Source organism: Vicia villosa, linkage group LG6 (assembly GCF_029867415.1).
Source record: "Vicia villosa cultivar HV-30 ecotype Madison, WI linkage group LG6, Vvil1.0, whole genome shotgun sequence".
Classification (NCBI taxonomy): domain Eukaryota; kingdom Viridiplantae; phylum Streptophyta; class Magnoliopsida; order Fabales; family Fabaceae; genus Vicia; species Vicia villosa.
Window position 1 is genome coordinate 133,484,516 of NC_081185.1, and position 72,089 is coordinate 133,556,604.

General features: G+C 35.1%; 7 protein-coding genes across 8 annotated transcripts in view; 1 reads left to right on the forward strand and 6 right to left on the reverse strand.

Moving 5' to 3' along the window:
- LOC131610074 (UNC93-like protein 3) overlaps positions 1 to 139 on the reverse strand; it is a 3,100-nt gene extending 2,961 nt beyond the window's left edge. The window contains exon 1 of the mRNA XM_058881943.1: positions 1 to 139. This exon is cut by the window's left edge and continues 269 nt beyond it. The gene's annotated coding sequence lies outside the window, so the exon portion shown is untranslated.
- Positions 140 to 3,505: 3,366 nt separating this feature from the next.
- Positions 3,506 to 6,389, reverse strand: LOC131610073 (UNC93-like protein 3). The gene is made up of 9 exons (XM_058881942.1): positions 6,034 to 6,389; positions 5,771 to 5,934; positions 5,463 to 5,640; positions 5,317 to 5,361; positions 4,687 to 4,946; positions 4,487 to 4,577; positions 4,233 to 4,345; positions 4,013 to 4,136; positions 3,506 to 3,834 (listed from the first exon to the last, which is right to left on the reverse strand). The coding sequence occupies exons 1-9, from the start codon at positions 6,211 to 6,213 to the stop codon at positions 3,646 to 3,648; spliced, it is 1,344 nt and encodes a 447-aa protein (XP_058737925.1). The 5' UTR covers positions 6,214 to 6,389; the 3' UTR covers positions 3,506 to 3,645.
- Positions 6,390 to 11,588: 5,199 nt separating this feature from the next.
- LOC131610071 (eukaryotic translation initiation factor 3 subunit A-like) lies at positions 11,589 to 18,435 on the reverse strand. The gene is made up of 13 exons (XM_058881940.1): positions 18,327 to 18,435; positions 17,943 to 18,016; positions 17,363 to 17,844; positions 16,724 to 16,939; positions 16,272 to 16,640; positions 16,149 to 16,178; positions 14,382 to 14,609; positions 14,136 to 14,297; positions 13,433 to 13,861; positions 13,150 to 13,356; positions 12,923 to 13,003; positions 12,558 to 12,759; positions 11,589 to 12,267 (listed from the first exon to the last, which is right to left on the reverse strand). The coding sequence occupies exons 2-13, from the start codon at positions 17,986 to 17,988 to the stop codon at positions 11,849 to 11,851; spliced, it is 2,871 nt and encodes a 956-aa protein (XP_058737923.1). The 5' UTR covers positions 17,989 to 18,016; positions 18,327 to 18,435; the 3' UTR covers positions 11,589 to 11,848.
- Positions 18,436 to 36,706: 18,271 nt separating this feature from the next.
- LOC131612432 (organelle RRM domain-containing protein 2, mitochondrial-like) lies at positions 36,707 to 38,342 on the forward strand. The gene is made up of 3 exons (XM_058884225.1): positions 36,707 to 37,011; positions 37,711 to 37,779; positions 37,895 to 38,342. Exons 1-3 carry the CDS (start codon positions 36,906 to 36,908, stop codon positions 38,128 to 38,130), a joined length of 411 nt encoding a protein of 136 aa, XP_058740208.1. The 5' UTR covers positions 36,707 to 36,905; the 3' UTR covers positions 38,131 to 38,342.
- A 4,175-nt stretch (positions 38,343 to 42,517) lies between these two features.
- Positions 42,518 to 44,185, reverse strand: LOC131610077 (uncharacterized). 2 transcript variants are annotated; one of them, XM_058881946.1, is made up of 3 exons: positions 44,011 to 44,185; positions 43,385 to 43,725; positions 42,518 to 43,207 (listed from the first exon to the last, which is right to left on the reverse strand). In XM_058881946.1, exons 2-3 carry the CDS (start codon positions 43,694 to 43,696, stop codon positions 42,791 to 42,793), a joined length of 729 nt encoding a protein of 242 aa, XP_058737929.1. In that variant the 5' UTR covers positions 43,697 to 43,725; positions 44,011 to 44,185; the 3' UTR covers positions 42,518 to 42,790. The 2 variants fall into 2 exon arrangements, with proteins under 2 accessions (XP_058737929.1, XP_058737928.1); XM_058881945.1 differs by having other exon boundaries at positions 43,385 to 43,730.
- An 11,998-nt stretch (positions 44,186 to 56,183) lies between these two features.
- LOC131612433 (probable histone H2B.3) lies at positions 56,184 to 56,844 on the reverse strand. Its single transcript, XM_058884226.1, has one exon. The coding sequence runs from the start codon at positions 56,767 to 56,769 to the stop codon at positions 56,350 to 56,352; it is 420 nt and encodes a 139-aa protein (XP_058740209.1). The 5' UTR covers positions 56,770 to 56,844; the 3' UTR covers positions 56,184 to 56,349.
- A 5,884-nt stretch (positions 56,845 to 62,728) lies between these two features.
- Positions 62,729 to 65,121, reverse strand: LOC131612434 (uncharacterized). The gene is made up of 2 exons (XM_058884227.1): positions 64,400 to 65,121; positions 62,729 to 63,008 (listed from the first exon to the last, which is right to left on the reverse strand). Exons 1-2 carry the CDS (start codon positions 64,993 to 64,995, stop codon positions 63,002 to 63,004), a joined length of 603 nt encoding a protein of 200 aa, XP_058740210.1. The 5' UTR covers positions 64,996 to 65,121; the 3' UTR covers positions 62,729 to 63,001.
- Between the last annotated feature and the right edge of the window lie 6,968 nt (positions 65,122 to 72,089).

Consider the following 72,089-nt stretch of genomic DNA (forward strand, 5'->3'; position numbering starts at 1 on the left):
CAGCAACAGAAAAATTGTCGGCACGTTAAAATTTACGATCATAGAATATTGGAAATTTGTGAATGAGAACATGCAGCCAGTAAAGATTCAGAATATTATAATTGAGAACATGTAGCAGTTTCTTTGAGTCTGATTCTTCTTCCTATAAGAGTACTTTTACATGAATGGTGAATGGTAGTTGGGAAAGAAAATGAGAAAAAAATTATATAAAATACCAAAACCAGTCTGTGATGTTTTGGAGGGAAATGTCTAAAACATTACTTTATTGAGCTGTTGAATTTTTATATGCGAATGTGCTATTGAAATTGAAATGATATAAAATGCAATGAATCATCACTTGATGTTTTCAATCTTAACAATAATGCATTTATGTTATTTACTAAAATAATTAATTGAAAACGTGGGGCAAATTTTTTTTAAGGTGACTAATGATTTTTATTTAATTAATTAATTATGTTTTTTAGGTTAGTAATAATGTAGAGAAAGCTTAAAAAACGTGTCGAAATATTTGATTTTGAGTAAGTGGACAAAGAAAATATTAATTTAATAATAAAAACTTCATAATTAATATAGTGGGTGGTGGGAGAACCCATGATTTGTTTTATTTTATTTAAAATAAATATTTAAATATTTTAACAAGATGACACGTATTTGTTAAGTGTGAGGTTCTGTTTTGTGAAAATATAGTATTTGGTTAATAAGATATCTGATAGTTATAATTTATGATTGATGGTCGATAGCTGATATCTTAATATTTTTAGTTGATGATTGAAGATTTATAGCTGATAAGTTAATTGAAATATTTGATAAAATTAACAGTTCAATTAGTTAATAAATTAAAATAACATTAAAGACATTTATATATAATTATTTTATTTTAAATTAAATTAGACTTTTAGTAATAGGTTTTAGTTAAAATAATAAGGGCAAAAATTAAAGAAAAAATTATAAGCTATGAAGTATAGGATAAAATGTTATTTAAAATAGCATATGAAAAATGAGTTATAAGCTAATTAAATAAGTTAGAACCGGTGCTTAATTTTATTTCTCCCAGAATCGAAGAAAGTGATAACCATCAGTTAATTCAGCCGTTGACAAGAGAGGAAATCCATGCTGCCCTGTTTGCTATGCACCCAGATAAATCCCCCGGGCCGGATGGATTTAATTCGGCGTTCTTTCAGAATTTCTGGGCTGTTTGTGGGGATGACATTTTTTACGCGGCGACATCGTGGTTGGAACGTGGGTTTTTTCCTCCTACCATAAATGATACTAATATCTGCCTTATCCCTAAAGGGGTAAATCCTATTTCCATGAAGGATTTTAGACCCATCTCGTTGTGCAATGTGGTTTATAAAATTATTTCGGAAGCTCTTGCTAATAGACTGAAGGTGCTTCTAGATAAGTGTGTGTCCGAGGAACAATCTGCGTTCGTGGAGGATAGATTCATTCTTAATAATGCTATGATTGCTACAGAAATTACACATACTCTCGAAAGAAGGACGAAAGGCAATAAAGTGCACTTGGCTCTTAAAATTGATATCAGTAAGGCTTATGATCGGGTGGATTGGGGATTTTTAAGAGGAATGCTGACCAGGATGGGTTTTGCAGAGAAATGGATACATTGGATGATGATGTGCGTTACTTCGATTCACTATTTTGTTCTTGTTAATTCGGATGCCATAGGACCTATTGAACCAGGAAGAGGATTGAGACAAGGGGACCCTCTGTCTGCTTATCTTTTCATTCTTATCTCTAAAGGGTTGTCTACCCTGATGAAAGAGTCGGTGACCAGCGGAAATATCCACGGGGTTCAAATTTGTAGAGGGACACCTATTGTGTCCCATCTACTTTTTGCTGACGACTGTTTTCTGTTTTGCAGTGCAAATCTTACGGAAGTTATATACCTGATGAGTTTACTTGACACCTATGCAGCTGCAGCTGGTCAGGAGATTAATTTGATAAAATCAGAAGTATTCTTTAGTCATAACTTAAGCCTGCCGGCGCAAGAGGATCTTGCAAATATTATGGGAGTTCGGCATGTGCTGGGAACAGGAAAATATTTGGGATTGTCGTCTATGATAGGAAGGAGCAAGAAGGCTATTTTTTCTTTTATTAAGAATCGCATTTGGAATCGCATCAATTCTTGGAAAGGGCGATCTTTATCCGGAGCAGATAAAAAAATTATGATCAAGTCAGTTTTGCAAGCTATTCCAACTTACATCATGAGCATCTTCATTCTTCCGGATGTGGTTGCTAATGAGATTGAAAAAATGTTAAATTCATTTTGGTGGGGTGGAGGTTCTAACAACAAAGGAATAAGATGGAAGGCTTGGGATAAATTGACTTGTCCGAAAGCTGATGGAGGCTTGGGTTTTCGGGATTTTAAGGCGTTTAACTTTGCTATGGTGGCTAAGCAAGGCTGGTTCCTCATGACAAATCCGAATGCTTTAGTGTCCAGAATCTTCAAAGCGAGGTATTTTCTGAGATCTAGTTTTCTTGATTCTAAGTTGGGTTATAATCCTAGCTTTGTTTGGCGGAGTATTTGGAAGGCTAGAGAAGTCCTTACTCTTGAATGTAGATGGCGGATTGGTGATGGTAGAAACATAAGGGTTATGAATGAACCATGGGTAAGGGGGAGTAGAGAAGGCTGTTTAATGGGTCCTCAAAATCAAGTGGTTCGAGATATTTTACGAGTTCCATTGACAGAAGAAGCAGTTGAAGACCGTATGGTCTAGAAGGATGATGCTAACGGTAATTATAGTGTTCGGTCGGGATATAGAATTTGAGGGAAGCATCAGAAAAGTGGTGGCTCGATTAAGGAAGAAGTTTATTGGAGTAACCTTTGGAATATAATAGCTCCGGCTCGTGTGAAACATCTTCTTTGGAGGATTTGTAGCGATTGTCTCCCAACCAAGGATCTCAGGTCCCTTATCTTTGATATTTGTATGAAGGAGGATAGGAATATCGCAGGAAGAGTGGCGGTTATGTTGGAAGGGTTGTGGAAGAATAAGAACGATTTTGTTTGGCATAATGAAAAGAAAGACGCATCTAAACTTGGATGGCTAGCATTCTACAAGTGGCAAGATTGGTTTATGGCCCAAAATATTCGGGAGCCGCGGTTAGTCAACGGAGAAGTGGTTTCATGGAACCCGCCGCCTCTTGGTAGTTTTACATGTAATGTGGACGCCGCCTTTAACAAGCGTGTAGGGACTACGAATCAAGGGTGGTGTATCCGTAACGATCATGGTAACTTTGTTGCTGCAGGTGCTGCTTGGGATGGTAGTATTTTCTCGATGCTCGAAGCGGAAGCCTTAGCTCTTAACGGAACAATAAAGCGAAGTCAGTGATTAATATTAAATGCGTGTGTACATTAAACCATTCCATTGGTGGAAAAAGTATCAGCACTTAATTTTTCTCACTTTGTTAGTTATTTATTTTAGAGAAGCTTAATCTACAAATATATACATGTGAGAGAAAACTTACATTCTGTGAACATCTTACAAACTCATCTCAAATATTCTTCAGTAAATAACTAATAGCCACATGAACTAATAAATTATAACTGTTACAATTTATACAATTAAATCAACCGAAGCCAATGCCACCATAAAACAAAGATGACAGAGCTTAAAAGAAACATTATATTCACTCACTGGTGGAGAGTGATGATGCATTCCCCACCTTGAGAGCCAACCATAGAAAACTGCAGAATGACAAGCATAATAGAACCAACATGACTATGGTAACTGCTTGGAATGAAATGTACGGGGCCGCAAAGAACATGATAGCAATTGTAGCGCTTTGCCATATCTTTAGCTGTGCAAAAGCCCCTTCCTGAACCACAAAGTAATATCAATTTGACATTCGAGATTTTGGGAAAAGAAAAAAATGATGAAGAGATGAATCAATCGAAAAAAGCATATGCACAATATGAGAACAATAAATAATGAGGATGTCGATGACAATAAAATGTGTTTCTGCTTAATCAAAAGGGCAGATTGCATTTGTGTACCATGTCATGCTTAAATAGCATTCCTAGCAAAGCATTGAGCTGCGTCATTAGAACTCCATCACCGATGCCCAATAAAGCAGCCAAAAATAGTATATATAAAGTACCGAGAAATCCGCTAGATATGCTACATCAAGAATGCCAAAGAAAATATAAGTGAATTAAATTACGTGGAGAAAATAATATCCATAAACATCAGCCAAACATAAGGAATATTGCAAACCTGAAATTTAGCAGAAGTAAAATTAGTACAACCGCCTGAGCAAAAGCTCCAAAAGAAACTATTGATGTAATGGATGTGAGGCCAGAGGTGAGACGACCAGCGGCCAGAGAACACTGACATAGTTAAAGAATTAAGACAAAAAAACAGAAAATTGAAGAAAATAAGAAAGAAATGTCCGGAAGCATTAGATAATCAAGTCACTTTCAAACCACGACTCAAGGAACTACAGTTTTGTATTTCATGTCAATACTTACTATTCCATCAAAAGCTCCATATGCTGCCATTGAAATACCAACACCGGAAACACCAATTGCTGGAGTTACAACGTACTTGGTAAATTCCGCCCTGTGAAAAAGTATTTCGATAACAAATTAAAAAATAGGAAAGGAAATAAGAACTCAGAACCATTATTGAAGATCATGAAGAAGATAACTTATGGTTCATATGAAATTACCATACAAATGCTTGTTGTAGACCTGAATATGCTATAAGGGGTATGATCAACAACATCTTCACATCAGACAATGCACTTGTGAGTGATCGACATAGAGACTTAAGTGACTTTGATTCACCAGCATCAGCAGCTTCTAAATGCTCGTATCCTTTCTTACTATTACCACTCCGTTTATGCAGGAAGCACATTAGTATTGCACCAAAGGTCATAACGAAAACGAATACAACAAACAATAAAGTTGTGCCTTTGGTACTTCCCCCCTACAGTGATGAGAAACGAAATCAAATCCGAAGAATATGTAAAATATTTCTAAATCAAAACTTGTTAGCATCTGAAATGAGAAGTCAATTTTTAAGGGAACAACAAAAAACCAAGTCATATTGATACTAGGACTTCGTTGAAAAAGGTTGCATACTGTAGCAAATGTTTATCAAAAGTTATGTGTTTTTCTAGCAGAAATACCTAAACTCAAATAAATTTGGACCAAGGTTTCAGTCAATCATAAGAAGCAAATTTTCATTTGTAATTTCCACAAGAATGAGCAAACATGAAAAATATAAAAACTTGATTATTAAAGCAAAAAGATGACACGAGAGTATTTTCAAAATATGAAGACCAACCAACACATACCTGGCCATCACTGAGTAGAGCAAATGTAATAAGATTTCCAATAAACTGCAAAACAGATTTAAAAATAATCAATTTCCAACTGAGTAGTTTTTATTTAAAGAAACATAAACAATGAAATCACCAGTTTTGAGTAAAAAAGTTATGACCTGATGAAGCGCGAAGGCACCCCAGAATTCCCCATTGAAGTCACCAATTACTGCACCTTCGAGTAAATTGTTATCTATAGCATGTCTGCGTGCAGTGGAAGTTAGATATGTTCCCTGACCAACCCATATTATAGAAGCACAAAACCCAAGATACACAGAAGCTGGAACCAGTGTATACCTGCATAACAGTCACTCAATAGTTAATCATATGCAAAAATAAGTTACAATCATGATAAACTCATCAAAACCAAAAACAGTTAGAATAATACATGAATATAAAAAATAAGATAACTCGCACTTGCAGTTACCAATTGGGCTTCAAATTGGCAGCGACATAGAGCCAATAACCAGAAGTTCCAATAATCAAAGCATTCTTAGATCCAAGAATCCGCACCACCAAAGAAGCAAACACAGAAAAAAACGTAAACGACAAATATAATATCCCAAGCGAAGTCGTACCCAAATCCTCCTCCTAACAATTCAAAAACCAACACAATTACAATTACTCACCAGCTTCCAAATTCATCATCAAATTCACTAATACAGTAACATAATAGAAATGAAAACTAACAGTATTGAGAGTGCTCTGTAAATTTTGAGCAGCACCATAAGCAAGAAATATCAATAAAAACGCTAAGCTCAAAATATGAACATCTCTGCTATGGCTTTTATGCGGTTGAAGTTGAAGCGGTGATTCATCGGTAACAACCAAAGGAGTTTCTTCGTCGCGATGAGTAATTGCAGAAGCCATTGGTTCGAGTTCTGGATTCAGTTTATGGATATTTATTGATACATAGAATAAAGAATCAAAAACCTAATAGTAATTTGGTTGCGTCACGACGTTGACGCCGCAACAGAAAAATTGCCGGCACGTTACACTTGATTATGCATAGAAGAATTGGAAATTAGTGAATGAGAAATTGTGGTGAGTAAAGATTCGGAATCTTATTATTTATATTTATCCTAAGTTTCACCGTCTCAAAAGATTTATCATTTTCCTTAAATTTATATATGTTTTGATAATATTCGCGGCAAATTTTATTTTTGTGAAATTTTATCTTTCATGCAAATTTTAAGTAATAAGTGAAATAAAAAAAAAATGTGAAAATTAAAACTAAACAAAAATGATTAGTGAAAAGAGAAGAGTTTTGAAAACGCCGCATTATTGGACATATTATGATTGTTTTTAATTTAATAATTGATGGTCAAAGGAATTTATTAGAGATGGAAATATGTGACACCATTTGATAGGAGTTTAATAAAAACGTCATAATCTGACTTTTAAAAAACTTATTTATTTAAACATGTTATAATTAGATTCTCTAACATATTATATTAAAAAAAAAAAAACATTATTGAATATCGCCTCCTCACATTGTTCTTTTAATTAACAAATGTTAATATAACAAAAATCTCCTACATTTATTATTTGTCGCTATCATTCGATCTCTCTTATAAGAGGATAAATGTGTTCAAAATCAAACCGACCCAATAGAAAACCTTAAATCAAACCAATTTGAAACCGCAATAAATCGCAAGAAATCACATTTGGTTCGAATTTGTTTGGGTCATTTTCTAACAAAATCAGTTTGTGGTTTATATTTTGTAAACTGAACCAAACCGCGTTATGTTACGACCTAACTTTTATTTAACTCACATTCAACCCAAATTTAAACCTATTATATCTTAGTCTTATGATTACGAACAATTTTCTCATCCTTACACATATGATTTCAGTCTCGATCTTCTCAAATCTCTAATAGCATTATTGCGCTTCTTTGTCACATATATCTTCTCTCTTTTGTTTTTTTTTTTCATCTTCACTAATCTCTCGTCTCTTCTATTTCTTTTTTTATTATAATAAATTTTTATATTGTTTTATGCTATTATTTTATGCTATCATTTGTAAAAAAAAAATCTTTTGCGGTTCAGATGATTTTTTTCATCAAAATTGTATAAACTGCACCGCAAACATCTCTACTCTCTAGAACATATTTTATTTTATTATACTTTTAAAAACATTAAAAGGAGCTCACATAAGGAAAAAGAATACAAGCAGGAGCACATATAAGGATTGCAAGTTGAACATCCAAAACGTTTCAAATGTCTCATTTATTTTAACTTTTCCCTCTCCTCAATGAATCCTCTTCTTCTGTCATTTTCTCTCTTTATTCAAGAAAAACAAGTGTAATATAAGCAAAGAAATAAATAAATAATAAGCGAGAAAAAATATTAAAGAGAACTAAGATAAATTTGTAATAGAAAAGGCCGGTCCAGGTCTAAGATAAATATTAAAACAAAATGTGTTTGTTATATATATATATATATATATATATATATATATATATATATATATATATGGGGACGTATCAACCTTGTTTAACAATTTATGTTGTCAAGATGCTAACCTCTAACCAATTTTCTCCTCTAGGAACTCAAAGTCCTAGCGTTGAATACGACCATGCAACATAGGGAAACCCGAATATTTCTTTATGGTAAAAGTTCTCTTGATACCGATGTTGGAGATAACTAAATTCATTTTACTCCTCTTAGTGATAGCGGAGAAGAACACATTTCATTAAGCAAGATTCACTTTAAGACCAAAAAATCAGGCAAAACGATTTAAGATATAAAAAATGATCCCTGGTTGAGAGTTAGAAACTTTCAGAAGAAGAAGACCATCACAAAAAAATGGGATAGAGGGGATCCATTACGAGATGACCTGACAGGTTTTCAATGGCCTTTATTGACTGCTCTGATGATTGTCTGCGACAAAAATTCCTTGCAAATAACAAAAAGATAGGGTGAAAGGGTCATGTTGTCATGATCCTCTATTCGGAACAAAATTTAATATTCGTCTCTCATTCCAAAGAATAGACATAGAGGAGTTAGTTACACACTGCATGATCAATTTTATAGTAATGAAAGGAACATTATTCCTCGTAAAAAATTCTAAAAATAATCTCAACTAACATAATTTCAGGCATTTTTTATATCTATTTTGAATTGTGATCATGACCCATAGCTTTTATGCATTTCTATACTCTATATACAAATGTAACTAATCCTTTAAAAGGGGAATTGCTTAAGGAACTTTTATTGGGTTTGGTTGAAAATATATGTTGAAGAAGTCCCACATTACTTAGTTTATTGAAGGAAGAGGGAGTCAAAGGCTATATAAAGGATTCAAGTTCTTCGTTACAAGACGCACCAGTCAAAATCACTTTAAGCTTGTATTTGAATTTCTTTATTCTGTTATGCTCTTGTATTAGAGTGTTGTGAGATGTAGTTAAATATTTGTTTTGGACGGTGTGGGTGTACTGGGGGTCTGAGGTATTTGAGGGTATATTATGTGTTGTAATAATTTTCACGTAGTGTTATTCTCTGGTTGTCTATTGACAACGGTCGTGGTTTTTTTTCCGGTTTTGGAGTTTCCACGTTAATCTCTCGTGTTGTTATTTTTTTCCTCTTTTTTCTCTATGTTTGTTATTTTACCAACAACTGGTATCAGAGCTTTTGGTTCGATCTGGGGATATGAGTTCTTAGTATGTACTGTGGTTGAAGCTTTGTTTGATCTTCCATATCAGAAAAGAAGGGTTGTGTTGTGAAAGAGTTGTTGAGCTGCAGTCATAAGTTCCACTGGGCAGTTTGGGTTAGAGAAATTGATGGAAGAATTATTTTTTGACTTGTGAAAAGTTCAAGTCAAAGATGTGTTGATAAAATCAAGATTACACAACGTGCAAGATTATGTCGGTGGTTGAAGAGCTTCCTGCCAACAAGAAAGTTACACCATAAATTTTCAACCTGGTTTTTGGCAAGTGAAAATTCTTGGAGTGGTTTAACTTCAAGTGAAATTTATTCTTCATGATAAAGTATATTATTATCGGGGATGACAATGTGAAATTCTTGAACTGGTTAATCTTCAAGTATATTCTTCATGAAAGAGTATGATAGTTTTAAAACTATGATTGTCGGGGAAGACAATGTGAAAATTTTTGGAGTGGTGTAGCTTCAAGTGATTATACTCTTTATGGTGTAGTATGATTGTCGGTGAAGACAATGAAAGTTGATGTATTATTTTCAATCAAGATGAAGATTGATGAGATTGCTTGAAAATATACATGTTGATACTCTTTATGGTGGAGTATGATTGTGGGTGAAGACAATGAAAGTTTACGTATTATTTTCAATCAAGGTGGAGATTGTTGGGTTTGGTTGAAAATATATATGTTGAAGAAGTCCCACATTGCTTAGTTTTGTGAAGGAAGAGGGAGTCCAAGGCTATATAAAGGATTCAAGTTCTTCGTTACAAGATGCACCAGTCAAAAGCACTTTAAGCTTGTATTTGACTTTTTTGTTCTCTTATGCTCTTGTATTAGAGTGTTGTGAAATGTAGTTAAATATTTGATTTGGAGGGTGTCGGTGTACTGGGGCTCTGGGGTATTTGAGGCTATATTATGTGTTGTAACAATTTTCACATAGTGCTATTCTCTGGTTGTCTATGACAATGGTCGTGGTTTTTTCTTTGGTTTTTTCTTCGATTTTATAGTTTTCACGTTAATCTCTTGTGTTGTTATTTTGTTCCTCTTTTTTCTCTATGTTTGTTATTTTCCCAACAACTTTATGAATCGCTACCACACCTTCGTGAAAAATCAAAAATACTCCTAAATTTTAGAGATACGTCTTTGAACGCATCCCAAAAAACATACATTTGTTAATCAGACCATAAATCTATGTTAAAAAAATTACGGAAATACATCTTTGTGTACACTACGAAGATGCATCTCAGGACGTTGTTTAATCAAAAATGCGTCAGACCCTTTCTCCTTTCTCATTTATGAAAATACTCTCTCAAACTCTAAACCTCTCAAGTCTGAAACTGTCTCAACTTACTAGCTCTCAAAATCATTCAACCCACTTCAAATTTTTCCATCAACATCAAATCATTGAAGAGGTCACTTAACTTCAAACTAACTTTACATTTGAAAAGTTTGTGATTTTTATAAATAAATAAAAAAATTGATTTCGATATACATTTGTAAAAATTGAGCATTAGGTTATGTAATAGATAATTTATATATATTATTGTGATTAAAAAATGTGCTAGGTAGATAGTAGTTTTAATTATCAATGCATTGTTGTGGATGTTGGCATGAACTGCATTTCTACCATTAACGAGTAATAAACTTGATCTTGAAATCTACTATATTTTCTTTATGGAAAGATAGATACATACAAATAATGATGGAACCACTTGATCTTGAAAAATCTACTATCTTTGCATCTATCTATCTTCATGTAAAAATTTCCATTTTAACCTAATTCTAACAAACCCCGACGTTAATCTAACCAAAAAAACCAAAAAACTTACAGCATTGATTGTTATGACAGCAAATTTGGAAACAGTTACGTGGTTTTGGCAACTCCAAAGTGATACTCAACATTATGAGTGGGAATAGGCCAGGCCGACTAACAAGAGCCTACGGCCCAGCCTACATAGGCCTAGGCCAGGCTTTTTATATAAATAGAAAAGACTCAGGCTTTTTTATAAGTCTATTTAGCTAAAAAGGCTAGGCCACTGGCCATATAAAAAGCCTTTTAAACCTATAAGACCAACCTATTTAAATAAATTTGAATAATTTTATTATTATTATATTGTATTTTATATTTTGAATTAAAATATAAAAATAAATATTAGTTATCTTAAAGAAATTGTGAAAATAAAATGAAAAAAAATCTTATGAACAATGTCATAAGTTACTTCCATACGTTTTTTCAAATAAATAGTATCACAAAATTTATACTATTAGTAAACTCAAATAAGCTAATGCAAACAAACATTTAATCTCAGGCTTTAATTAGGCTAACACGCCAATCAGGCTTTTAATTTTTTAGCAACTCAGGCTCAGGCTTGGCAAAGCCTAGCTCAGCCTAGTCTATTCCCACCCCTACTTAACATGCAATAATTAGTATGCTTTTCAAAAAAAATGTAAATAGTATGGATAACAGTGTTCTTAGCACAAAAGCATATGAATGGCATGCGCACATGCATAATAACAAGCTTCGCAAATCTTTTTATTTTTGATTGAACAAAACAGAGAATAGGTTCGTAAATAGAAAACAAAAGGTCAGGAATACATGCCTGGCTTGAAATTTTGATTACCATGTCCAATTCAACTGAATCATAGATAAAACATTTTGTTGACATGCTCTTCAACAGAACCAAGGAGTCCATAAGTATTGGAAGATAAACAAATGAAAACTCGGTATCAAAAAGAATTCTAGAACTCAAACTGAGTAGAGTACAAAGAACTCGAGCAAAAATCAGGATAACCGGCACAATATAAGGCAAGACCCCTAAAGGCCACAATGGAATGGGTAATAAATCACGGACGATCACGCGAATTCCTGGAAGATGACCATGATGAAGATGACCGGGAACCCCCACCAAATGAAGTGCCACGGTCCCACCTGTCACCATCTGGCCTGCTGCCACTGTTGCCCCATCGATCTGCTTCTGGAGGAGGAGCAGCTGTGGCTTCAGCTCCTGCTCGCCGGAACTTGGGAACATATTTCCCGGGAGCTGGGGCTGTGGAAGCTACAGCAACGGCAGGGCGAGACTCCAATGGACGGGCAGGAGGCTCATGAGCCCTCATAGCTGGTTCAGCTGGTCTGCCCAGTAATGCTTCCCTCTTTTCCCTCTCAATTTTTTCTTCGATTTCTTGTTCCCTTCTCCTCTTCTTTTCAGCTATTTCATCCAATTTTGCTTGGTGTTCAGCCTGTTCCTTCTTTTTTCTCTCAGCCTCTGGAATTCAAAAAACACCATACATGTTATCTAAATTCAAAATGGAGGATAGTCTACTGTATAGTGTAATAGATGGTATACACGGATTCCACAGAAAACAGACATTTACTAATGAAGAAAGAATGAAATACAAGGGATGGGATCAAAAATAAAATCATGACTGCTTTGGTGGAATTTAATTAAATAGACGCTTTAACAAGTCTCGTGTAATCCTTTCAGTACAGACATGAAAAATAAAACACAAGCTCGGGCTTCTATATATTCCAGGAAAACAAAATAATAATGATTACCTTCGTGCTTACGAGCTTCTTCCTCCTCGCGCAATTTTTGCCGTCTCTCTTCTTCAACTTTTAGATAATACTTCAACTTCCTCATTTTATCCCTCTCCTGCCTCCTGGACTGTAAAATCCTAGATATACGCTCCTCCCTTTCTCTTCTCAATCTGTTAAATTCTGCTTGGCGATGACTGACAACTCTCTCTTGATATATCTCCTGTAAAGTCAATCACGTACCAACATCAGTAGTATTTTTACCAGGTAAATTTAATAATTAGTATTCTGACTTATATGATGACAAATAACATCAATTGTTAAAAGTTAACATTATTGACGAAGGTCAAGACATAGAAAGTAGCATATGAGTTAATGATACTAACTTTATGGCCCATCATTCGACTAAGCCTCTCTTTCTCATTGAGATCTCCAGCATGGCGCTGTCTGCTCAGTTCTACCTCTTGCTGCATCAAACCAAGGTCTAACAGTTAGAACTTAATACAAGAAATAAACTTATTTAAATAAAAAGTTACAAATGAAGATTCTGCTCCAATGCGAGATGAAAAATATGCAAAAAATCAATTATTTTCATGAGTAGAAATAGACATACTTGTTGCTCATGCTCATGAAGAACCCTCTCTTCCACTAGGCGTTGTTGATATGCAGCTTCAATAAGCGGAGCAGCCTCTTCTCTCTTTGCTCTTTCCAAATAATCCATGGTTTTAGCTAATTTCTGCAATTTCTTCTCCATTTCCTGCTTCTCCCGGTGTTGTTCAATCAAAGCCAACTCCATCAAGGTTTTCTTAGAAATTACACCCTACAGATAGAGGTCATAGCTAGCATTAGCATAACAAACAAACCAATAACTTAATTGATTGCAGGATTCAACTTACCCCGTCTATGATGGGCTTTTTACCCTTTCTCTTAAAGCGCTTTTCAGCTTCCTGAAGTATAGCCTGAGCTTCCTCTTTATCTTTTTCCTCCATTTCCATTTTAAGTCTTTGTTTCTTCCTCAGCTCAACCTCAGTTTCAAGCCGCTTTCGCTCTGCTTCTTCAGTAATTTTAAGCAGTCTTAACCTCTTAGACTCCTCCTCACGTTCCTGTTCAAGAAGTTGTCGTTCTTGTTCTTCTTTCCTCTTCTCAATAATTGATTTCCGAGCCAGAAGCCTCTTGTGTTCTTTGGCTACAACCTCTGGCAAGGTTGGAAGCAAGCTTCCGTGTTTAGATCGTTTTGCATCAGGAGGACAGATCATTTGCCTCGCCTTGTTCAACTGCTCGGCAAAATTGGCCAAGTGATCCCTCAATCCATCAGCTTCAAGACTCTGGTAAAACCAAGCAATTGCCATAACATTGGTAAGAGACAGTACTATTATACCATTAAAACGTCAGGTTCTTAGCTTATATGTAAACAAATATAAAATTTCACCGCCTAAACCATAACAAAAATTAAGGTAAACATCTTAGCCTGCGCATTTGATATTGGTGCAAACAAAATAATCTCATAACATGCACACACCACTTCAAACAAACAAAAAACATACCTACTGGAGAGCAAGTTTAACAAAGAAAATCAAACCAAGATAAAGGTAAACATACCGTCTTGCAGAAAATGACAACATTTTTCATGTGGTCAACTTTCATCGACAGAAACTTCTGCTTAACAGCATCTACGGAAATTTTTTCCACAACGGAAAACTCAAAGAAAGGAATCATTCCAGCTAAGTTTTCAATCTTCATTGATTGGTACACATTAGACACCTAGAAGAGGGAGGGTGAACAGGTTTAAGTACACACATAAAACAGAAGTATTAAATAAGTAGTCCAGAAAAAAAGAGAATGCACCTGTTGTAGCAACCTCAAGGTAGCTAACTTTTCAAGTGCTGGGACATACTGCGAAAAATGCACCTCTGGAACCGATGAAGCAAAGGTAAACTTACCCCCTAATTTTGAAATTTTATTTAGCAAGGGTAGTACTTTTAGTGCGAGATCCGAGGGTAGAAATTCATGTTCCAAAAGATAGTAAATGTCTTTCACTTCTTGTGAAACACAAGACATTACACCCTTTGATGCCTGTAATGAATCCAAACATAAATAGTTCAGAGTGAGTCAAAAGTACCTATTTATTGCAATTATATTACTCCAGAGGTCATCTAACCAAACCAAAGTGAACCTGTTGACAATAGGTTCTATACACAACACCCAAATGGCCCAAGATATATCTGAATAACTAAATCAATTACAGGGAAAAGATGTAATAACATAATATCACAACTAACGCAATAACAGACATAAACTTCAGCATCAGTCTACTATAGAAAATGTTAAAATGATTATGTGATCAATTAACTGAAATCAAAATAAATAGTTAAGGATTTGAAAATCAAAATAACTAAAATTAAATGTGAATACTAAATCATTTACAGAGTAAAGTTTAAATAATTAAAGCATGGTAACTAAACTACTAAAGCAATTAGAGAGATATGAACATCAGCATCATTTTAGAAAATGCTAAAACTGATGAGATCGTCAATGCAAGACACACATGACATCCATAATATACTGAGATAAAATAATTTTAGGATTTGAAAACTGTTTGAAAGATAAGATTCTCAGTGTTTGTATTGTAATATGTCTTGGGATGCACTTGTATTTCAAGTAATTGTACTGCTGGTACTTGACCGATAAATCAACCAACAAAAATATGAGAATTAGATTAGCGTTTACTACGGCAACAAATTATCTTATCACAGTCCTTTTTCCATCTAATCCACAAAATATCGACAATCAGCATAGGGAAGGTATACGGAGGTTTAAATGAAGGCATATCCACAATCAGACTAATGAAAGTATATGTCTTAGGGTGCACTTGTATTTCAAGTAATTGTACTGCTGGTACTTGACCAATAAATCAACCAACAAAAATATGAGAATTAGATTAGCATTTACTACGGCAACAAATTATCTCATCACAGTCCTTTTTCCATCTAATCCACAAAATATCGACAATCAGCCTAGGGAGGTATACGGAGGTTTAAATGAAGGCATATCCACAATAAGACTAATGAAAGTATATATCTTAGGGTGCACTTGTATTTCAAGTAATTGTACTGCTGGTACTTGACCGATAAATCAACCAACAAAAATTTGAGAATTAGATTTGAGTTTACTACGGAAACAAATTATCTCATCACAGTTCTTTATCCATCTAATCTACGAAATATCGACAATCAGCATACGGAAGGTATATGGAGGTTTAAATGAAGGCATATCCACAATCAGACTAGGGAAAGTATATGGAGGTTTAAATGATTACCACACAACAAATATTAACAACCAACGAATGGAATGCAAAAATCAAAACATGGTACAATGGAGCTCGGCAAAGTTTAAAATGAGATTATGAGGAAAGAAATTCAATCGAATATTGATCAAGATCAACCAGACCAAACACTAATAGAAAATAAAATGTGTACAGATATTACTTGAAACCCTGCCTTCAACAATACACATCGAAATAACAAATGACTGTAGGAAAAGGAATTTATAGAGCTGTGTTTCAAATAATGAGAATATCTCTAATCAAAACAAAAAATATTGAGAATATCTTACCAGTTCAGCAAGAAGTGATGACCTTGAGAGCTGGAAAAGACAACAGAAACAAAAGCAAATAGTAAGATTTGCAAACAGATATCAATATGCTATAGGGAGTTCAAATGAGGGAAAGTAAAATACCACTTCTCTACTATCGGGCTTAGATTCGAGATTAAAGCCTATGAGATTAGCCATCCTCAAATTCCGCTCCTTTTCATGCTCTAATTCTAAATGAGATGCACCGTGAGTGCGGTCATGAGGAGGCACTGAGAGTGCAGCTAGAACAACAGATGAAGCTATCAATTGCAAATCCTTCTGACTCAGATTTTTGTTGAAGCTTTTTTGTAGCAAAAAGAGTTTGAACCACGCGTATGCATGATATAAATGACTTGAAGATATCCAAAATATTTCAGTCAACTTAACATAGTAAACTGTCATCAATGATGGTTTTGGAGTTTTCTTGACCATGCACATTAACCCATGTATATCTTCAACAGACCTAAAAGCTTCCTGCATGCAACAAATTGTCTCGGGTCGGCCAACAACACTAAAAGAAATACCTTGAAGATGTACGAAATTGAGAAGTTTCAAACCTGCCAGAGTTCAAGCTCAGTGGCAATTTTCAGCTGCTCAAATCTTGTATCCAGATATAATTGCAAGCTTTCAGGAGCAGAAAGATCAGGTCGGTCTCGTTGGTCCCGATATTTGTTAAGATTAGCCAAATGATTTCTAATGATTTCACAAAGTCTCCGGAATTCAGTTGTTCTTTTGTATTGCTTACAAAACTGGAAAGCTCGGTGAGCTGTCATCTGCGCATAGCAATAGAGTCTCTATAAGTTTGACATAAAGCAAGTGTGCATCCTAAATTATTGTTTTCACAATAAAACGTATAAGTATAGGAAATGAAAAAGAAGAATCGGTTGATGAGTAACAGCAACAACATATCCCTAATTTTCTATTTATTGGAAAACCTGTCTGCCACAGTTAAATGGCTAAAACACTGGATTTAAAATCAACAAAAGAGATAACTTGGAATATACACATTTCATACTGCAATGACGGCATATATATAAACATGTCTCACAAGACCAGCCTCACAAAGGTAAAAGAGCTCCATGTTAAAATCAAAACTATAAACTATAAAAAGCAAATAGCAAGGCAAAGTCAGATAACATTCTATACTTAAACATAAATATCAACAATATTGATTGGTTAAGACAAGAAAAAATTACAGCATATAAGGCTTCCAACTTGGAGTTGTTCCGCAATATCTCCAGCACTGTCCTGTAAGTTTCCCAAAGAAATTTAAACCAAGGGGTAACAAGCTCCCGGTCGGATCGATCCTTTCCCTTCTCTCCACTGACATAGCTCAGCATCAAGTCCTCAGGCCTTTTATCAGCCTCCAAGTCATCAACATCAAGAGCCTCTTCTAAGGCCTGAGCCTGGCTACGAGCTTGCTCAGCTTTCTCTGTTGACAGGTGCATGAAATGCTTAATCACCTCCTCCAGCGAACTAACATTCACTTGCTGACATATGATACGGTACTGAATAAGCCCATCCTTAGCAAACCGTCCTTTCCTCATGTCAACACATAGCTCTACATACTTAAACATAATCCGTTCGAGAGTTTTCTGCCATGCTCGGTATCTTTTCGAAGTAATAAGGTCGTGCAGAGTCTGAAGAGCATCCTGCTTCTGCCCGACATTGATCAACTCTGTAGATCAAATCAAATTATAAACAATTCAAATGCATTACATTTTATAATAGAAAAACGCCAAGATTAAAAACAAAAGAAAAACTAAAATCACAAACCTTCTGCCCTTTTGAGGGCATTTTCAGGCTTCAAGAATGACGTCATATTGCGAATTCACGAAATCAAATCCCCTCTGCAATTAAAAAGAATGATAATCAAAATAAAATAAAATTAACGCCAAGAACAACAGTAAAATACAAATTCATAGCAAAATTGACTAGAAAAACAGCGAGTCCAGCAGGATTAGAATCAAACTAAGCAGATGATCTAGATAGCTAATTGCGGCCAATAGTGGCGCGATCGCGGGTGCGGTACAAATCACTGTCACGGCAGTCTCAGATGCATTTCACGAGAATAACGATGAATAAAAAAATGGATAAAGAACCGGAAAAACTACAGTATAAGATGACGGATGGTGAAGAAGAGATGAAGAATCACAATACCTAGGAGGATAAATCAGTAGCGTCGTTGAATTACAGTAGCGGCTGCTTCTTCTGCTAGGGTTACGAAAATGAAGAAATGAACTTTTGCTATGTGTTTCCGATAAGAAGAAGTGAGACTCTGGGCCCGTAAAGCCCAATCTGTTCGTGAAAAATTTTAGGCCTGAATACTTGGGCTTTGAAAAAAAAAACAGAGAATTTCTTTTTATACATGATAGGGTGAAAAAAACTCCTAAAAACCCCAAAATACCCTTCAAAGATAAATCTCTCAAAAGAAGTGTTTTTAGATATGCATCTCCAAAAGCACTTTTAATACTTGAGAAATATGTTTTGGAGATGCATCTTCGAAAGCACCTCTGACAGTGGTTTGTTTTTAAATCATTAAAGTTTTAAAATGATAATAAAAACGCTAATAAAAAAAACGATAATAAGTACAAAATGTTGTTTTGAAAATAGTAAAAAATCATATATATAAATTATTCTGGAATAAAAAAATATAGTCTATTGCGTATGCATAACCCTCGTCTCCTGGCCCCTCCTCTGCCTCATGTATCCCACTGCAGAATGTCAATTAGGTCTTGTTTCTCTGATCGAGCCAACTTCTGTTGATCAAGCTCTAGAAGATGCAGACTGGATAATTGCCATGCAAGAAGAACTAAATCAGTTTACAAGGAATGATGTATGGGATCTTGTTCCTAGACCAAAAGGATTTAACATCATTGGTACGAAGTGGGTCTTCAGAAACAAGTTAAGCGAAAAAGGAGAAGTTGTAAGAAACAAAGCTAGACTGGTGGCTCAGGGCTATAGTTAGCAAGAAGGTATTGACTATACAGAAACCTTTGCACCAGTGGCCAGGTTAGAATCTATTCGCTTATTGATTTTTGTGCCACTCAACATAACATCACTCTATATCAGATGGATGTTAAGAGTGCCTTCTTAAATGGTTATATAGATGAGGAAGTCTATGTCCACCAACCTCCTGGTTTTAAAGACTCTAAGTCTCCAAATCATGTTTTCAAACTAAAGAAATCATTATACGGTTTGAAGCAAGCTCCTAGAGCTTGGTATGAAAGATTAAGTTCTTTCCTTCTGGATAATGGTTTCACTAGAGGAAAAGTGGATACTACTCTCTTCTGTAAAACCTTTAAAAAGGATCTTTTGATTTGCCAAATTTACGTTGATTATATTATATTTGAAACATCTAATGCTACACTTGGAAAGGAGTTTGCTAAGTCTATGCAGGCTGAGTTTGAGATGAGCATGATGGGAGAACTCAAGTATTTCCTTGGGATCCAGATCAATCAAACATCAGAAGGAACGTATGTTCATCAAACCAAGTATGTGAAAGAACTTCTGAAGAAGTTTAATCTTTCTAAAAGCAAAGAAGCAAAGACTCATATGCATCCAACGTGTGTCTTAGGTAAGGATGAGGTAAGTAAGAAGGTATATCAGAAGTTGTACAGAGGTATGATTGAATCTCTTCTATATCTCACTGCTTCTAGACCTGATATTTTATTTAGTGTTTGTCTGTGTGCAATATTTCAATCAGATCCTAGAGAATCTCACTTAACAGCTGTTAAGAGAATTCTGAGGTATCTGAAAGGTACTACTAATGTTGGTTTAGTCTACAGAAGATCTAAAGAATACAACTTAGTAGGATTGTGTGATGCTGATTACGCTGGAGATAGAATTGAAAGAAAAAGTACTTCTGGAAATTGTCAATTTCTTGGAAGTCATTTGATCTCCTGGTACAGTAAGAAACAAGCTACCATTGCCCTCTCTACTACAGAAGCAGAATATGTTGCTGTTGCTGGGTGTAGTACACAGATGCTCTGGATGAAGAGTCAGCTAGAAGATTATCAGATATATGAGAGTAACATTCATATTTTCTGTGATAATACTTCTGCTATTTGTTTATCTAAGAATCCAATCTTACATTCCAAAGCTAAACATATTGAGATCAAACATCATTTCATTAGGGACTATGTTCGGAAGGGTGTTTTATCTTTGAACTTTGTTGATACAGACCATCAATGGGCTGATATCTTTAAAAAACCCCTTGCTGAAGATAGGTTTAAGTTTATTTTGAAGAATATCAGTATGGATTTATGCCCAGAATGAGAAGATGAGAAGTTCTGACGTATGGATTAGTTCTGAAATGGGTTTGTTTTTATCTTCTTATAAGAAGTTCTAATGTTGATCAATTCGAAGTTCTAATTCTGTTATTACTAACGTTTCATTATCTAAGTTGATTCAGAATTTCTTTTAAAGCAAAACAGCTGTCACCAGCTTTTCAGATGTTGAACACATGTTCACTCTATTTGGACAAGCACGCGTACAGTTGAGGAGACGCCGCCCTAGGTAACTGTGCAAATCATTTCAAATATTACGTTATCTCTCCTAACGTCATTTCTCATTAAATGCATTTGATTATATGTTTTTCTGTAATCATGTTCATTCAAACGCATATTGCATTTCATTTCAAATTCGTCTCTATATAAACTCATCTTCATAACAATTCATCTCTTTGCATTCTCTTTTTTCATTCATTGTCTCTTTCGTTCATCTCTCCTTCTCATTGTTGCATAAACCCTAGTTTCTAAACCGAATCTCAGAGTGAATTCATGCTTTCATCCTCAAGTACTCAACAAAAAATGTCTTCAGCACATCTTGTTCAACACAAATATGGTTATCATCCCCTGAAGACTTGTTCTATTCCTAATGAGGAACTGGAAGTTCTTTGCGAAACTATGGTGGATTTTGACAATCTATTAGAACATGATTTCAAAACCAAGGCTGCAATGCTGGTACAAGGCTGGTCAACTTACTTTGAAAGATTGATTGGACCAGTTTATCCCCTCTTGGTGATGGATTTCTGGACTCATGCAACAGTTACTCCAACTGCTATCATCTCCTTCATATTAGGGCATGAAGTTGTTGTGACTGAGAAGATGATAAGGAAGCTTTATAGTCTTGATGACTCTGAAGGAATCACAGGTGCTCTTCCTGGTAGAGTTGTTTGGGGAAAAGTTGATAAATAATTGTCTACTTCTTTTGGATCTGCATCTCATCAAACTACGTCGTTGAAGCCTTCCTACAGAGTTTGGGCTGAGATTATTCTGGGATCTCTGTATCATAGAAAGCGATCTCTTGCCTCAACGTATGTAAATCAGGATCAGAAGTATGTACTTTTCTACATTGGAAAAGGTACTAAGGTTAATCTTTCAAACATTCTATTTCAACATTTGAAGACAAATATTGAAGAATCAAGAGATGAAGAATGCAAGAAGTATCCAGATTTCAAGAAGAACACCATTCCTCTTGCCAGAATGATTTCAGACATTCTGATAGAAAGTGACTTGTTGGATCTTCTGAGAGCTGTTGGTACGCCCAAGTTCTTAACTGTCATTCAAGGACACATTCTGAATGCTTTTGATCTACAAAGAATGCTTCTGATTGAGAAGGTAACTTCTACTCCAAGAATATTTCCAGATATTCTGACAAGACGAATCCCTATGGAGAGTTATTCTCACTTGTTCAAAGAAGAGCTCGACAAGTCTGTTAAGCGCTATTTGAAGTCTTGTGTCAAAGCTCAATCTTTTGTTGATCCTGCATGGATTCGAGGAAGAGTTCTTCCATCTCTGGCTGAGTTGAAGAAGAAAAAAAAGAAGAAGAAAGAAAAGAGATTAAAAAGAAAGGCCTCAGAAGCAGGACCTATGCCAGCTAAGAAGCCAAAGCTACCCTATGATCCTCTCAAAGTACAATCTGATGAATACCGTGATAAGCGCATCAAGAAAGCTTTTCGTGAAGATGCTGCTGCTTGTTCTTCTCAAAAAAAGCCTCCTCCTTCTGAACCCCAAAATTCCTCAACGAAAGCACCAGATATGGTATATCCAGCTGTTGAACATCCATCAGAAGTTGCTGCTCCTCCACCTCCAAGGAATCTGGCTGCAATTCTTCAGGTTCTTGAGAATGGAGATTCTGATCTTCTTGTTCCAAATTATGCTGAAGATGCTTCTATGTCAGAAGCTGATGCTGGGAAGCAAAGTGCTGAGAATCATCCCACTGAGAAACTTCCTGTTCAGGAAAATCAAGATGATGTTCTCATGCTAGATGCTGCTGTTGAGCATGCTATTCCTTTGAATGATGGTTGTGAATCTTCTTCTGCTGAATCCTCTCTTCTGGTGAACACCATGAAGGCTCTTCAAAAGAATCAAGATGCTCTAGCTTCTCGCTTGGATAAGCATGAAGATACTCACAATGAGTTTTGCTCATTCATGAAGACGCAGTCTGCAAGCACTTCTGAGATTCAAAACCTTCTGGCCAAGATAGTCTTTAGGCTAGGCTAGTTGTAGTCTTTTGGTCTTAGTTGTTTCTTGTTTCTTGCATCTGCTTCCTCTCCTTCTGTATTCTCTGATATGTTTTGTTGAATCAATGGATTATTATTTTCTCTCATATTGTTTGTTTTTCATCTGAGTCTTTTAAATGCTTTTTGATGTTATGACAAAAAGGGGGAGAAAACGTGACAATTGATTTGATTTATTATATCAGTTGCTGGGAGTAAGTCTCAATATTCCTAACAATATTTGCAAGTTCTATGTCTTTGAGATTTTTGCAGGATTGAAGATATTCTGAAAAAGCTCAACATGAGAAGCAAATACATGGGGAAATGTAATTCTATAAAGAAGCATGTTCTTGGAATTGAAGCAAGCTTAGTGCTGTGAAGCTTCAAGATCAGAAGCAATAAGGAAGAATGTTCTGATATTCTCGTGGCAGAATATGTTCTAACACATTCTTATCCCTTATATGTTCTGATGCATATTTCTTTTAATAACTTATCAAAGTTTGCTCTGACAGTTGTTTTAGCATTACTCTGATATATGTTCTTTCTTAAAAGAATGTTCTGATTCATTCATGCTTTGACTTTTGTCGTCTAGTTTGTTCTGAAACATTTCAGGATGTAAAGATGCTCTGATGATGCTCTGGTACATTCAAGAATGTTCTGATACAATCAAGCATGCAATGATTCAAGAAGAAATTCAAAGCTCTGAAGCTGTCCTATGGAAGCAAGAAGCAGAAGCTCTAAATGTTCTGAAGTTTTAGGCAAATGTGAACGTCTCAACTGAAATGGAAAATACTCAGGGAAGTCTTTTATTTATAAATTCTTCCAGTATTTATTTCAGGGGGAGATTGTTAATCTCAGGGGGAGACATATTCACACACTTTGTTTATATGCTTATGCTATAACTGTGTAATTGTCTTTGGCCATCTGATATTCTGATTGCAAATTCATATCAATTATATATGTTTTTGTCATCATCAAAATAGGGGATGATAACAATGTATATGACTTTTGTATAAGACAATGTGGTACTCTAATCCTATGCATTTTCCATTTCAGGAAATATATAAAGAGTATGCACAATTCAGCGCTAAGAAGCACTGACTCAGAAGGTTCAGTATGCAACATCAGAACATGCTCTCGCAAGACATCAGAAGATGGTCAAGCAGAATCAGAACATGGTCTATTGAAGCATCAGAAGAACTTGAGATCAGAAGCACTGAAGTTCTTATGGTATCACGCTAGTGAAGGATAGAAAAACACTTAGAAAGGGGGGGGGGGGGGTTTGAATAAGTGTAGCTTTAAAAAACTTGACAGATAAAAATAAATTGCACGGTTATTTTTATCCTGGTTCGTTGTTAACTAAACTACTCCAGTCCACCCCCGCAGAGATGATTTACCTCAACTGAGGATTTAATCCACTAATCGCACGGATTACAATGGTTTTCCACTTAGTCAGCAACTAAGTCTTCCAGAGTCTTCTGATCACATACTGATCACTCCAGGAACAACTGCTTAGATACCCTCTAAGACTTTTCTAGAGTATACTGATCCACACGATCACTCTAGTTACAACCTGCTTAGATAACCTCTAAGACTTCCTAGAGTATTCTGATCCACACGATCACTCTAGTTCCTTACAACTTAATGTAATCAATTCTAAGAGTATTACAAATGCTTCTTGAAAGCGATAATCACAAACTGTGATATTTCTCTTAACGTTTAAGCTTAATCTCACTAATATATTACAACAGCAATGTAGTGAGCTTTGATGAAGATGAAGATTCTGAGCTTTGAGTTTGAACAGAGTTTCAGCAAGTTAATAGGCGTTGTTTTGTTCAGGATCGTTAACCTTGCTTCTCATCAGAACTTCATATTTATAGGCGTTGGAGAAGATGACCGTTGAGTGCATTTAATGCTTTGCGTGTTCCGTACAGCATCGCATTTAATGTTATACGCTTTTGTCAACTACCTCGAGCCTTGTTCACGCTGTGTCTACTGACGTAGCCTTTAGTAGCTTTTAACGTTCCTTTTGTCAGTCAGCGTAGCTTGCCACTTGTACTTTCTTCTGATCTGATGTTTGTGAATACAACGTTTGAATATCATCAGAGTCAAACAGCTTGGTGCAAAGCATCTTCTGATCTTCTGACCTTGAAGTGCTTCTGAGCGTGATACCATCAGAACTTCAGTGCTTCTGTTCTCTTGTTCTTCTGATGCTTCCATAGACCCATGTTCTGATTCTGCTTCGACCATCTTCTGATGTCTTGCCAGACCATGTTCTGATGTTGCATGCTGAACCCTTTGAGACAAAGCTTCTGAGCGCTGAATTATGCGTACTCTTTATATATTTCCTGAAAAGGAAATTGCATTGGATTAGAGTACCATATAATCTTAAGCAAAATTCATATTATTGTTATCATCAAAACTAAGATAATTGATCAGAACAAATCTTGTTCTAACAATCTCCCCCTTTTTGATGATGACAAAAACATATATAAATGATATGAATTTGCGATCAGAAAGAACAGACGGCAAAAGACAAATTACACAGCTATAGCATAAGCATATGAATATGTCTCCCCCTGAGATTAACAATCTCCCCCTGAGATAAATAATCTCCCCCCTGAAATAAATACTCGAAGAACTTTAATAAAAGACTTCCCTGATTATTTCGGTAGAGACGATCATATAAGCTTCTGTCTTCAGAAAATTCATAGCTTCTGACTTCTGCTTCCATAGGACAGCTTCAGAACTAGAATTTCTTTAGATCCCTAGAACACTCACAGCTTCTGATTCCTGCTTCCATCTAGGACAGCTTCAGAACTTGAATTTCTTTGATCTTCTGAACATTCACAGCTTCTGATTTCTGCTTCCATCTAGGACAGCTTCAGAACTTGAGTTTTCTGGATCTTTAGGACATTCGCAGCTTCTGATTTCTGCTTCCCTCGGATAGCTTCAGAGCTTTGAATTTCTACCAACATCACTTCATGCTAGATTTGTATCAGAACATTGTTGAATGTACCAGAGCATCATCAGAGCATCTCTACATCCTGAAATGTTACAGAACAAAAACTAAACGACAAAAGTCAGCATGAACGAGTTAGAACATAAAATGTATATTTGAACACATAATATGTATCAGAGCCATATAGGCTAAAATAATGTATCAGAGCAAATAGAATTTTGTCAGAACAAATAGACAAATATGGATCAAATTCTATTATCAGTGCTTCTGATTCATTCTACTTTCTTGCTTCTGATCTCTGAAGCTTGACAGCACTCGGCTTGCTTCAGTTTCCATGGTTTTGCTTCTTGTGTTTGCTTTGAAGATTCTCTTCACTTCTCTATACCTGCAAAACACTTAAACCATATAGAACTTGCAGTTCTTGTTAGAGAATGTGTGGGAGCTTTACCCAGCAACTGATAGATTAATCAAATCATTTATCATTTATCTTCTCCCCCTTTTTGTCATAACATCAAAAAGAATATACTAAACGATTCAGATGAATAAAACGACAAATAAAATTACTGGAATGTAAAAGCAAAGAAACTTTTCATTAAAAATCAAAAGATTACAAGAAAGGAATGCAGGAAAACAGATGCAACAAGGAGAGGAAACTACAAAGACCAAAAGACTAAGATCCTAGCCTACGCAAAATCCGCGCCAGAACATCATGAATCCCGTCAGTGCTTGTAGCTTGCCTTGTCATGAAGGAGCGAAACTCAGCATTGGCTACTTCTTGCGCGTCCAAACGAGAAGCCAGCATAGCTTGATTCTGATGAAGAGTTTCCAAGGTCTCCATCAGAGCTGAGGTTTCACCAGAAGAGGAGGCACCAGAATTTCTGCCAAAAGTGACAGCAATCTCAGCAGGGTGATCTTCTGGAAGATCTTCAGCTTGTGCATCTTCCATTTCCTCATCTGAGTCTGACTCAGAAGTCGCCTTAGCATATTCTGGTTCAGGCAGCTCAGAAGTTCCAGCTTCCAACGCTTCAAGAATAGCTGCTAGGTTTGTTGGAGGAGTAGGACCAGCAACTTCAGCAGGATAAACCACTACTGGAAAGACCATGTGAGGTGCTTTTTCAGAAGGGTTCATTCTGAACCAGTTGAACAGCCACTGAAAATCTCCAGTCAGCACAGGAAACCATGGTCTCCACACCACGATATCTCTGCAGAGATTTTCTTCTTCCAACTCATCTGCTGGTATCTTCCCTTCAAGAACACTTCTGTTCCTGATGAGATGGTGATGGCTGCTTTCACCAACTTCCAACCGAAGACCACGAACACCAGGAGCTTCAGACATAATCCTTCTCTGAGTGTCTGTAGCCTTAGCCAGAAAATCCTGACGAAAGGTATTCCAAAGGTTGTTTGTAGCATACTCATCCAGATGGTTAAGGTGAGCAGCACCTAGAATCTCCAACCAGCCATTTACATCAGAATGTAAAAGCTCCAGATATGATTGAGTGGCAGGGGTTGGAGGGTTGACAGTGAACCTGGAGTCGGGAAGAACAACGCTATAGGGATTAGGTGTTCTGGTGGGAAAAGGGTGTGAGAGAGATGAAGAAATATCTGATGGAAGGGTTGAAGGAGAGGAGATATCAGATGGTGAAGAAGGTGGTTCCGAGAGGATGAATGAGGAGGATGAGGTGGTGGAGGTCTTTGAAGAGGGAGGTGATTGAGGGGAACCGTCAAGGGGATGATACACTTTGAGAGGGTCATAGGAGATCCTTACTCTTTTTGGTTTGGTTTCTGGTTCAGCAGATGCCTTTCTCTTTTGTTTCCGATCATTATCTTGATTCCCAGAGCTTGACGATGGATTCATGATGAATTTGCAGATATTGGAAACTGCTAGGGTTTATGATATGAATGCAAAGAGAGAGAACGAAAAAGAAACTGAATGCAAAGTGAGAGAAATATGAGAGGGAAAAGAAACATTTGAAGAATATAAAAAGAAAACTGAAAGAGAGTAAATGATGAAAAGCATTTAATGTTACGTGACATGAGGAGAGATAATAATGACAAAAGACGTGATTTGCACAGTTACCTAAGTAGACGTCCCCTCAACTGCACGCACGCTTGTCCAGGAATAGTGAACACGTGTTTACCATCTGGATAGCCAGTTTCAGCTGTTTTGCTTTTATAGAGATTCTGAATCAACTTAGACAATGAAACGTTAGTAATAACTGAATTACAATTTCTAATTGATTTCTATCAGAACTTCTAAAAAAAATTCATTTCAGAAGATACTCATACATAAGAACTTCTCATCTTCTCATTTTGAGCTTGTTTCTGAAGACCCATTTTGTACCAATTATATTGAATCCATCTGGTCTAGGAACAAGATCCCAAACATCATTCCTTGTAAACTGATTCAGTTCTTCTTGCATAGCAATTATCCAGTCTGGATCTTCTAGAGCATGATCAACAGAAGTTGGCTCGATCAAAGATACAAGACCTAATTGACAGTCTGCATTGTTCTTAAGGAATGCTCTTGTTCTGATTGGATCATCCTTCTTTCCAAGAATGACATCTTCTGAATGACCAGAGATGAGTCTGGATGATCTTCTGACAGATGGTTCTTCAGAAATACTTAGATCCTCCAGAGAAGCTGATACTTGATCTTCAGATTCTTTGCTTCTGAGAAGCTCTGCTTCTGATGCGTTGCTTCTTGGCTCAACAACTTCTGATATATCAATATCACAATCTGCAAAATTATCAAACTGCTTTGGTTTTTCAGAACCAAGCTTATCATCAAACCTGATATTGATTGATTCTTCTACAATCAATGTTTCAGTATTGTATACTCTGTAGCCTTTTGAGCGTTCAGAATATCCAAGAAGGAAACATTTTTGTGCTTTGGAATCAAACTTACCAAGATGATCTTTAGTGTTCAGAATAAAGCATACACATCCAAAAGGATGGAAATATGAAATGTTGGGCTTTCTATTCTTCCACAGTTCATAAGGAGTCTTATTTAGAATAGGTCTGATAGAGATTCTATTCTGAATATAGCATGCAGTGTTTATTGCTTCTGCCCAGAAATGCTTAGCCATATTGGTTTCATTGATCATGGTTCTGGCCATTTCTTGCAGAGTCCTATTATTTCGTTCTACAACTCCATTTTGCTGTGGAGTTCTAGGACAAGAGAAATCATGGGCAATACCATTTTCTTTGAAGAATTCTTCAAAGGATCTGTTCTCAAATTCACCACCATGATCACTTCTAACCTTTATGATTTTACACTCTTTTTCAGATTGAATCTGAATGCAGAAATCAAAGAACACTGAATGAGTCTCATCCTTGTGTTTCAAGAATTTTACCCATGTCCAGCGGCTATAATCATCTACGATGACTAATCCATATTTCTTCCCTCTGACAGATGCTGTTTTGACTGGGCCAAACAGATCAATGTGCAAGAGTTCTAATGGCCTTGAGGTAGAGACAACATTCTTGGACTTGAATGCAGGTTTGGAGAACTTGCCCTTCTGACATGCTTCACAAAGAGCATCCGATTTGAATTTCTGATTAGGGAGTCCTCTGACCAGATTCAGTTTGTTAATCTGAGAAATCTTTCTCAAACTAGCATGACCTAATCTTCTGTGCTAGACCCACTGCTCTTCAGAAACAGACATAAGACAAGTCACCTTCTGACTCATAAGATCTTGCAGATCTGTCTTATAAATGTTGTTCTTCCTCTTGCCTGTAAATAGGATTGAGCCATCCTTCTGATTTACAGCCTTGCAAGACTCTTGATTAAAGATTATATCATAACCATTGTCACTCAATTGACTGATAGATAAGAGGTTATGTGTTAATCCTTCTACAAGAAGTACATTAGAAATGGAAGGAGAGTTACCAGACTTTATAGTTCCAGAGCCAATTATCTTGCCCTTCTGATCTCCTCCAAACTTGACTTCTCCTCCAGACTTAAGCACCAGGTCTTGGAACATATACCTTCTCCCTGTCATGTGTCGTGAGCATCCAGAGTCCAGGTACCATGACATGTTGTGCTTTGTCCTTTTTGCAGTCAAGGATATCTGCAATAGGAATAATCTTATCCTTAGGTACCCACATCTTTTTGGGTCCTTTCTTGTTAGATTTTCTCAAGTTCTGATTGAACTTGGGTTTAACATTGTAAGCAATAGGAGGAACAGCATGATAATTTTTAATGTGAGTTTCATGATATTTCCTAGGTTGTGTCACATGCCTTTTGGTGTGTGTTATGTGAAAACTTTGAGCATGTGAAGTGTGCCTAATATCATGGGAGTGGCCATACTTGAACTGATCATACAATGGCTTGTATGTGAGTTTCATTTCATCAACAGGTTCAAGTTTGTATGGGGTTTCACCCTCAAAACCAATGCCAACTCTTTTGTTTCCAGACACAGCATATATCATAGAAGCTAGCTGACTTCTGCCAATACTTCTAGATAAGAACTTCCTGAAACTTAAATCATATTCTTTCAGAATATGGTTTAGACTAGGAGTGGATTTTTCTGAATCAGAAGGAGATCCAACATTATTGGATAATTTTAAAAGTTTTTCTTTTAATTCAGAATTCTCCAACTCAAGCTTCTTTGTTTCAAATTCAAATAGCTTTTTCAGCTTTTTGTATTTGAGACTAATCTGAGACTTGAGTTCCAGAAGTTCAGTTAGACCGGAAACTAACTCATCTCTAGTAAGTTCAGAAAATACCTCTTCAGAATCTGATTCTGATGTAGATTCTGATCCGTCATCTTCTGTCGCCATCAGCGCACAATTAGCCTGCTCATCTTCAGAGTCTGAATCATCTTCTGACTCATCCCAGGTTGCCATAAGACCTTTCTTCTTATGAAACTTCTTCTTGGGATTTTCCTTCTGAAGATTTGGACATTCATTCTTGAAGTGTCCAGGCTCATTGCATTCATAGCACATGATCTTCTTCTTGTCAAATCTTCTGTCATCAGAAGATTCTCCACGTTCAAATTTCTTTGAACTTCTGAAGCCTCTGAACTTTCTTTGCTTGGTCTTCCAGAGTTGATTTAGCCTTCTGGAGATCAAAGACAGTTCATCTTCTTCTTCAGATTCTGATTCTTCAGGATCTTCTTCTCTAGCCTGAAAAGCGTTAGTGCATTTCTTGATATTGGATTTTAATGCAATAGACTTACCTTTCTTTTGAGGCTCATTTGCGTCCAGCTCTATTTCATGACTTCTCAAGGCACTGATAAGCTCTTCCAGAGAAACTTCATTCAGATTCTTTGCAATCTTGAATGCAGTCACCATAGGACCCCATCTTCTGGGTAAGCTTCTGATGATCTTCTTTACGTGATCAGCCTTGGTGTATCCCTTGTCAAGAACTCTCAATCCAGCAGTAAGAGTTTGAAATCTTGAAAACATCTTTTCAATGTCTTCATCATCCTCCATCTTGAAGGCTTCATACTTCTGGATTAAAGCTAGAGCTTTAGTCTCCTTGACTTGAGCATTTCCTTCATGAGTCATTTTCAAGGACTCATATATGTCATAGGCCGTTTCCCTGTTAGATATCTTCTCATACTCAGCATGAGAGATAGCATTCAGCAAAACAGTTCTGCATTTATGATGATTCCTGAAAAGCTTTTTCTGATCATCATCCATTTCTTGCCTTGTCAGCTTTACGCCTCTGGCATTTACTGGATGTTTGTAACCATCCATCAGAAGATCCCATAGATCACCATCTAGACCAAGAAAGTAACTTTCCAGTTTATCTTTCCAGTATTCAAAGTTTTCACCATCAAATACCGGCGGTCTAGTATAACCATTGTTACCATTGTATTGCTCAGCAGAGCCAGATGTAGATGCAGGTGTAGACTTTTCACTTTCATCAACCATCTTTTACTGAAGCGTTTTTCTCTTCCTGAATCTTTTCTAAACACGGTTAAGTGCTTGCACCTTAGAACCGGCGCTCTGATACCAATTGAAGGATAGAAAAACACTTAGAAAGGGGGGGGGGGGGGTTTGAATAAGTGTAGCTTTAAAAAACTTGACAGATAAAAATAAATTGCACGGTTATTTTTATCCTGGTTCGTTGTTAACTAAACTACTCCAGTCCACCCCCGCAGAGATGATTTACCTCAACTGAGGATTTAATCCACTAATCGCACGGATTACAATGGTTTTCCACTTAGTCAGCAACTAAGTCTTCCAGAGTCTTCTGATCACACACTGATCACTCCAGGAATAACTGCTTAGATACCCTCTAAGACTTTTCTAGAGTATACTGATCCACACGATCACTCTAGTTACAACCTGCTTAGATAACCTCTAAGACTTCCTAGAGTATTCTGATCCACACGATCACTCTAGTTCCTTACAACTTAATGTAATCAATTCTAAGAGTATTACAAATGCTTCTTGAAAGCGATAATCACAAACTGTGATATTTCTCTTAACGTTTAAGCTTAATCTCACTAATATATTACAACAGCAATGTAGTGAGCTTTGATGAAGATGAAGATTCTGAGCTTTGAGTTTGAACAGAGTTTCAGCAAGTTAATAGGCGTTGTTTTGTTCAGGATCGTTAACCTTGCTTCTCATCAGAACTTCATATTTATAGGCGTTGGAGAAGATGACCGTTGAGTGCATTTAATGCTTTGCGTGTTCCGTACAGCATCGCATTTAATGTTATACGCTTTTGTCAACTACCTCGAGCCTTGTTCACGCTGTGTCTACTGACGTAGCCTTTAGTAGCTTTTAACGTTCCTTTTGTCAGTCAGCGTAGCTTGCCACTTGTACTTTCTTCTGATATGATGTTTGTGAATACAACGTTTGAATATCATCAGAGTCAAACAGCTTGGTGCAAAGCATCTTCTGATCTTCTGACCTTGAAGTGCTTCTGAGCGTGATACCATCAGAACTTCAGTGCTTCTGTTCTCTTGTTCTTCTGATGCTTCCATAGACCCATGTTCTGATTCTGCTTCGACCATCTTCTGATGTCTTGCCAGACCATGTTCTGATGTTGCATGCTGAACCCTTTGAGACAAAGCTTCTGAGCGCTGAATTATGCGTACTCTTTATATATTTCCTGAAAAGGAAATTGCATTGGATTAGAGTACCATATAATCTTAATCAAAATTCATATTATTGTTATCATCAAAACTAAGATAATTGATCAGAACAAATCTTGTTCTAACAGCTAGAAGCACTTCAAAGTCAGAAGACAAGAAGATGCTCTGCACCAAGTTGTTTGACTCTGATTAATTCAAACGTTGTATCTACAAAGATCAGATCAGAAGCAAGTACAAGATGGCAGGCTACGCTGACTGACAAAAGGAACGTTAGAAGCTATTAAAGGCAAAGTCAGTTAAAGCAGGAAAAGCAAGGCTCGAGGTAGTTGACAAAAGAGTGAAACATTAAATGCAATGCTGTACGGATCACGCAACGCATTAAATTCTCCCAACGGTCATCTTCTCAAAATGCCTATAAATAGAAGTTCTGATGAGAAGCTGAATACAACACTCTTGCGCAAAATACAGATACGCTGTCAAATTCAAAAGCTCTCAAACTTCATCTTCAACCTCACTTCATTACTGTTGTAATATCTTAGTGAGATTTAAGCTTAGAACTTAAGAGAAATATCACAGTTGTGATTATAGCTTATTAAGAAGCATTGTAATACTCTTGAAAGATTTTGTTTACATTAATTTGTAAAAGGTTCCTAGAGTAATCAAGGTGTGATCAGAATACTCTAGAAGACTTAGAAGGTATCTAAGTGGAAAATCATTGTAATCAAGGTTGATTAGTGGATTAAATCCTCAGGTGAGGTAAATCACTCTAAGGGGGTGGACTGGAGTAGTTTCGTTAACAACGAACCAGGATAAAAATCATTGTGCAATTGTTTTTATCTTAAGAGTTTTTAAAGTCACACTTATTCAACCCCCCCCTTTCTAAGTGTTTTCTATCCTTCAATTATGGTAAGAACTTGTAAGGGCTAGTGATGAGGTGGAGTACCATAAACAGTTACAACAGCTTAAGCACACATGTGTTGACTTTAAATAATTTTTTGACTATGTGAAAGACACATGGTTGATTCTGCATATGCATAGATTTGTTAAAGCATTGATCAATACCACGACCAATAGGTATGTTTGATTTTAGCCATATTTTGTTTATCTTATTATTACAAGTACTTACTTATGTTTTAAGGGTTGAGTCTACGTACGCATTGGAAACTAAAGCAGATGTTGGAGAACAACTTAGGTGATATGTGAAAATGCTGGGAGACTATAAATGGCAATCTCAAGATAAAATTGGGCAACATCAGAGCTTCATTTGAGAAGAGTTTTTATGAAGTTGAGCATGCACATACTAGTCCATTTTATGGGAATTTGCGTGGATCGATATTAAGATCTGCTTTGAGGCTCATTGTTGAAGAGTGGTTGAGGGTTGACATTGTGAGTTAGGGAGATACACATTGAGTGGTGATGCGATACCAATTGAGACTATTCATATCCATTGGAGAAAGCTAAGTAAGGATGGAAAACAAGAGGTATATGCAGATGATGGATCAGAGGTGGACATAAACAACGCAATTTATGCAATTTGGAAAAGATTCAGGTCACTAGATGTTGCAAAAAAATGCACTAAAAAGTAGGGTGTGTAATATTGCTTATCCCACTACAACAAGGATGTGCCCACCTCCTGAAAAAATAAAAACCAAAGGAGGGTGAAGAAGAAAGAGAAGAAACTCATGGGATATGATGTTTATCATGGCCCTTCATATCATGAGTATGTTGATCAAGCAAACTCAAGTTCTCAAAAATCTTCAAAGAGGCCATGTTCACAATTATCCAAAACCTCCAAGAAGAAACCATATAATAAGTTCATGGTACAATTTCCAGATATATCAAACCATTTAATGAAGGATTTCCGTTGCTAGAGATCATACTGTATTGGAAGAATTTGCAACCAGATACAACTTCTTGGATGGTAGGATTTTTCAGACGATTACAACATTGGTAACACCTTACACATGTAGTGCCGCAATATGTTAGATTAAAATTGTAATGTGGTTGTTATATTTTGACATTTGACTTCATGATATATTTTGGGTTATGTTGCATAAGTCTTAAAATAGTAAAGAAGTATCCAAATACAGAAGTCTCAAAATAATACATAAGTCTCAAAATAATAAAGAAGTAAAGAAGGTAATGTTTCAGACTCATCGTCACGAGTTACTGGTCCGCCCATAAGTAATGGTTTGTCCTGAGCTACACATAGTGACCAAAATATCTCAGTGAACTCGTCCTCCTCCTCCTCTGCATCGTGACATTGTAAATAACGATGAAGCCCATGTGAAATAAATTCTAACCTCTGATCTGAGAGTCCTTCGTCATAAATAGTAACCTAAACTTCTCTCAGCTCATCCCGAGGTGGTGATACCAAATGAGGATGTGACACCCATAATACCAATCCAAGTAACCATTGTCTCCATCATATGGGGTGTTAGCGAAAACTCCCTCACAGATCACATCTAACACGCTCGAAACATATCCAGACAATCCTCTCTTGCCAACAGTTAGAAAATATTCGCGAATCCAACACTGCTACACAACATGAATATCATCAATTAAAATATTATAAATAAATAAAGATAAGTCAAATTAAAAGAAAACATTTTGTACTTGTAGAAGATAGGTATATCCGCCAAATATCCGCCAAGCTACTTGCACGTATAGAATGAAGCATCTCCTAAATATTTGTAAAGTGTGATAAGTGCAATTGCCCCCAACTATATCTACCATATCCATCCAAGTTCCTAAATAATAGTAAATATTTTGCCTCTACAAGAGTAAAAGTCTTAGGGGCAAGAATGATGACAACAACATATAGGCTCTAGCAGCATAGTCAAATCTACTAGTAGCTCTCTGACGCACAAATATCACCTTCAACCAATCCAGCTTATAATAAGGATACTTACAAGCATAGATCTCCTCAGTTGCCTCCTCAAAGGGAACACCTAACAGATCAATAGCAAGATTAATAACATCAATATCAGTGAAACCTTATGCAGGGTCACATAACTCACCCCTACATGTTATATGAAGAAGACAAGAAGCATCGTCCAATGTAATGGTCATCTTGCCAAATAGCACATGAAATGACGATGTTTTTGAATGCCATTTTTATATAAAAGGCCGATACTAGAATTTGATATATCCTCGACAAACTGGTTCTCTAGAGAAAGACTAGACCAAAGTCAGTAAACCAAGTCTCTATCACCGGTGGGAGACTGTGTGGAACCCATCATATCAATTTGCTACCATGTGCAGCGACCTTTAATTATTTCTTCAGATGTCTTTCCTAAAAACAATTTATAGGATATATGTTATAAAATATAAGTAATTACAATATGAAATGATTCAAAATAGAATGACATAGATTAATCTACCTCGTGAAACCATAAATGACGAGCAACATGACTCTGGTACCTCACCGGAAGAGACGTATCGAATGGCCCTCTAGGGAACTCCGGCTGTTGCGGAGTAGCCTCATGTGTATCTACCTGATGTCCCTCTTCATCCACCGTCTGTCGAGGTTGTTGTCCTTCACCTATTCATCACATAATATTGTCGTTCCGACCTCCTTTTCTGTGCACCGCTAAAAATAAAATAAAACAATGAATAACAAAACATGACCATGATAACATATGATAAAGTTATCCAAAAACCACACAACAAAACCGGAAAACTTTGACAAACGTTATCCGATTTGAGTTCAATAAAATCAGAGAACCTTGGTAAACATTATCTAGTTAGTACATTTTTTCGCATGCAAACCAGATAACTTACTTATAAGTTACTCAGTGTGTGGTAACGATAAACCGAGAATCTTCTATCTGTGTTCTCTAGTTTGAACTCTCTTAATTTAAAAAAGTAGTGATTGTGTTATCCGAATTAATGAAATGAGAAAAAGGTGATTTTTTTTTTATGGTATACAAAAACATTTTAGTCCAAACTCATAATTTATAAGAGTAGGGGATAATTGATTGAAAATTTGGGATATGGGAAGGATAACATTTTCATTTAAATTTCCTATGAGTATTAACTAAGCTGGCTAGAGCCCAGAGGGAGAAGAAATTACTCAAATTTTAATTTTTAATTGAAATAATCTATGAGCAATATTATTAGGTCTTACGATCATTTTTCATTTTGAAATTTCAAGGGTTTTAACATCCTCGTCACCGCAAAACCTTAAAATCTCCTTCTGTCTGAATCCAACTTGTCCGATGGCATTTGTCTCTGGATTTCAGCGCTTACTTCGCCATTCCCACTCCCACTTCACTTCGATTCGTTTCAATTCAACTCTCACTTCCCCCAAACTTTTCGTCAGCGGTGAGTAACCAAATACCAGCCTTTCCATCTATTTTATCTCCTTTTCTTTGCATCATAGTTTCAATCTAATGAAGCTCCATCTTTTAATTGAAAAGAAGTTGTGGAAGACATGTTGATTCGGTTGCAAAATACTCTGAAACTGGAAAGAGAATTTTTTTTGTACATGAAGCTCTTTAGGTCAAATATAATCTACATGTCTAGTTTGGTATACCTTAATTTGGTTTTACCTGAAACTTTTGTCTATAGCAATGCTAATTTAATCAAGTTCTTAGTAATAGCAGTTATCTAAGAGTTTAGACACCTCTGAAAAAAGGTGTGTCGTTCACGACACTTGTGATTAGGTTTAATTTAAATTATTACCTGTGTCGACGTGTCAGTGTTGGAGTCGTGTTTCCACTGTTATGCATAGTTGATCTCGGCAGAAAATTATGTTGAATCTCTATGACATGGTTAGTATTTTGATGACTTTATGGCGTAGTTTGATTCATGTATCCGATTTTACTTAATGAGATAAAACTTCGTTTTTGTTGTTCTTACTTGTTAGTTTGTTACTCTCATATCTGGCTAGTTTTCACTTATGTGAACTTAACAAACCTGTGTTTTTGGTTGATTTGGCGTGTGCAAAATATCTTAATTATATGTTATAACATTTTAAAATTTAAGTAACATGTCTTTTCTTGTATTTGTAATTTTGAACAGGTCTTTCGAGATTGACAACAGATGAAAAACTTACTGAAGCGTTTTCTCCTTTCGGGCAGCTCATGGAAGGTAATAATGAGCATTTTTATTTTATTATGTTTGGCAATTGGCAGTACTCAATTATAATATCCTTATTTTGCTTCATTTGTTTTGTGTTTGATCATCAACCATTTTGATTATACAGCCAAGGTGATAATTGACAGAGCCTCTGGAAGATCGAAAGGGTTCGCTTTTGTATCATACGCAACTGTAGAAGAAGCCGAGAAGGCAAGAGAAGGAATGAATGCTAAATTTTTGGATGGATGGGTTATATTTGTTGATCCTGCCAAACCAAGAGAACCTCGGCCTCCTCAGCAATCAGAATCTCAGCCTTCTCAAACAGGCTTCACAGTTAATAAGACTGTTGGATGGTGTGGTTGATGATTGAAGATACTTGATTGATTACTCTTATGATGTTGGAGGTAATATTTTAAGGACCGTATGATTCAACATAGCCAACTATACTCTGATTTTTTTTGTACTAATCAGTGATAATTGATTATTCGAGTTAGGCATTACTAGTGCTGTTGAAAATTTTGATGTCAAAGTGGAAACTAATTCTTCCTGTATTAAGCTGATATGAACTTCCTCCATACTTTTCACCATTATTTGTATTATTGACAGCTACCTGCTATTGAATTTTCATTGCTAAGGTAATTTCTTATGTATTTCAAGTATTTGCTGTTGCAACATTCCTTCATTTTTGACAAATGAAGGTTTTCATATCTATTGAGAAGCTGCAATCTTTTGGAATATAATCAACACAACACTATTATTTCCTTCTCTAAGACACTTCAACCTTTCATTTGAGAGGAATCCCAAATGGATTGAATGATGGGCGCACAGAAATGTATCTGATTAAGATAAGATGCATTGCAGAGGCCTAGCAATCAAGTCCAAGGCATGTTGATAATCACTAAAGCAAAACACATCTGTTGATCCAATGATCCAAGCTAACTTGAGGAGTCAAACGTTGCAGAGATAATGCAGGATTAAAGTTATGATAAGCTAGCTTTTCTCTGGAGCTTGCTGGCAGCATCACGAATTTGACAGTATAATATCATGCATGTCCGCATAATTTAGATGATCGCATAATGGACCAAAGACTACACAAGAATGATACCAAAAATAAGAATTACTCATAAATTATCCTACAGCTTTTCTCACATGAATATAAACACTCTATTAATTCAGATGAAATTCTAGAATTTCTCGCTTTGACAATTTCCCCCCTCAAATTTTAGATTTTAAAACGTGTTTTAGAAACTCTTGAATTATATAATCCCAATTACACCATTGAACAAATACAATGAATATAAACACTATTAATTCAAGATGTTACATGTCAAGTACAAATAAGACCACAAATCAGAAAAATTAGTTATTTTTTCATCAGGTTCAACCATGCATATTGCAATTTTATTAAGTGTCCTGAGACGATTCAAACTTGAACAAATATGATGAACAAATTTGACCAAGTTAACATTTAACTCGATCAATCCTTTGATACTATATTGTCTAAATATCGAGAATATGGTTCTCACACCGTCATGATTTTGAAGTTGCATGTTGGTGGACTGAACTCGTCCATCATTCATCGACAGACGAACAACGATACTCAACAATAACCACACTTATTGTGTCGGGGTGGTTGAGAAGACAATTCATTTGGCCCAGTTGACCCTTCATATCGGACAATGTAACATTAACATTGATCCTGAATAAAATGGGGAGGAGTTCCATTATTGTAGTAATCTGCAACTAGGTTAGAGTTTATTCTGACTAAATATAGATAAGAATAGTTCATTGCTTTTTTAAGTAAACTACAAATGAACCAAACATACCATTTTGTACATGTTCATGTGCATTCTAGCCTACATAAAGTGAGTGTCTGTGTAATCTAAATCACATAATAGAAAATAATGAATTGACAAGTTTCAAATTATAGAACCCAAATCATGCAAAGACTCCTTCAATATGGATCAAATTATAATATCTAAATTCAAATGATATATCTTTTGTTTTAAATTCTATTATTTGAAGTTTTTTATGGCATCAAATTCCATGTTTTCATAATAACATCTTTAAATTAGACTAACATAAACAAGAACATAAAATGACATTAAAAAGAATTAATAAAAAATATCCAAAATAATATAAAATATAACATGTCAAACATAATACAGGATAACTCATATACAAAATACAACCTAAGCAATCACCATATAATCATAAAAAGAATACATCCTAATTGGTTGCACAAGATCTACCTCCCCTCATCTTCAACCTTTTTGTTTGTTATACAATCTTGACTTCCTTCACAATTTCTTAAACAACAAAGTGGACATCACTGCTCTCCTGTATAGTTACACCATATAGTAACGGTGGCCAAGTCCTGAATGTGCACACATGCAGAAATCATACAATCCAGATTGCCATCTTCCTCTACTAGTTTAAGAATATGTTCTTAAGATGTGAGAATATGTAGAGATGTGACATATTAAAATACTACCTCAAGTGTCTATGTGAAATTTCTCAACTATACATGATTTGGGTGCTCTGGTCTTCAACAAACAAAATATGGTCCATTTACTCCACATATGACCACTTCATCCCAGATTGGTCATATTTTGTTTGCACATACCCGAACTGACGCTAACTTGCTCAAACATGTATCAGACCTTACACAATCCATATTTGATCTAACTAGAATAAAACTAGATGCCCTCAAGCGATCATGTGTCTCGGTGAGTGTCATAATTCTTAAACAAATCATGTACTAGTAGCTGATCCACACGCTCTTGATATAGCGTTGTAGTAGTGTATTCTTTTGTTAGAACAAAGATGTTGGCACATGGCTTAGTCTCAGTGTATTCCTAGTCGTACTCCCCTATACCAATACTTGGAAAATGGTGATAGATTCATTCCTACATCTAATATTAATTCAATAACATCAAATGAAGTGTTATTAACAACTAATTAAACAATTACATGAATATGTTATTCGAAGCAATGTCATGCATTGTCATAAATGCAATAATTTACTTGTAACACTCAACTCATTATAAAAGCAAGTCACTGTAATAGTTGTTAGACGACAACTTATCTAAAGGGGTGTGAATAGACCCCCGAGGTAAAGTTTCTATTTTAAAAATTGTTTTTGAAACACGCAAAAAACTATGGCAAGCAGAAGATTTAACTTAGATCGAATAGGTCGTCTAAACCGAATCAATTATTGGAAACTCAAATATGCGCAATACCGTATGAAATGTATAACAATGATAATCAATTAATAACTAAATTCTCAATCACTCGCTTTAATAGTTTCACTAAGAAAACTTATTTCCAACAAAATTAGTGGAAAAACGTAAAATAGTAAATTATCAAACACTTGGTATGCGATCAATTTTTCAGATTTTCCTTTTGAGTTTGTTGATGTCAAAAGTCACTTACAATCAATTTGATTATAAGGTAATCAACAAACCAATTTAAATTTGAACAATCAAAGGAGAAATCTGCACAAATCGATTACTTAATCTATGTATTTAACAATTTGCTAATGAAGAGTAAATGAGAGAGAAAGAGGACACATGAATTTGTTTAGTTGTCCTCGCTACGACTACATCTTCCCCCAATTTCAATTGGAATCGAGATATCAATCTTACTTTGCAAAAAGTAGTTTACATGAGAAATGTAGCAATCTAACCTTACAAATCTTATGTTTGATGTTAATCCTAGCACTTCTCTTCCCTTAAACTGAGTTTGATCAATTCATATCCAACAATACCTATTAATTCACCGTCTTGCGCTACTCCTTTGCAAGAAACCAACGTTATTCAAATCTTTCACTTGGTCGAATCCAATTTACGAATTATTGTCACCCAAGATTACCAATTGATTAATCGTCTTACACCACTCCCTTGCAAGAACCTTCTGTTCTTCAAAGTTTTCACTCAATCTAATCCAAATTGCTTAACTCTTTTCAAAACCCCCAAATCAACACCTTGATCTTGGAGGAAAATCCCTCACGATTTTTGCGATGAAACTCCCAACGATTCTCAACCCAATACACTGATACACCAACCTAAATTGGATGTTATCAACCTAATCTAGATGACATCCAAACAAAAAAAGAATATGTGTAGTTTGTTTGTGTGTATGCATATAAGACAGATTGAAGATGAGGAGCATTCTTTGTATGTGTTTATAGTTTCATCAACTTGAAAATGATGCATGTATGAAATATTTATAAGTGTTCAAGTTGGAGACAAAAGAGAAATCTAGAAGTTTGAAAAAGAATGCAACTTTTTAGAAAACTACAACATGTGTCGACACATATAAGTCATATGTCGACACATGTTAATGCATGTGTCGATCTGTGTAAGGTCAGAAGCTCCATGTTTTTAAAATGAAGTACATGTGTCGACCTGAAAGTCGTATGTGTCGACACATAAAAATAATTGTTTAATGCCATGGAATTGATTTTTAATGCAAGATATCTATTTCATACATGTTCTAAGTACATTCTAAAATCCCTAATGCAAAGATGCACATAATGACCCAGAAATATCGTCCAATATACCAAAATGTTAAGATTTTCCTAATTTTGACATCATGCAAAACATGTAACATTTGCACCAATAGTTTCTCATAGTCACCAACCAAAACTAAATCTCTAAAACACATCAAATATAAGTCAGATTAATCAAAAGAAATGCATAGCTCTGCCATTCACAGTACAAGCTACATAGGAGAACAACAAAAAAGGTTTCACTTGTTATCTCCAAACTTTCATTATATAAACCAGAAATGCATGAAAACTACAAAAGCCTCACAAAGCTTGTTCCATATTACAAACAAAAATGTGTTCCCGAACATCAAGCTGATATGTAGAAGACAGTTTCAAACTGTCTTAGAAGCATACAAAAATCTCACACCATACAATCCCAAGTCTATTCATCATATATACAAGCTAACAGACATATTTTTATTTATGCACATAGAAGGAAATAGATAGCATAAAGCATTCTAGATAGTTTACTCATTGTGCTTCCGCAACCGAGTAATGCATTTCTGTAACTGATTTTTTCAAGAAACTAGCTCCGCAGTTTGAATCTTGGCTACAAACATCATGAGTGTCAAAATCAGAAGAACCATCAATAACTTGAGAATCCGATGACTGATAGCACTGATCAGATTGTTCGCCAACGTTGCGAGACTGTTTCTTATCTTTGCCATTGCCCCCTCGGGCTGAATTTCCCTTGTTACCTTTCTTCATATTTTTCTTTTCATTCTTCTTCTTCCTGGATTTCGGCTGTTTCTTGTTTTTGACAGTATGTGACACTAATGAAGGTATCGGATCATACACATCAGCCGCCCATTTCACTGTCAACTTCACATGTCCTTCTCCGTTTTTATCACGACTGCCTTTCATGGCAGATTTAAGTTCCGAAGGGGCCTGTGATGTAAATCACATAGAAAAAGAAAACCATTAAACATGAAAATAAACCAAATTTTCATTGTCCAGATAACAAAAAGTGCAGTGTATTATGTTAGACATTGAGAAAAGCACAATTGCTTGCAACCTATAGACATTAACATTACTAACACTAACATTGTAACATAAGAAACTTACAGGCAAAGATATCGAACGAGAGTAAGTTTGATGAGCAAAATGCTCAGAAGATGATTCTGTAACAGATGCTGCCTCCTCTTCACAAGGAATTGGAAAGGTTGCCGATTTTTTCAAACACACAGTGTTAAGTTTTGCTTTGTTCGGTTTAATAACCTCGCATAAGATTTCCTCTGCTACATTGCATATCTCATGCCCCTCAGACGCATACTCCGATTTTTCAGCATCTCGAATATGTAACGACTCACTAAAAGTACCTTCAAGACTACTTATGCAGTTCTCGATCTTGTCATTAACCAAAGAACACACTTCCATCGAATGTATCAACTTACTAGGTACTATAACTATTCTGCATAAAAAAATTGAAAAGTTTATCTAATAGACATACAAATCTGAAATATCAGTACCCTGAATCTATCTAGCTCAACCAAATTTTACATGAAATGAAACTGCAGTTCACAAAATGCAAATGATTATACTCAAAAACACATTTTCTTCCTAACCGGCATAGCAATAAATCATGACATGCAAAATGATCACACTATCACTATGAATCAGATCTGGTCATAACTAATAACTAATATAATTTCAAATACAAATATCAGAACATGATTGCACAAAAAATATACCTTAAAAGACGAAGTTTGAAGCTCTAGTAGCACTCTCCAAACAAGAACAAAACAAAAATATCACTAGATCCCCAACTCTTCAAACGATCAACCTGTATCTCACTTACAGCAAACAACAGCAACTAGGATAGAAATATAAAAGCAAAAGACAATAAAAAGCACGAAAGTCCTTATGTTAACTAAGATTACCACGCCTATCACTTTTTTCAAGAGGTTTCAAACGATGAGATAAAGATCCATAATAAAAATCAGCGACAAAAGGAACCAAATGACGAAGAAGAAGTTCAATAGGCACCGAAGGCATTATTATATGCTCTTCGAAACCCTCCAAACAGTTTCACACCCAACAAAACGAAATAACGTTGAATCCAAAGGAAATAAACTCAGAGGTGTAAATTAAGGGATTTGAAAAACCAGAACCTAGCACAAAACAAAAACCTATGACATCAAAATGATTACAACATGAACTCAGCTTAGCCCATAGATAAATCAAGTTGAAAAATCAAAAATTGTGGTAGATCGGGAAGAACGTGATGGACACTGGATTAGGTTGTTGGAATCGGATAGGGTGGAAAATGGGTTTTGGTTGATTTTATAGTAAGGGATTCGAGAAGGTCAAGCGTCAAGTTGTTTGAAATTGTTATGTCTCTGAATCTCGGACGTACACGTTTCAGTTAACAACTCAATCTTAGATATTTTTGGTCATGTTGTCCAATTGCAGCCCATCGGTATTTATGTAGTCTAGGCCCAACATTTACTCCATATGGGGCCATGTGTATTCTCAAGTGAAAACAATGTCTTGTCTTGATTCAAGTCTCTCAAGAAAAAAAGAAAAAAAATATAGTAACAAACTCGTGTGTGTACGGGTTCTGATCTGGTACGAGCATTTATTTGTATAATATATTTATTTTAAATTAAAGATTAAAAAGAATAACATATTTTGATCAATAATAAAAAATTGTGTATACAAAAATATTTAGATCAATAATAAATTTTTTTCTCGTATAACATTTTTAGATGATAAATATTTGAGTCATAAATACTATTTTTCATATATAAAAATATGCATATCAATAATTTTTTTTCATGTATAAATATTATTTTTGTTTATGCAGCTTACAAAAATATCTGAATCAATAGTAAATTTTTATATATAAAAATATTTAGATTTAAAATAGATTTTTCCCATATACCATTTTTAATCAAAAATACTTGGATCATAAATACTTTTTCCGTATATAAAAATATTTAGATATATAGTAGATTTTTTTCTTGTATATAAATATTATTAATTTTGTTTAGGCATCGTTTACAAAAATATATGGATCAATAGTAATTTTTCGTATATAAAAATATTTAGATAAATAATAAAATTTTCCCGTATACCATTTTTGAATCAAAAATATTTTGATCATAAATATAATTTTATGATAAATAAAAATGTTTAGATTAATAATAAATTTTTTTCTGTATACAAGTATTATTTTTTTTCCGATATACAAATATTATTTAAATTTATAACATTTATAATTTCTAAAATTAAACATGTTGTTGTATGTATATTATATTAAAAATGAGATCTCCATTATTATATATTAAAAATAATAAAGATCTCCGATTATTATTTAAGTTTGAATTAATGGAAGGATCACTCTGATTTGATCTTATCCCTTCTTTATTCGCTTCATTCTCCTATTTAAATTATATATATTTATATATATATTTATTTAGAATTTTAAATATGTTGTCCATATTTAGAGTGTTAAAAAGATATTTACAGCATATTATACTTATTTTCAAATATATCATAATTAATATTTGTCCTATGATATTCATATTTCTATGAGGTAATTTGTTTTGTCCCTAATAAATTAAATATAATTTAAAGGATAGGAATATGAAGCAAGTGAATCCACACTTATATATATATATATATATATATATATATATATATATATATATATATATATATATATATATATATATATATATTTTGCGCCTAGCTATTAATACAATTTTATATAAAATTATGATTTGTAAATTATTTATTAAAAACAGGTTTGCTATATATACACCACATTTCTCTACACCTAACATTTACGCCATATAAGACAAGCAAGAAATGGTAAGTTGCACACAAATCAACATGAAATAAACTATTAAAAAAATAAATTTAGTATATTTTGAATATTCTACGGTGTGGGTGTAAAAGTGTAAAAGTTAGTGTAACAATATCTTTTCTCTATTGAAAATGCATTAATATGTTATCAATATATTTTATTCATTATGCTTTTCATGTGTACCTACATCTTTACTCCAAATTTCATCACTATCCCACAAATTATAGTCTAATTGGAAGTGGATTTTTTTTTTTTTATAGAAATATTGCAAAATATGCAATCATAGGGTAGTTACATTTCTATTTGGATGTCCAAAATGAAAGCTATATGGGGACAAAACAAATCACCTCAACTTCTCAACTTTCTTACTAAGGCTATGTTTGGATATCATAAAATCAACGGAGCGGAATGAAGCGGAGCGGAACGAATATACAATTTCATTGTTTGGAAAGATTAGGACGGAACATGGTAAGTTGTTTATTCCGTCCAAATTGGAGGGGAAGAAAAATTGTGGTAAGTGAAAAAATAAAATGAAATTCATACCACTTCATTCCACTCCACTCCATCCATTTTTAAATTATCCAAACAATGAAATATCATATTATTCCATCTCATTCCGCTTTGCTCCATCCAGTTTATCAAATCCAAACAAAGCCTAAATAAGTATCCTGAATAGATAATATTTTGTCTGATATACACTTAATATTTTCACCTTTCACTGCATCAAACACAACATTATAACTTATTCCCTTATTTTCCAATTTTTCCATCAATAACTTCACCAGTATACTTCAAAAATCCTGAAAGAAAATAAAAAACTAAGAGAAGGAAAATCAAAACAAAAGCAACAAAGTTTTTGTTGAGGTGAAGAAATATATCAGTTATGGTTAGAGGAAGAGACGCCAAACATTGTCTATTAATTCAGATCTGCAAAAATCAGCAAAAAAAATATTAATTAAATAGAATATAAAGATTAAAGATTGCATTTTTACATGGTTGATGAAAAAAAAAAGTAAAAATATTTCCTTTACAAATAGATTTGGAAAGAAAATAGACAGTAAAATTATAAATAAAAAGAAAACTAACTCTCACCGTACACAACAAAACCCTAACCATCATATATGTGTAGTTTAGTCCAGAGCTGAAAAAATCAATAATTTATTTAATGAAACAAAAAAATCTTAAAAATTTCATTTTTATATTATTTAAAACTTCAAAAGAAATTAAAATAAAAATCAGACATGCAAAAAAATAAAATTCACCTTAAGATCTATATTTTTTGTTTTCTTTCACCTTAAGATTGATAGATTTGAAGGAAAAAACGAAAAAAAGTAGAAGAGAACATAAAATATTAGGAGAAAGTAAGAAGAGAGATGAGAGAATAAGAGAATAGAGGAGAGAGAAAGAAGAGAAAATGTAGGAAAGAAAAAAAATATAGTGCAATGGAAAGCAATGTTAGAGATAGTAAAAAAAACATTAAATAATATATATTGAAAGAAGATTAATTTAATAATAGTATAAACTGTCAAATTGAAAAGGGGTTATGTAGTGCATTAAATAATATATATTGAAAGAAAATTAATTTAATAATAGCTATAACTGTCAAATTGAAAAGGGGTTATGTAGTGCATTAAATGAGAAGAAATATGATGGGAGAAGACAAATATTTTAATAACCAGATAATATTTTTTCTGTAAAAAAGATGGTCTACTTTTACTTTTCAAATGAGTAACATGTGAACAATTTGGTAAAGTTGTTGGAAAAATAAACAAAAGAAAAGGGAAGTTGCAAAAGCTATCCACGTGGCAGCGTGAGGAAGCAGCGGGGAAAATGAGTAATTTCCACAACACTTAATTTTCTTATATGATAGATTGTTCTTTCCATCCTATCTTACTCACACACCACTATGAAAATTTAATAATATTTATGATTTTTTTTTAATTTTAATATCCGAGTGCATTTAAAATATCAAGTTCGCTCATATTTTTATCAAATCAAAATTAAATATAAGTTAGAATTTTAAAATTCGGATTCACCCAAATCCAACTAATCCTCAAACTCAATTTTCTATGATGCTTGATGGTTAGTCTGACAAACTAAAACATAGAAGTAACGAGAAATAATCTTTATGGATTGTTTGAATATTAAAATCTATAATCTTTCATGTTACCACAAACCAGAAGCAATTGTCAAAATAGGAAGAACAACATACACTAACACAAATCTTTCATTTAACATACATAAACTACATAATATTACATAGAATTTTGTTAACCTAAAACCAACATTACATTTCATCATCACGAGATGGTTGAAGACGTTACAACATCTTTAGAATATCGTCGGTCGATCTCCAAACTGTCGCATCCACCTCGATCGGATCCTCTGTTTTGTAATGGTGAAATATATTCCACATAATCGTTAAATCTTAATTTGTTTTTAGCACAAACGTGTTGAATGGTATCTTCCATTCATTGTCAATCGATGGTGAAATATAATCAAGCTTCACAACTTTTTGATTGTCTGGGTATCGCAAGAGATTTTCTAGTTTGGATTTTGGATCGTCAAGACAGGTGATCCATGTGAACCTAAATTTAAGAGAAGGATTGTCGTTGTTGAAGTAGACAGATGTGGGATACGGATATTGAGACATTTTATGGTGTTTTTGTTAACAACATTAAAGGCACTCATATTTATACAAGTTTTAGATTAATATGGAATTTAGAAACTCAATCATGCCTCGGGGGATATTCTGAAAATTGAAATTTAGATTCACCCTTTTAACGCATATTGAAATGATGATTCTCAAAGGACAAATGTCGTAGCAGATGTCTGGGATAACTTGTCCAACTTGTTAAATCAGTTTTAACAAAGTATGACAACAATGATGATTCAAAGTAAAAATAATAAAAAACACAAGAGAATTGGTAACCCAGTTAGGTGCAACCTCACCTACGTTTAGGGGCTTTCAGCCTAAGAAAGGAAATCCACTCTTCAGTAAAATTAGTACAAAGTGTCTTAGATGAACAAGCTCATTGTTCAATGTCCATATTTTTAATTATATCGTAATGTCTTTTGATTTATGACTTCCCCTAAATATGAGAACCCCTATTACTAACTCCCTATCACTAACCCTTGTGATCAACATCAATAATCAGAAGATGAATGTTGAATCACAACTCAACTAAATAAACCAACAATTATTCCTTATGATACGATTGTAGGCGCTAGCATGGTGATCAAGAAACACAAACAAAAGAATCAAATAAAACTCTGGCACAAAGATATTCAATTAAGCTCGTGGACTAAAAAGTTAGAATGAGTCTGTTTAAATAGCAATCCATAGTTGGACTTTTTTTCCAATGGGAATGTGAATTGTAATCACCAAATATGGTGGAGATTTGGTTAAGATTTGTTTTTCCAAAGAGCTCCACTAAAATATTTGATTTGAATTTAAATTTAAATTTAAATTTAAATCTCCATAATTTAAATTTGTTCTAATTAAATTATCAAATAGATCTAACTAATCAGATTGCTAAAAGATAGCAACAAATTTGATTGAACCACAGTCAGAAAATATGCTCAGAATAACATCCAACATGGCCTACTGACAAGGTCCAAATGTTGTACACATGCTAGAACATCTGGTTCCACATGTGTCATTTCTTCACCAAAACATCTTGTACATGTTGTTTTGCATAATGCAGTCAATCCAACAGGAACAACAGTTTCCTTTTGGTTTGGTTTTATTTTTAAAAGTCAACTGAACCAAAGTGAACCACATGTTTTTTCTCTTGCAGCGTGCGAATGATTTTTATGGTAAAAACCGCTCAAACCGCACTGTGAACACTCCTAGTGACAATGTATCATTGTTACACTTATTAAAACTTATTTCAAGTCATTTTTTAAAATATATAATTATGTTAATTATTTTTAATAAAAATGTACTTGCTAAAAGTACAATATGTGACAATCCCTAGTGATATGAGAAAACTGAGGGAAAATATTGTTTATTTTAAAAAAAATCAAACATGGTGTTCCCAGGACCTATACTCTCGATTTTTAGCATGTTTGAGGTAAAAGTTTTGTCATAAAAAATGTTATTTGTAGTAGTGCACATCTTGTCAGATTGATAGACACTATGTTATCGCACTTGAACTAAGATGACTCCCTTTAAGGAAACGTATCAAATTTGCCTCTAATGCTGGACGATAGCACAAGGAATAAGAGATTCATGAATTTCACCAAATTGTTATTTTTTTCTCGTATAGCTTTATGTATGATTAATTATGTGTCTTCAAATCTTTGATAAGATCCTGGAAAACAAATGCATGATTCTCCAATACTTTCTTGAGCAAAGATGAAACAACTTGATAACTGCAAATATCGACACCCTTAACATCCACAACCCGTTCAATGTATTTATGCATAAAAATTGACATTTCTTCAATGTGTATGGTTTTTGGTAAAGACACTGAAGAAGATGGTTTGTTAATGTGAGCACCTTTGATAACACAATTTTGAGATTTTGAAATTGGAGAATCCAAAAAATGTATGTCAGCATGGTCGAAATAGGAATCATACTGCTTTGTTGAATTGTCACTCGATGTCGGTTTGATCTTCTTAATAACACCCTTTGTTTTTACTAGTTCCGTGGGTGGTTACATATTCTATGAAATAACATAATATCACGAAAGCTTGTATGTATTCCTAAGTGTACAACCATACTTTGAGCTATCTTAACCTATTTTCTCTGCTCGTTTGGCTTTGTGTGTCTTCCTAATTGTGTACAATCACACGAAAGGTTGTATGTCTTCCTAATTGTTGTCTCTAGATTTTTGTTCTAATAATGCAATAATGTGACCAATTGATATTTGTATCTCATTATGTTGATTTTGGATCATTTGATTCATAGAGTCACAAGCTTTACATAAATCACATTTACTATTAACCAACCAATTCTTCAATGTAGCATGATCAGATTTAACTCTATTAGTTTTTGTATTTCCATAGTGTCTAACTTGATCGGTCCTAGCACAAATAATCTTCCGATTTACCAGGTTTAGAATTGTTCTTTCAATATATTTTAAGAAATTGGATATTTCCCTCACCCTCCTAAAATGTATGACAAATTCAACATATAACTCTTTCATAGAAGAATTTATTATAACATTTCAAACATCCATAATGCTTTACAATATCACACAAGCTTTGACTGTTTTACCATTTTCACCCTTGATTTGTTTAGTCCCTACTATAGGCTTAAGTATACTTCTCATAATTTTTGCTATGTGATACCTATAAAGTAATGTATATGATGTAAGAAACACCTTTGCAATTGAATTTATCGATGAGATATCGCGATAGGTGACAATGTCTTGTGGCATATTTTCTTGGTCTTTTAACATAATCCTACACACTTATAAAGTCTAAATAATATTGTCCTCCTTTTCAATTTCCAAAAATGCAAGCCTTACTGAAAGAAGTCATCTCTATAAAAGTAACAGAAACCATTTTTAGAAGTGAAAGCTCATACTTGTTGGTCTTATATGTTGAATCAATTATTAGCACAATGGAAAATATGTTGAACAACTTAATGGAATCACGATGAGTAAAAAATATGTCTCTAAGGGTTTCTCTATCATCACCCACTTTGTAACTAGAGACATAATGATCATCATCCAAAAGCTTCAAAAATTACTCCATTTTAGATCTTAGACCTCTTATGGACTTGTTGTTTTGGGCATGAATATTGTATACTTGCTTAATATTTGAGACATTTGAGGTTTTTTGCATTTCAAAGTTGCAAATATGTTTTTGGGTTGCACCATGATCAATGTCATGTCAGAACTAATATCCTTCTCTTCAAAATTAAGGCGATATGCAATGGGATGACCAATTAACTTGTACCATAAATCATGATTATCCACAAACCACATTAAATGCCATTGTTTTATTCTCCTTAAGGTACCCCCGCAACTTAAAAGGACACTTACATTTCCTCGTTCTGGAATCATCCTGTTTCAACTTCCTGATAGGTTGTTACTACTTGCCATTTCTTTCGCATTTCATCATCATAAATATCAATCTTCTATCAAAACCACAATTTAGCCTCTTGATTACAATGTTGAACCGCAATTTGGTAGCATGTATGCGGGTTCATTCGAGCATATCGTCACGAATAACAAACTCTTGTTTAGTTTCAAATTATTTTCCAACATCTACATGGACAATACCTAGTACTTGGACATCACCCTATTTAACATCCATAGACACAATAACTTTAGGGACAACGTCAGGGTGCACCATAGATACAACCATATTAAGAAGTAAATTAAAATTTTACATGAAAATAGTCGGGATTTTATTTCCTTAAACAATATGCAACATGATTTGAATATTAAAACTCGCACGCATCCTTTATTTTTCAGGCAACAATATGCAACATGAAGGGGAAACTCATTCTCCTTTGCAAGCGGGGATGGATAGTCAATTTTTAACCCCGACTAGATTTGGGGGCAAGGGAGGGGCTAGTACAGGGAGGCGGGATGAGGCTGATAATGCTTCAACCTCCCACCGTCCTGCCCTGTTATCATGCTTACCTTGAAGTATGTGTTGAGCATCGTCACCTATGTGCTATCAAGAAGTATTTCTTATATTTTGTTGATATAACAATATTTATTGACAAAAGTGAAACTTATATTGATATTGTGTACTTGAAGTACCTCATGGACTTACTCGTTGTTCATGAGTATTCATGGAGAATTATTTGTCTTGCTTAGTTGTACTTATCTTCTCTAGATAAAACTCTTTATATGTGTGTGTGTGTGTGTGTGTGTGCGTGCGTGCGTGTGTGTGTGAAAGGATAATCTCATATGAGAGTGGGAAGAAGAGATAACAACTGTTTCAATAAAATAAATTGTTGAGATTTAATATATCACTTAGATGACTTATATTAATTATTTGCACAAAAAAATCTTTAACTTTATTTTTATTTATTATGTTATAATGTTTGATAATAATTGAAGGATGTTGAATTTTTAAATCAAATGGACAATAGAACATCTAGTAGAGATTTAAGCGCAAAATTATAAACAATAGGAACATAAAAAGATAAGGTTAAAGAAAGTGCTCGCTAAGATTTATACGTATTTGAAGCCCAAATATATATATTTTAAAGCCAAACATACATATATTTTTTTGAAGGCTAAATATATTGAAAAGGAAAAGAATTACGAAAGAACAGTTGACAAAATCAAACCCAATAAAAAAGTAGTGAATGTAAAAAATATAAACCAAGTCTATTTTTGACAAAATCCTTCCTTATCCCTAAAGAAATGGAATAGAAAAGGTGATGGAAGAAGTTGTGAGACCTATGTTGACAAAAAAAACCAGCACCACTATTCTCCTCTCTAAATAGGTGTATTATGTAAAAGTTGATATGTGCAATATAATCCATGTAAGATTTCTAGAGATTGCTTAATTGCCAAGGAACCAATGAATGCTTCGAATAACACTTGCATAACTAAGAGAAAATCCATCACTATCCAAATCATAGACCAACCCTTGTCTTTAACAATATCCATAGTCCTCATGATTGCACAAGATTCGATAAGCATAAAAGAGCTCCAACTAACTTGCTATGCAAAAGCCAAAACAAAATTCTCACTATGTTCACGAAAGATACCACCACAACCTGATGGAAAGAAATCATGATTGTAGGCACCATTACAATTGCACTTGATCCAGTCAAGAATACGCGGCTTCCAAATAACGTCTTTGATCAAAGGATCCCTAAGAGGATGAATGGTAACATTGAAACTTTGATCAATTTAAAATCAGCCATGTCAGAAGAATAGGTTATGGAGGAGTTGTTTCCTACAAGAGAAATTTTAGCAAAAATCTTAGTGTTGAAGTTGTGGATCTTGGGAATCCTATTTTTGAACCTTGACCAGTTTCTAGATTCACATATGACATTGATTAGGAAGGTTATAGTTTCTTTGAGGACTACTGCACATTGCTTGAATTTTCCCCGAATGCATATGTGCCACCGATCATTTAAAGTTATAGGCAAACTAGAGATATTGTTGATTCTACAAAGCTAAACTCAAAGTTGTCTTGCAAACCTGCACTAAAAAAAAAGATACAATGTGTTTTTCATAACACCATTACAAGGCTACACTTAGTGTCTACCAAGCAACCTCTCAACACGAGCTTATCATCTGTGGAAAGTTTGTCAAGCATTAGCCTCCAAACTAGCATAGTTTTTGAGGGAGGAATGTCCACACACAAGATGGCCTTAAAACCATAACATCTTATCACAAATTATGATCAAGTAAATCAACTTGCAGAATCTTTTGGATAAAAGCAACTTATTAAATTTCATAACGGGTATAAATGATGGTACACATGAGTTACATTAAATTACCCGTGACTACATTAATGCAGAAAATAAATTTCATAATTGATAGAAAGGATTACATCTATTTCATTTAAGTGTAACCTAATTGCATCAGTTTCATATTAGTAAGAAAATATTAGGAGTGACAAACAGGCATGTCCGTCTCGTTTAGATTCGTCCCGTAAAAAATAAGGTGGGACGGTCGAGCATAATTGAGGGTGCAGACCTAAAATCTTAAAAGTGAAGGGGGGACATAGTTGAGGATGGAGACCTAAAATCTTACCCTTCTCGCACTAAAAGTGAGGGCGGGACAAGCCGACCCTGTGCGCACTTCACATTTTAAGCCTAAGAGTATAAATTTATGTTAATATTCATCTCCACAAAAACTCGCAAATAAACGGGACAGCGGGGAACACACATTAGAAGGCGCACGTTGAACTCTCGGTCCAACTCACACTAAAGTGTGGTCAAACTCTCGGTCCAACTCACACTAAAGTGTGGTCAAACTGAACATACACAACAGGTCGAACCCATTTTTACCTTCCCTAATTTTTTTATAACCAAACTTGTTAAATTTCATAATTGTATAAGTCAATACACTAAATTTAGTACAATTTCATAATAGTATAACAAAATACAAGGAATGTGTTCTTTCCATTCTATATACAAATCCTATGCTAAATACAAAGTTTTTTTGTTACCACTTTTCTGCATAATTCCAAGTCTTATGCATAATTCCTTTGTCATTTCCAGTAACAGAATATCATATCAATTATTGCCAATGTATTTAAAGGAAGGCGATTTTGCTGTGAATTCAATTGATCGATGTTTAAGAATGATTCGACTATCTGTGTCAACAGGCATAGTATGAACCAGAACAAGAAAGCCTCTACTGTATACAAACTTGTTAGTCAACGGTCACTTTATCTTTATCTACCAATATTTTCATTTCGTTTTAACACTAGCAATTTGACATGAATTCGCCTATCAGACGTGGAAAGATTGTGGCAACCGAAGTGTGCAAAAATACATATATGACACCATAATTAACAAGAGACAAACGATTCACTTTGTAATTTCTATTCTAAAATCACCACAATATAACTCCAGACAATAGTGTAGTAACAACCATATCATACCATTGCACTTATCAAGTAATATTAATAGAGAAAACAACTTAGCTTATTGTCAGATAAATCTGAACTTCTCTTCCGTAAAACTGTTACAAAGTTAATTTGAAATTGAGAAAAAAACAGAAGCTAATTGCAATAAAACAATAAAATAAACAGATGCATGAGAAAAACAGCTGTAAGTAACACAATTCTAATGCTTCCCAGCAAATTCTCAGAAAAAAGAAAGAGACAACATATGCACTTTCTAGCTACTTTCTTAAGATCACAATTATCACATTAAAATAGACCTATGAGACAAGTTAACAAGAATCAATTGAAATAGATACTTTGACATAAATCAAATAATAGAAAAGAAACAACAAATCAGTCATTAGAAAATAAGTAACAACTAACAATAATTAACAATATTCTGGCATTGCAACTATCAATTGAAGGAGCTTTGGATGTTTTTTTTAATTTCCTTCATACATATTATTTGTCAGAGTAGAAAATTCCTGGAAATTTTAACATTAGAGCAAGAATAAAATTCTGAAAATCCATAGATAAAGAAAAGATTCATATTTTCATTAATATTCAAATCAACATCTGTAAATCTACAATCTTCTTTATAAAAGAAAACAAAAGACCAATTTATGAAAATCTAAAACCCTAAATCAAAGAGAAAGGGGAAAAATCAGAGAAACAATTAAGAACTGGTGAATTTGGTAACGGCCTTGGTACCCTCAGAAACAGCATGTTTAGCCAACTCTCCAGGAAGAACCAATCTAACAGCGGTTTGAATTTCCCGAGAAGTAATCGTCGGCTTCTTGTTGTACCGAGCCAAACGAGACGATTCTTGAGCGAGTTTCTCAAAGATATCGTTGATGAAACTGTTCATGATCCCCATAGCCTTGCTTGAGACACCGATATCGGGATGAACCTGCTTCAAAACCTTGAAGATGTAGATCTTGTAGGTCTCGACGCTCTTCTTGGTTCTCTTTTTCTTCTTGTCGGATGCTCCTTCTTTTGAGATCTTCTTCTCGGCCTTTGGTTTCTTCTCGGCCGGGGATTTCTCGGCGGCGGGTTTCTTCTCCGCTGGTTTCTTCTCTGCCTTTGTGGGAGCCATTGATGGTGTTGGTTGGTAGGAAATTGGGTTGGTTTGGAAGCGAGAGAGATGAAGTGATGAATGATTTGTGGGGAATGAGGAGAATGGATTTATAGGGTTGTGAAAGGGGTTTTGATTGGAAGGAGTGATATGGCGCGGATCGATGACGTGGAGTTTTATGTTTCGTTGATTGGGATTTGTTTGATTAACGGTGGTAATTGCACCTTTTTCTTTTTGAAGGATTTATTATACGGATAACGGGACCTATGTGTTTGCAAACTTACTTGGATTGGGTAAGCTGTTAAGCTATATATTTCGAAGGCACCTCTCATATATATTTTTTTTTAATAATCAATTTGTATCTAGCGGGTTTCGAACTTGAGACCTTGAGAGGAGCACACTCTCATGACCCAAGCATTTCACCGCTAAACCACACACACGCACACTCTCATAGTTAAAATTAAAAATTTCGATAAAATGTCTGATAATTTAATAAAAAATCAGATAGTGTATATAAAATTCGATGCACCGGGTATTTTAAAATGTTCGGAATTTTTGCTTAGTGTCATATTTTAAAAAAATTCAGAAGCAAACGGATATTTAGTCCATGTGTAAAAAATCTAATAGTTATAAAAGAGTGAAAAATTGAATGGCTAAGATTTTGCCGACACTTTTATACAGTTGTGATTGCATTGAACCGTTTTGTGTGGTTTAGAATAAATTCAAAGTTGCATAAATAGGGGTCATGTGTTATTGTTAAAAATAACATCTTACAATGCCTATTCCTACGTTTTTGTCTAAGACAAAAGTATACTTCAACGGGGCAAAATCTTCAGTAGAGTTTCGACTCACCAAAGAGGATAATCCTCCTTCGTCAAAAGATGAAGACATTAATGAAGATAAAGAGGGAAGATTACATAAGGATGAAAAATAAGAGACCTCAAGATTGGACAATCGCAAAGATCATCAGTTGGATCAAATTCTAGGAGACATCAAAAGAGGTGTAAGTACTAGATCACGTGTTAATAGTTTCTATAAGTACTCTGTTTTCATTTCTCAGATTGAAACTAAATCGATATTTGATGCTTTACTTGATGAGGGATGGTTACTTGCTATGAATGAATAGCTTATCCAATTTAAACGTAATGACGTTTGGGAATTCGTTTCACGTCTAGTTGATAAAGCTATCATTGGCGGCCCTATATGAGTATTTAGGAACAAGATGGATGAAAATGGCATAATTACTATAAATAAAGCAAGATTAGTGGCAAAAGGATATAATCAAATTGAAGGAATAGACTACAAGGAGACTAATGCCTAGATTTTAACCTTTACCAAATGGATGTTAAATTAGCTTTTCTTAATGACCATATAAACGAAGATGTGTATGTTGTTGGAGGCAACTCGAGGAGGTCGAGGGAGCATTTTACTTGAGCAACACCTTTGTGAGAGACACACCACATCTCCACCTAAAACCTCAAGGTGATAGGTGAGTGGGTTCTCCCACTTATATATGCTCAAGTCACCACATGCATTTCCAATGTGGGACTATTATCCACACTCACACTTAATTCTCAACATATGTCTCATAACCTCAGGGTTTTAAGGATCATGATAATCCTAACTATGTTTTTAAATTGAAAAAAAAACATTTATGATCTCAAACAAGCTCCTTGGTATGAGTGATTAAGCGGATTTTTATTCAAATAAGGATTCAATTATGGTAAATTCGACATAACTTTTTTATTAGATGCAAAATAAAGCATATTTTTTTAGTTCAAATATATGCAGATGATATTATATTCGGTTATACTAATGAATCTCTTTGTCGAGAGTTTGCAAGTTTAATGTAAGAAGAATTTGAGATGTCTCTTATGGGTTAGCTGACATATTTCTTACGATTGCAAATCAAGTTAGTCGAAGAAGACACTTTCATAAGTCAAACAAAATACTGCTTAAAGCTTCTCAAGAAGTTTGATATGAAAGACTCGAAAAGTATCTCAACACCTATGACATCTAATGTGCTTATTGGCAAAGACTGGAAAGGAGTGAACTTCGACATTACCAGGTATAAAGGTATAATCTGATCCTTATTCTATTTAACGGCAAGTAGGCCAAATATCGTGTTTAGCATGTGCATGTGTCCTGGATATCAAGCATAACCTAAGGAATCAAACTTTAAGATCGTAAAACATAATGCGAGGTATCTTAACATAACCTCCCAACATGGTTTTTGGTATCCTAAAGGTAGTGCTTGTAGTCTAGTTGATTTTTCTAATTCTGATTTCACGGGATGCAAGTCAGATAGGAAAAGCACTAATGGTACATGTCACTTATTTGGAAGTTATTTAGTTTCTTGGCACATCAAGAAGCAATATAATGTTGCTCTTTCTACCGCCGAGGCTGAATGCGTAGAAACTGGTAGTTGTTGTGCACAAATATTATGGCTAAAATAACAATTGCTAGATTATGATTTAAAACTTGGTTGTATTCTGATTAAGTGTGATAGTACTAGTGCAATAAACCTCACTAAGAATTCAATACTCCATTCACAAACTAAATACATTCAGATCCGACACCATTTTCTTAGAATGCTTATTAGACCATGTGAAGAAATCTCCAAAGCTGTCCATTTCAAACAGTTCAATTTTATTCATCATGTTGAGTAAATCAATGTATTCATTTTCACTCACCAGTTCACCCCCAATCCTGTCCCGACCTTTAGCTACATTATTAAAGTCTCCAATGACACACCAAGGCCCAACTTGAGTATCATTGATTTTCTCAATGTTCTTCCACAAGGCCTTCATTCTCTCTAGTTGGGTATGAGCATATACTACAGTTAACCAGTATTGGAATTCACCAGTTATAGCGTATACACCACAATGAATATGTTGGCTAGAGAGATTAAAAAGCTTCAAATCAACCTTAGTATCATCCCAGTTGATCCAGATTCTGCCATTAAGGTGAGCAGTAAAATTATCCAGCCAGCAACTTGTCATCCTAAGCTTGTCTCTAACCTTGGTAGTGTTGTTCTCTTTACTCTAGTTTCAATTAAAATGCAAATGGTAGGTCTAAGATGTAAGAGATGGGAGTTAATCTCTTTAATCTTTCCTACTTTATTTAACCCCCTTATGTTCCAAGATACTATTATGATCCCCTATCTATGGCTACTAGAGGCTCTTTCAAATCCTCTAGTACCTCAAAACCATTAATACAATGAATTCCAAATGAATTACCTGTTAAAACAGTGGACTTTCCTCTATCTCTACTCAATTTGGTGCTAAAGGTCCAAACTACTCCATCATTAGTCGCATTTATGTTGTTACTAACTCCTTTAGGAGTAGTAATAATCTCCACCGAAGTCCCTGTAAGTTCTATATGTTGCTTTGCCTCAGGTATTTCAGTCTTAGCTTTAGGTTGCCATTGTTTCCTCTTGCTTTTGATCTCAGATTATGTCCCACAACTTGGCATTTATCACAGTATCTAGGTCTCCTTCGTATTCAACCTTTTGAGTCACTGTGTTTCCTTATTTGTCCTTAAGATCTATCTCATCAAGAAGCTTTTGAGTAATGTCTACCTACACCAATATCCTCACATATGAAACTCGTAATTTGCTGGCAATACATTCATTCAATCACCAAGGGGGCACCAAAGGCGCTTGCTATCTTACTCAAGTTTGATTCTCCCCAGAAGTGGAGAGGAAGCATCAATAATTTAATCCAGATGGGGAGAGTTCTGAGTATATCCTTCTTGAGGTCGAATCCTGGTCTCCATTCCTTCATAAGCATTGGAATTCCTCTTATGATGTAGGGGCTTTTCATCATCACATCGTCCTTATCATCACTAGTGTTGAACCTTGGGATGAAGTATCCTTCATCATGAAAGTACATATATGGCAGTTGTATGAAGTTCCAAGTCTTCATCATGTAGTTCTTAACTGTATGTATACTCAAATCTTCACCAAGAACATACATGATTAGAGAATTTCTCCATAATTGCATCTCCAAATCCGCGTCGTCTTCGTCGATTTCGATTTCCATTCTTCCGTTAATCACAGTAAAAGGTACATATTTCATCACCAATCCCTTCGCAGGATTGCGATTTTCGTTGAGGATTTCCACCCATAGTTTTCGCTCCGCAATCGTCTCCTCTGATTTGTCGATTTGTTCGTCTTTTAGGGTTTCGTCAGGGTTTTCTCCATCGTTACCACTATCACCTTTGGTACTTTCAGTTGCAAAATCGCTTGTCTTCACAATCTATATCTTCGGTTAGGGCTCCAGAGACAATGAGTCGTCGGCATCGAAGGCACCGGAGTTTTCGGTGGCCGCCCTCAATTCCGTTTTTTCGCCAGAGAGAGAGTCATTTATCAGTTCTTTCAGTTATTAAAAGAACTAAAATCACCAAAATCATAGCACAAATTCCTGCACTTTCTCTACCATTGCACCACCCCACCACTTCTTTTACACTTTGATTGTAACATATGAAAAATAGAGAAAAGGGACTAAATTGATGCAGACCACACCATTTATCTTCTCCTCAACTGAAGAAAAAAAAAAGTTAGAATACCTCTAATTACTATTTTTTTTTTCTTTCTAATTTGTCCTTCAATTTCACTTCGTTGATGTAGTGTAATATATTACAATTTTCTTTAACATTGCAATATGCACGTTTTGTATTTGGTTGATATACATTACAAAATCATTTTACATTGCAATTTGCACTTGATTTAGATAACTCTTGTTTTAGGATCAGATAACTCCATATTTGCACTTGATTCATATAATAAAATGCTTTCCATTTTTTTATATATTGCAATATGCACGTTTTATAATTTATTTTTCAAGAATTGGTTTTTAAATTAAAAACAAGGCTCATGCCCGCAAAAGCCTGCAAAAAAAAAACGGAGCGGGGCGGAACGGACACATTAAAAGGAGTGGGCCTAGAACCTTGTCGCGCCCCGCAAAAAAGTGCGTGTAAAACGGGCTTTCTTTGCGCGCCGGACCCGTTTAGCCACACATAGGTGATTAATTCACTGTATTTAATAAGCATCTAGTAGTTAAAGGTTGCATTGTTGTGAAAACTGTTTTGACAAGGTATTATAATAGTTATAGTTCTCATACTGATGAACAGTAGCCAAGATTCAAACCTCTACCAAATGATTAAAAGACACTAGCATCTATTACTCTTAACACACTATGTTGTTGAGGAGACTACAAGGAAAATTAGTAGTGCACAATTTGTTCAGCTGGATCAAAATAATTCACCACATTTATAGTTTATCTTCACCAGTTTGTTTTATGCACCTCAAGCACTGTCATGTAGTACCCATAGTCATAGTCAAAGACTGAGATGCAATATGAGAACCATCATGTTGTACCCATAGTAGCTTAACAATATAGTACCATGTCCGACAAGCCACATAAGGTCAACAAAAAGGAATTGCAACGTGGATGAAGGGAACATTAGCACACCAATGTGTTTAAGACAATACAAGTAAAATCGAATTTGTAGAAACGACCAAAATAATGGGACCGAGGAGTTATTGTTGTAGGTAATTTTTCTGTTGAGTTGGAAGGGTGGGGCGGATGAACTGTTGGAGGTGTTATTGTATTGGATTGTCAAAATTACTTCAAAGTTGTCGAGGGCTACAATGTGATTGTGTAAGGATGAGAGTGAAATAAGACTGTTGTTTTCCAGGATGAAGAAAAAAAGTTTGAGACACAGAAACAAAAGGTAGTGGAAGAGAAGAGAAGGGATGCAAAGGAGGGGGAATAGGTCGGCCGATGAAATGGGATACAGAGAGGGTGGCGAACATACATGGAAGGTCAACCTAGAGATCTAATACAACAGCTTAATCCAACTGTGATGTACAAAACGTATCTTACTGTTACACATCATTAGACACAACCTATTGTTAAAAAATTCTTCATAAAATTGCTAGAGGAAAGTAACAAATGGCTAAATATAATCATAATAATGGACCAAATATAAAATGTCATATTATTACTTCTCCAAGCAAAGATAATGAGTTATTAAAAAAACCATGTCTGGTATCGAAAAATAAAAAAACCATGTCTTGCATCCTTTACAAGTATGATTTGAAAGCTTAAACAGGCATACAATGCAAGCTCATTCTTGAGATTTATACTGGGAAAATGGGAAAACAATCTCTGCTTCACAAAGGGAATGAGATGATGGCAACGACCTCTGCCTTCGATCCTTTGAACTTGAAATTCCAATTACGAAATTCTTAAAGCCTGCAAATTCTCCAAAGAACATATGAGAAATCAAACATAATACGTTCAAGTCTATGGTAAAGTTGCACTCAATGCAATAAAACAGGCAATAGAAATGCTCAAAAGCAAATTAAACATTTCTCACATGATAAATCACAGTATAGCACAACCATACAGTCCAACATGAAAAACATCACGGCCAATGAAAAAAGAAAGTTGCTAGATCCCAGACTTTGAGGTCATGGCAAACCACGGTAGCAAACCTCGGTCACATGAAAAGCCATTGAGAGAATATCCCTCTCAGCCATGCAGTTCATGCACAATTTTGCCATAGTTGAAAAATAAAGATGCAGCACAATCATTGCAGTTACTGAATTGGGACTATTGGATGAGATCAATTGACCCACATACCAATATCAACAAACCAAATTCTAAACACAATCTTAAATTACCAAAATCCATGGTTTCCGACAAGAATAAAGACACCTTAGATTTTATACAATCACAATTTCAGTAGTTGTAGATATAGGTTATTGGATGAAGATTGGATGACTTGCATTCCAAATTGTATTTTTAATTTAAAACAGATTTGGGGAATTTAACATAGACCAATCTTCATCCAACAATAAGGGATCCATTAACACAACATCATAAGGGTTTGGCAATTGGAGATTTGCTGCAACAAAAAACCAATGCATTCACTACTGCTCGATGAAGTCTCTATTAAATTGGAGCCTACATGAAGACCAAATAAAGAGCTCGAAACCCGATTTTCATCTAAAAGCTCCAATTCGCCAACTGGGGTGACTGTCATTTATTATTTACATAAAATGAGGCTCTCCGTGGTCACAGCCTGACTTTGGGAACCCCATTTGTGCCTACCGTCGAAGCATCACAAACCCTAAACACAAAAGATCCAACTTCCTAACAGCTGAATTAATGCACAATGAAAGGAAGTTGCTAGAACCCAAATTTTGAGTCATAGCCAACCTAGCTAGTACATGTGGGAGGCTATTGGGTGAATCTCCCTCTTAGCTATGCAGATGAGGCACAAACTTGATATATTTGTAAAAATGATGCAATCATTGCAAATAGCAAATGGGAACTACAGAATGAAGACCTAATGACTCACAATCCAATATCTGCAACCAGATTCAAAACACAGACTTAATATGTGAGGCTCTAAAGTCTTCATCCAATTCACAATCCAATGATTGATTTTGACTATAACAAAGTTACCAAAATCCATGGCTTCCGACATTAACACAAAGCATATGGCATGTGAGTTTAGAAAATAAAAACAACTGAATACATACATACCAGTGAACGTTAACACGCCAAAATAATCAAACCAAAACAGACAAACAAATTTCACAAGATAGCAACAAAACAAAAGAAACAGAATTGAGCACCTGGGAGCAGCAGAATCAATGTTGAGATTGCGATGAAGAATCCTGCCAGGGGAAGGATTAACAGCACCATCAAACAAGTCCTTCAAACCCTTGTCAGCCGCTGCATCTACTGGAGGTGGTGTAGTAGGACGCTCCCCAGGCACAACCCTCTGAAAGTAGTTCCCATAGATATACTCAAGAGAAAACTGATGCTCCTCGGTATACCTCGGAATGTGACCATGCCATTCCCACACAACATACTCACCTTCTTCTTCGTCCACATGAAACCCAACAGCTATGCTACTTTCACGAATCATTACCGTTTCACCGGAATTAGGCTTCAGCGTATGCGATTTCCCATTGAGAATCCGGTAAACAACTTCAGCTTCAATCCGAGATTCTTCTTCGTAGATTTCGCGTATTCTGTCGTCTTGGTATGGACGGTGCTTGTCGTCTTCATTTTCGTATTCAAGTTCTTCTTCTTCGTCGGAAATGAAATCCTCGTCGGTAAGTTGGTTGTCGGAATCATGAACCTGAAGCCTGCCGATTAGGTGGCGGAGGAACATGGTGTCGAGGCGGTTGACGGGGGAGGAAGAGTTGTTCGGAGGGGAGCTCATGGTGTTCGACGAAAGTTCTCACTGAAAATGATTGAAAGGGTTTTGACGAAAACGGGTTTTATAGGGTTTAAGAAATGAAACTCAATCTAGATATTTTGCAACTGCCACATTTTTTTATTGTTTAAATTTACGGAAAATGATTTCTTTTAGAAAGATATATCACAAATCTTTCATATATGTATATTTCAATTCAATTTAAAGTAATTATAAATTAAGTTCAATGTTTATTATGAGGTTCGCTGAATTTGTTTGTTTCTAGAATATATTATATTTCTTTTTGTCAATAATTTATATGGGGAATTCTAATTTATACTTTTCCTTATTCGATTTTTTTTCAATGTTGTTCAATCTTTTGAATTTGAGCATCCTATCAACAAAAATATCCAGCCACGTCTCGGCATCTACGATATGATGAAGTGTCCATTTCGGTGATGTAGGTGGTATAAGGCATTCCGGTTTCAAGTAAACTTGCACAAAGTGACTCGTTTTAGAAAGCCATCCAATACACATGATGCAATCATTTGAATTTGTAGGCGGTGCGATGCGGAGTGGGAAAAAGCTTTCCAGAAAATCATAACGCGTCAAGTCAATGCACACCATATCATATGCGCATGCAATAAGATGTCTCATATCATGGAATCTCATCCATTTAGACACTGGTGCGTAAGCACCCATCCAAGGAACAGGAGTTTCGTTAACCGCTTCAAATTTAATGTCATCTCCATATAACCGCGTGTACGCTTCTTTATGCGTTTTCAACTCTTGGAGGAGTTCATGACGGACCAACATATGGCTCTCCTTTCCATTACCAAACAACGCCGAAACGGTTCGGTAACTGCAATTATCGTCCCCCACAACATCTACGATCCGCTCGATGTAAGGGTGCATAAAAACAAGCATCTCTTTGATGGATGAAATTTTTTGTAGAATAGGCATCTCTTCAATGATTGGAATTTTTAGTGGAATAGGTGTCGGAGGCGGTTTGCTTATGCGAGCTCCTTTGTTTGAACTTTTTTGAGATTTTTGAGATTTAGGAGTCGGCGAGTCAGGAAAAAGTTTATCGACATGCTCACAATAAGAAGGAGACCGTGAAGTCGAGTTACCATTCGGTGTAGGCTTCAATTTCTTCGGAGCACCCTTTGTCTTAACCGGTTAAGAAGGCAGTTTCATGTCGGTTGTTTCGGGATATCCAATCTTTCGCAATTGTTCTTTGATATAGAGTTTCATGTTGTCACCGGTCTTCGAAAACCTCTCTTGTATCGCTTCCAATTCGGAAGTAATAGAGATATTCGATTTTTCTCCTTTGATGTAACCATCATCACCAAAACTAAGTCTTTTCCAATGAGGGGTAACTTCGTCCATTCTTATTGGATCACCTAGTCTCACTTTTTTAGCATTAACACAAGCACACGGGAGACCATACGTTCAAGTAATAGTGTAACCACACTTTACACTATCGAAATCGACAGATTCGCCTTGTTTGGCCTCGTGAAAAATAAAGTTTAACCCGACCCAAGACACATTGTCGATCAATTGAGAATAAAGAATGTTGTCCCTAAATCGATGTTCCAACACCGTAATGCTCAGACCAAATGTGGTTTGTATCTCATTATGTTGGTTTTTGATCATGAGATTTACGGTGTCCCAATCTCGACACAAGTCACTCTTGCTATTAGCCAACCAATTTTTCAAACTAGCATGTGCCGATTCAACTCTATTGGTGGTTGTATTCCCAAGGTGTCAGACATTATCAGTCCACGCACACAAAATTCTCCTTCACCTTATTAAGAATGGTGCTTTCAACATATTTCAATAAATCCATATACTTTTAACACACTTTTCAAAATTGAATGACGGAATCGGCGTATAATTCTTTTGTCGAAGAATTTGCAATACGAGTCCATGCATCAATTATTTATTCAACAATCACATCGGGCTTCACCGATTTTCCACCTTCGGTATCTACTTATTTCCTCCCCACCGCCGGTTTAACCTTACTTCTCACATTACATGTTATGTGATATTGACAAAGTAATGCATTAGAAGAAGGAAATACCTTTGCCACCGCATTCATCAAAGAGGTATCGCAATCCGTAACAATCACCTTAGGCATCTCGACTTGTTTTTTCAAAAGTGACCGACACACCTCTAATGCCCACCTAAAATTATCCTCTTTTCAAACTCCAAAAAATTAAAACCAACGGTGTATGTCTTCTTGGTGGATGTAACACCGACCATCTCAAATAATGGAAGTCGATGCTTGTTGGTCTTGTAGGTAGAATTGAGAAGGAGCACTGTCAGGAAAGTGTTGAACAACTCTATCAAATCCGGATGAGTACAAATAATATCTCGGACCGTAACCCGTCGTCGTAAGTTCTGTACGCGACACATATTTGTTATCATTCAACATCTTCAACAATTGTTGCATCTCACTTCTATCTCCCCTAATCGCCTTATTATTGCGGTACCGGATGTTATGCACTTGCCTTATATTTGATACATTGTCGGGTTCCTTCCGTTTCAATGTGGCAAGTATATTTTTGGTTGGACAAGATTCAAGGACATGTCAGTAATACATGTCTTCTCTTCCGGATTGAGCGGACACAAACTAGGATGACCTTGTAAGTTTCCGCACATGTCATGGTTATGCAAACCACAAATAACACTAAATCTCCACTTCTTGCTAGCCACCATGTAACCACGAATTTTAAACGGACACTCACATTTTCTAGTACCCATGTCGTCTCTTTTAAATTTCCTTAGAGTAAGATGGTATTTCCCGCTTCTTTCGCACAACATTGTTACGAAATCTTTTCTTCTTGCCGTATCATTATCCGATCTTCCTATTACTGCACCAAAACCAAGGTCAGTTGCATTCCTACGAATCATTGCGAGCATGCTTTCCCGATCATCAAACTCTTGCTTGTTATTAAAGTCACCACCGACATCGACCGCCTTTACGACTACCCCTTCAACCTTCGGTAAAACATCGACTGATCCAACTAATTCTCTTGAGATATTACCGGGGTGCACCATACCTATTTGTAAACAACAACACAAATAACACAAAATCACAAGACTGCTGGAAAAAAACAGCACAGACACGTTCCGTAGATGCACATATGGAACGTGTTCATCTTCAACACGTTCCGTAGATGTACCTACGGAAGCAACATAACTTTTTTGACAGAAAATTGATGCATAATGTGAGCAGTGCAATGGACAAAGATGATTATTTACCTGAAATTCAGTCTTCTCTTGCTCCCTTTGATTTGTTGCACCAAAAAGTTGAAGTTTTAGAGTGGAAAATGATATTGATGATGTATGGTTCATATTTGTGGTCGTACAAGAGTTCATATTTATAGGCATTTAACGGTACGACGACCCATCCCATGGGTTGTGTTCTCTTAATATAATAAAGCGGTTACAACAACCTGGTATTTGATATGCGTGTGACGCGGAAAGCCGTTGGATGCATCTTGAAATTGGATTGCCTATATTCTCATGTAGAGTAGTTTTTATTCACTTCGAAGGTTCTAAACGAATTGTATCTCTCTTCGAATGGTCGATCGATGACCATTACAATCGATCCAAAATAATTACGTTCCTTTTACTATATTTGAATTTATTGTTATTAATTAATTTAATGCTCCATTAAACTTTAAAAGATGTTTTTCATTATTTATCTTTTAATTGATGTTATATTAATATATTAATTTAATATAATTTTATAATTTATTTTAATCTAAAACGAAATAAAATAAAATAAAATAAAAAGCAATACCTTGTTTCAAATAGCAGAACCTTTTTTAAGCAACGGGATTGGATTCAGAGATTTTTTGGGTCCGGTGACTTCGTAACTTTAGGCCATTTGAAATATGAATGAATGATTTAAATATATTATTTATTGAGAGAAAAATTAATTTAGAGAAAGATATAGAAAAAGTTACCAAAGTTACACACTCCCAAAACCAAAACTAGCGGAAAAACCAAAACTATCTTTGGATTTCAAAAATATAATTTTGAATGCACCTCATTCACACACTATTCGTTTGTTATTGAGTCAGACCCCAATTCTATGGTAAAATATAATTCGGAAATGCATCTTCGTATACTTCACGGAAGTGTATTTTAGGAAGTCACTGAACCAAGAAACAAATGCATAAATGAAACAGAGATAAATTAATAAAGTTGAGATGTTTTGAGGTTGATAACACTTTAATCAGCGTATAATTATTTTTATATAAGTATCAATGTTAGAGTGTTAATTAGTGGTATCTGAGCAGATCGGTCATTCCGGCTAGGTTATATGGTGATGTTTGTTCCTTTATATGTGATAAGTGTATGAACATCGTCGATACATTGTTTCTTCTAATGTTGATTCATTTGTTTGGTGATTCCCTTGTGTAGATTAGCTGAAACCTAAAGAAAAACATTGTTAACTTAAGAGTTGTCTGATTCAGTGTCAGCTAGCTCTTTAGACTCAGTCTTACTTTTTGAGTGCCAATCTTTTTAGATGATGTGCCGACATCTAATTGGACATCAGTCTCTTTCTCCATGATTGAACCATTGACTTTGGTTCTGGAGTATACATAAATTCTGCTATCAGCAGAGTAAATTAGAAACATTCCTCTGGTCTCTTTGAAGGAGTTGACCAGACATTCTTCCTTAAAGAAATTGTCTTCAAACCTTGGTCACACAACTGACTTATGTTTATCACAACACTAGTCATTAGTCCTTTATCAAGAAGAACCACAACACAACTAGGATATCTTGTTCCATCCAATTTCTCAATCCTCTACACTTTTGGCACTATCACAAATGTGGCATATAGGATAGACTGATCCTTAAAGACCACCATAACTCTTTTACTCCAGTCACGTGTCTGGAATAGCCATTGTCAAGAAGATATATCAATCTTCTTTTGGATAAAAAAACTCTAAGGGAAATACCTTCCTTGAGTTTTATCCACTGCTTGGTCACCCTTAGATTTAGTTGTACCTTTGGGATAGTCATACATCTAAAGAACAAAGTGGCCTGATATGCTTAACTTTTACCACAAAAGTGACATTTTTAGTTCAAGCCCCTGCCATTAGCTTGAGAATTCTGATGTCTAGTATGATGTTGAGACATTTTATTTGATATCATTGACTCAGATCTACCTTTGAAGGGAAAGAAATTTATGTTACTTAATGTTTTCTTTGCTTATTAAAGCCTTGAAAATCAAACCCCGTTCCTTTTAGGTTTCCAATCATCTTCCAATCTTGAAGAATATCCAAAACATACTGGAACCAATTGTTCACCAACCTCACAAACTTGATCATGGTTTTAAGTTTGGAGCTCAAAAGGTCACCTCATCCCGCAGGTTAAAGATAATATACTAACAATATCCCTTTTCAACTTTTAATTGAGAAATAGTTACCTTTTGTCTTTCTTCCTGTAGATAGACTTCTTCACTCTTTAACCACAATTCCTTATAAGAAGCAGTTAACTCATCCTGAGTTATTTCTTCATTGTAGAGATCTACATCACAAGCACACTTTCCTTTCTTGACAGGTACATCATCAGGATTACTACCATGATCAGATCAAGAAATAGAAAGCCCCTTTAGTTATTTCTTGAAGTAGGTAGGGCATTCTGCCATAAAAAGTCCAAAGCCTTCACATATATTTCACTGAATATTTTCACTTTAGATCCAACTTTACTTTGATCATCAAGGATCTTGCTGATGTCATAATTGATGTTCTTGACATATGGCCTTGGACTTCTATCCATTTTCGTAGAACTTGATTGAAATGCACAATAGCATTAAAATAACCCTTTATCAGAGATCAGGTTACAAAGTCCTACAGAGTTGGAGACAAAAGCCATGCTTTTGTTTTATTATTTTGAACTGCCATTTTGAAACAACTCACAAAAAATGAAGTACCCCAACAAGTTCATTGTTCTCATGTTGTTGATATCTTGGGCTTCTTCAATGGCTGTTACTTTCATGTTAAATATCTTGGGTAGAGACTTGAGCATCTTCATCTTGATCAGCCTTTCTTCTGGACTCTTTTCTCCCAAAACACCTAGATGTGCCTTTATGAGTGGACTTGAGAATTTTCCAATTATCTTTGGCCATAAAACATGTGATAATCAATTTGAACAAGTGCTTATGAATTCCATTGATTATGGCATTAAAAACTCCAGAGTTACAAAGAGCTAATTCATATTCTTCCCTTATGTATCCAGGACCATGATTCTTACATCCTGATAAACTTCAAGATTCTGTTGTCCAATGATTTTCTGAGACCTATCATGCTAGCTTTCCCAAAGACATACAGCACCAGAAAGTTATCTCTCTGGAGCTCACCCAATAAACCAAATAGGGTGTCTGCTCTGATGCCAATTAAAATTCTTCCACTTTTGACACATGTCATTGCTGATATCCCAACATCAAAACATGATGTCAAGACAGATCCCAATAAACCAGACAGTAAAATATGCAGAAATAAGTTGCAGAATGGTAAATCAGACAGTCAATTGTTAACCTAGTTTGGTGCAACGTCACCTACTCTAGGGGCTACCAAGTCAGGAAAGAAATTCACTATGATATTATTAGTTTAAAGCCTAAACACTCCTAGCTTACAACTTCTCGCCTAATTCCTACCTTGCGCATTTTCTACCTAGGAACCTCCTAGATATGAGATCCCCCTCTCACTTCCTACAACCAGTCACCGTCGTGATAAAACAATCCCAATCCCAGTTACTGTTTCAAAACAAAGAACCAAAAGAAATATTACACTTCCAATATAAAATACTTAGTTTTGTTGAAAAGTTTCAACCAAGAACAATACTCAACTCTATGCTGACAAACTTCAAAAGTGAGAACAATAGCTTGACAAACAGTCAAGTAACAATCACTCTACCTCATGGTATCAAAAAATACATGGGTGACTTAAAACACAAGAGATTCTCAAAATCTAAGACTCTAAACTTCCCCTAATTTTACAATTGTGAAAGACTTGATTATATTAGATTTAGGTATCCCTTTAAACACTACTCAGTAGTCCATGGGCTTCGAAATCTTCACCCAAATATTACTTGATCCA

Bases quoted from the DNA above. Each gene is read 5' to 3' on its own strand.
- LOC131610073 (XM_058881942.1), bottom strand. From the start codon at position 6,213: ATGGCTTCTGCAATTACTCATCGCGACGAAGAAACTCCTTTGGTTGTT. The intron at 5,935-6,033 runs GTTAGTTTTCAT...TTGAATTGTTAG, and splicing joins TACAGAGCACTCTCAATACT to GAGGAGGATTTGGGTACGAC. The intron at 4,947-5,316 runs GTATGTGTTGGT...TCATCACTGTAG, and splicing joins CTCTACTCAGTGATGGCCAG to GGGGGAAGTACCAAAGGCAC.
- LOC131610071 (XM_058881940.1), bottom strand. From the start codon at position 17,988: ATGACGTCATTCTTGAAGCCTGAAAATGCCCTCAAAAGGGCAGAAG. The intron at 16,641-16,723 runs GTTTGAAACTTC...TGTTGCATGCAG, and splicing joins CTGAGCTTGAACTCTGGCAG to GAAGCTTTTAGGTCTGTTGA. The intron at 13,004-13,149 runs GTATGTCTATTT...GGTTTGATGCAG, and splicing joins TTCATGAGCATGAGCAACAA to CAAGAGGTAGAACTGAGCAG.
- LOC131612432 (XM_058884225.1), top strand. From the start codon at position 36,906: ATGGCATTTGTCTCTGGATTTCAGCGCTTACTTCGCCATTCCCACTCC. The intron at 37,012-37,710 runs GTGAGTAACCAA...AATTTTGAACAG, and splicing joins CCCCAAACTTTTCGTCAGCG to GTCTTTCGAGATTGACAACA. The intron at 37,780-37,894 runs GTAATAATGAGC...TTGATTATACAG, and splicing joins TTTCGGGCAGCTCATGGAAG to CCAAGGTGATAATTGACAGA.
- LOC131610077 (XM_058881946.1), bottom strand. From the start codon at position 43,696: ATGGAAGTGTGTTCTTTGGTTAATGACAAGATCGAGAACTGCATAAGT. The intron at 43,208-43,384 runs GTAAGTTTCTTA...TTTACATCACAG, and splicing joins CTCGTTCGATATCTTTGCCT to GCCCCTTCGGAACTTAAATC.
- LOC131612433 (XM_058884226.1), bottom strand. From the start codon at position 56,769: ATGGCTCCCACAAAGGCAGAGAAGAAACCAGCGGAGAAGAAACCCGCC.
- LOC131612434 (XM_058884227.1), bottom strand. From the start codon at position 64,995: ATGAGCTCCCCTCCGAACAACTCTTCCTCCCCCGTCAACCGCCTCGAC.